The sequence below is a fragment of the Peromyscus maniculatus genome, chromosome 1, assembly GCF_049852395.1.
Source record: "Peromyscus maniculatus bairdii isolate BWxNUB_F1_BW_parent chromosome 1, HU_Pman_BW_mat_3.1, whole genome shotgun sequence".
Classification (NCBI taxonomy): Eukaryota; Metazoa; Chordata; class Mammalia; order Rodentia; family Cricetidae; genus Peromyscus; species Peromyscus maniculatus.
Genome location: NC_134852.1, coordinates 114,477,767 through 114,549,855, shown reverse-complemented (window position 1 = coordinate 114,549,855; position 72,089 = coordinate 114,477,767). Strand labels below are relative to the sequence as shown.

The window sequence follows — 72,089 nt, the reverse complement described above, 5'->3', positions numbered from 1 at the left end:
AATTCTGTGATAAAACCATCTGATCCTGAGCTTTTTTTTTTTTTGGTTGGGAGACTTTTAATGACTGTTTCTATTTCCTTAGGGGTTATTGGACTATTTAAATAGTTTATCTGGTCTTGATTTAACTTAGGTATGTGGTATCTATCCAGAAAATTATCCATTTCTTTAATATTTTCCAGTCTTGTGGAGTAGAGGTTTTGAAGTATGACCTGATGATTCTCTGGATTTCCTCAATGTCTCTTGTTATGTCCCCATTTTCATTTCTGATTTTGTTGATTTGGATTCTCTCTCTCTGTCTTTTATTTAGTTTGGATAATGGCTTGTCTATCTTGTTGATTTTTGCAAAGAACCAACTCTTTGTTTCATTAATTTTTTGTATTGTTCTATTTGTTTCTATTTTATTGTTTCACCTCTCACTTTGATTATTTCCTGGCATCTATTCTTCCTGGGAGACTTTGCTTCTTCTTGTTCTAGAGCTTTCAGGTGTGTTGTTAAGTCACTAATGTGAGATTTCTCCACCTTCTTTGTGTGGGCATTTAGTGCTATGAATTTTCCTCTTTGCACTGCTTTCATAGTGTCCCATAAGTTTGGGTATGTGGTGTCTTCATTTTCATTGATCTCTAGGAAGTCTTTAATTTCTTTCTTTATTTCTTCCTTAACCCATTGGTGATTCAGTTGAGCATTATTCAGTTTCCATGAGATTGTAGGTTTTCTGTAGTTTTTGTTGTTGTTGAAGTCTAACTTTAAACCATGGTGGTCTGATAAAGCACAGGAGGTTATTCCAATTGTTTTGTATCTGTTGAGATTTGCTTTGTGGCCATGTATGTGGTTGATTTTAGAGAAGGTTCCATGGGATGCTGAGAATAAGGTATATTCTTTTTTGTTAGGATGGAATGTTCTGTATATATCTATTAAGTCCATTTGAGTCATGACATCAGTTAAGTCCTTTATTTCTCTGTTAAGTTTCGATTTGGGAGATCTGTCCAGTGATGAAAGTGGGGTGTTGAGGTCTCCCACTATTAATGTGTGGGGTTTTATATATGGATTAAGCTTTAGTAATGTTTCTTTTACATATGTGGGTGCCCTCGTATTTGGGGCATAAATGTTCAGAATTGAAACTTCATCTCAGTGGATCTTTCCTGTGATGAGTATATAATGCCTTTCTTGATCTCTTTTGATTGATTTTAGTTTGAAGTCTGTTTTGCTGGATATCAGGACGGCTACACCTGCTTGTTTCTTAAGACTGTTTGATTGTAAAGCCCTTTCCCAGCCTTTTATTCTTAGGTAGTATCTGTCTTTGAATTTGAGATGTGTTTCTTGCATGCAGCAGAAAGATGGGTCCTGCTTTTGTATCCATTCTGTAAGCCTATGTGTTTTTATAGATGAATTAAATCCATTGATATTAAGGGATATTAATGACTAGTGATTGTTCATTCCTGTTATTTTTTGGTGGTAGTGTGTGTGTACTTCTCTTCTTTGGGGTTTACTGCTGTGGCTTTATCTATTGCCTGTGTTTTGGAGGGTGTATCTGACTTTCTTAAGTTGGAATTTTCCTTCTAGTGCTTTCTGTAGGGCTGGGTTTGTGGATAGGTATTGTTTAAATCTGGCTTTGTCTTGGAATGTCTTCTTCACTCCGTCTAGGATGATTGAAAGTTTTGCTGGGTATATTAGTCTATGCTGGCATTCATGGTCTCTTAGTGTCTGCATTATATCTGTCCAGGTCCTTCTGGCTTTCAAAGTCTCCATTGAGAAATCGGGTGTTATTCTGATGGGTTTGCCTTTATAAGTCACTTGGCCTTTTTCCTTTGCTGCTCTTAATATTTTTTCTTTATTCTGTATGTTTAGTTGTTTAATTATTATGTGGTGAGGGGACTTTTGGGGGGGTTTAGTCTGGTTGGTGTTCTATAGCCTTCTTGTATCTTCATAGGCATTTCCTTCTTTATGTTGGGAAAGTTTTCTTCTATGATCTTGTTGAATATATTTTCTGTGCCTTTGAGTTGGTATTCTTCTCCTTCTTCTATCCCTATTATTCCTAGGTTTGGTCTTTTCATGGTGTCCCAAATTTTTTGGACATTTTGGTTCATGACTTTGTTGGCTTTAGTGTTTTCTTTGACTGATGAATCTATTTCTTCTACCATATCTTCAATGCCATAGATCTTCTCTTCCATCTCTTGCATTCTGTTGGTTATACTTGCATCTGAAGTTCCCGTTCATTTACTCAGATTGTCTGTTTCCAGCATTCCCTCTGTTTGTGTCTTCTTCATTTTTTCTATTTCCTTTTTCAGGCCTTGGACTGTTTCCTTCATTTGTTTCATTGCTTTTTCATGATTTTCTTTCAGTGCTTTATTGTTTTCTTCTAGAACGTTATTGTTTTCTTCTACTTTATTTGTCCTTTCCTCTAGGTTTTTATAGCATTCTTCCTATTTTTTTTTTGTCTTTTTTTCTATACAAGCCTCTACCTTCTTCATGATGTTATTCATAAGGCTGTTTTCTTCTGCTTCTTCCAATTTTTGATGTTCAGGTCTAGATGTTGGAGGATGGCTAGGTTCTGGTGATGCTGTATTGCTCTTCATTTTGTTGTATGTACTTCTGCCTTGACGTCTGCTCATCTCTTTGTGGTTTATTCTTTGTCTTATCAGCTCACTTGGTTCAGACAGGGCTGACAGATTCAGGAAGTCTATCTCTCTTGTCCAGATGGGAGCTCTCTTGTCCAAATGGGAACTCCGGGATAGGATGGGAGCTCTTGTCCAGATGGGAAGTCCGGGGCAGGATGGGAGCTCTTGTCCAGAAGGGAAGTCCAGGGCAGTATGGGAGCTGGGGGCCGGTCTCTAAGTCTCAGGAAGTGGCTGGGGTCTCAGGTGGATGGGCATGGGGGCAGGGTGTGGAGATTTCAGGGTCTGCTGGGGGTCTTGGAGAAGGGGAACCTTCCTGGTAGGGCTAGAAGGGAACCTGCCCAGTGGCCAGGACCTGGGGCCAAATTGGGCAGGTCTTCCCAGAAGTGGCTGCTTCCCAGGGATGGGGTCTAGGCTCAGCCCAGACACTCACCTCTGGTCCAGAAGGGAAGTCCAGGGCAGGATGGGAGCCCACATTCAGTTAGACCAGCACCATTTGTTGAAGATGGTTTCTTATTACCAGAGTGTACTTCTTTTTTTTTTTTTTTTTTTTTTTTTTTTTTTTTTTTTTTGGTTTTTCGAGACAGGGTTTCTCTGCGTAGCTTTGTGCCTTTTTCCTGGAACTCACTTGGTAGCCCAGGCTGGCCTCGAACTCACAGAGATCCGCTTGCTTCTGCCTCCCGAGTGCTGGGATTAAAGGCGTGCGCCACCACCGCCCGGCCAGAGTGTACTTCTGTTTGTTTGTTTGTTTGTTTGTTTTTTATCAAAAATCAAGTGTCCATAGGTATGTGAATTTATATTTTATGTCTGGGTTTCAATTTGATTCCATTGAGCAATGTTTTTACGCCAATATGAATTTTTTTTTTTTACTACAATAGCTCTGTGGTACAGCTTAAAATAGGGATACTGATACATCTGGAAGTTCTTTATGGTCAGAATTGTCTAGGTATTCTGAGTTTTTGTTTTTCCATATAAAATAGAGTATTGTTCATTAAAAGTCTGTAAAGATTTGTGTTGGAATTTTGATGAGGATTGTGTTGAATCTGTAGATTGCTTTTGGTAGGATGGTCTTCTTATTATGTTAAATCTACTGATCCATGACTATGAGTGATCTTTCCATCTTCTCATATCTTCTTCAGTTCTTTCTTCAAAGACTTAAAGTTTTTGTATTGCAAGTATTTCATTTACTTGGTTAGGGTTAGCCCAAGATATTTTATACTGTTTGTGGTTATTATGTGAATTGTGTTGTTTCTCTGATTTCTTTCTCAGTCCATTTGTCATTTGTATATAGGAGGAATACCGTTTTGTTTCATTTTTTTTAAATCTTGTAACCAGCCACATTGCTGAAAGTGCTTATCAGCTGTAGAATTACTCTGGTAGAATTTTTTGAGTTGCTTGTATATACTATCATATCATCTGCAAATAACAATACTTTGACTTCTTTCCAACTTATATCTCCTTAATCTCTTTCAGTTGTCTTATTGCTTTATCTAGAACTTCAAGTACTATATTGAATAGCTATGGGGAGTATGGAAAGTATTACCATAAAATATTTAGATGTTTTAATGAGAGAGTGATTTAGAATTGTTATTCACTAAATGCATTCTTTGAAAATGGCATACATATACATAATACATTGTGGTTATTCTCATCCACCATCTTCTCTCATCTACTCTTCCCTCCAAATACCTTTCTAACATTCAGATCTTTTTGGTTTATTTGTGATGTACTGAGTTTAGCAAAGGCCATTAGTTTGACCATAGGATTGTAATTAACCATTGGAACCTGGTGTTACATAGGTGATAACGATCACTCTCCCTCTCCCAGAATATGTAAGTAGACAAGAGTCCAGCAGGAAAGGATAGTGCCCCATGTGTTCCTCCCCCATTGACAACTGACATGTCAGACCAGTGTAGGTATTTTATAATTATTAATTACCTGTTTAAATTTCAATTTATCTACTTTTAGTTATCTATTAATATTTATTTTATTTTATGTGTTTGAATGTGTTCTTCATATATGAATATTGCAACAAGTGTGTACTATCTGCTCACAGAGGTCGGTAAAATGTGTCAGATTCCTGTGTGGTTGTGAACCAGGTGGTTGTGAACCAGGATGTGTAAGATAGGAACCAAACCCAGGTCTTTTGAGAGATTAACAAGTGCCCACTCATAACCACTGCACCATTTCCTTAATCCCTTAAGTTAAGTTGTAAACAGATCATTTACACACACATACACACACACAAAATTCAATAAACAATAAACAAGTTAATTACAAAGCCACATAGTATAATGGTTTTACTGGGACAAAATGCAAATATTAATACTTTCTAATGGCAATGATTAAATTAAAAGTAAATAAGAACTTATTTAGAAATCAATAAAAATCTCAATAAGTAATTATTAACATAATAATCATACTGAGTAAAAATCCGATTAAATTTTAACTTATGTTCATTATTTTTAATAGGATGAAAATACAAAATATGAACAATACAATGGAATCAACAACTAAAATGAACCTATGTATGAGATGATATATTAAAAATATTACCTTGAGTAATCACCAATAACTAACACTTTCATTTTTAATCAAAAAGTACATGTACAACAGATTAAACCTAATTTAAAAAAGGAAATATAAGATATATGTATTTGAAATCAAACATATCAGAGATGGGGACATAATAGTAGTCTTATTCTGAGGACTTTCTATTTCAATCCATTTCTTATTGTGGAAATGAATCTCTTCATGTTCCATCATGAGGATGTGGAACCTGTACAATGAGCACAGAGCAGAAAACTTTCTCACCTCTAGAAAGCAACAGCCTTTTCTGCAAGGCAGTGTCTGGCAGATCACTGCTGACATCCACGATTCAGAAGAAAGATCTGTGCCACCCTCTTACGAATGACCATGTTTTTTACACCATAGACAATAGGGTTGAGAGCAGGAGGCAGGAGGAGGTAGATGGTAGACAGAAGAATGTGAGTTGAAGGAACAACATGGCCAAAACGGTGGCTAAAAAAGGAGAAAAAGGCTAGAATATAAAACTCTAGAAAAACAAAAATATGAGCTGTGCAGGTGTTGAAGGCTTTCATCCGTGCCTCCTTCTGTTGAAGATGAAAAACAGCCTGGAATATCAGTGCATAAGATATGAGGATAAAAATCATATCAAATCCCAGAATGCTGAACCCCACAAAAAGACCACATATTTTATTGACTTGTATATCATCTGCTGCAAGCTTCACCACAGCCATGTGTTCACAATAAGAGTGGTCAATTTGAATGGAATGAAAAAGATGCAGTCTTTTTATTAGAATTGGTAACAGACCTACTAGCACTATTGCTCGAATTACCACCACCGCTATCATACGACCCAGAATTGAAGGTGTAAGGATAGATGTGTGCCTCAGAGGATCACAGATGGCAATGTAACGATCAAAAGCCATTGCCAATAGAATGCCAGACTCCATGCCCTGCAAAGCATGGATGAAGAACAGCTGGGCTAGGCAGGCATCAAAGACCATGGAATGAGCTCTGAACCAAAAGATGGCTAACATTTTGGGGGCAATTGCTGCACAGAGTCCTACGTCTGTGGCTGCCAGCACAGCCAGAAAGATATACATGGGCTGGTGCAAGCTACGCTCAGCTGGGATGATGATCAATAAAATAATATTTCCCAAAAGAGCCACTAGACACACTGCAAAAAATGGAAATCCAATCCAAAACTGCAGATGCTCTAGTCCAGGGATTCCGATCAAAATTACAGTTCTAGGGTTCAGATATGACATGTTGTTGGGTTTCACTAAGCTCATCATTCTGTCTTCTCACCACTGACCATGATACCTGAAAAGAGAGAATTTGGGAGGAAAGTGAAAATATATAATTAAGCTTATTCTTTGACAAGCAGTTACTAGCATTCAACAACAGTAAATTTTGAGGAAAGATCATAGCCTCCCATGGTTCTTTGTTCAGTTGGTGATGCAAGGTCTATGATGCTTGTCATGGTAGAAGCAAACACTCACATGAAGCTTTCAGTACTTCCATGAAAAAGGTAAAAGTGAAATTTCTGGACTGCTGATGTCTTTTGCACATGAAAATACACCAGTGAGAGCTCTATTCTGCCTCGTCAGGACCTCCACACTCATTTGCTTGGGAGTTTTACCTATCTGTTGTTTCCTTACTTCTGGAAGACAACCACTATTCATCAAACTAAAAAATTCTTCTGTGAGTTGTTGTCTTAGAAGAGACCTCTTTTTACCTTATCAGTGATCCCATGAGGGCATTATTTATGAGCCATTTGCCCCTAGGAAAATATTATTCTGATTACTGGTATCTGTTCCCAAGGACAATTTTAGAAAGATTTTTCTAATCTTCTTAGAATCAGTCTTTCCTTCTTCAAGATATTGAATAACCTGTTGCTTCTCAGGGTTATAGCTGTGATTATAAAAGAGACTGGTAAAATACAGTGTTCCTTCAATGAATCAGAATTTGATTGCTCCTAGGTAGAATGTTGGAAAGTGGATAAAATATGTATTATTAAGAGGATATTTTACATTCCAGTTTCAATGAAAGTGCAAAAATAAGTTAGACCTTATGGATAATTAATGAACAATCTTCATGTTTCTGATATTTAGGTAACTTCACAGTGTCTGTGTGAAGTCTTTGAGTAACTGTTGGCTCTCTCAGTTGTGATTTGTGACTTGGCTGTGAATGGTTTTGTTTTTAAACCCCATTGAGGTTAGCCTGCTTGTTGTAGACAAGAGGCAGTCTACATGAAATTATTGTAGGACAAAGGATATAGGATGTGAGCACTATGTCTAATCAAGACATGTATATTTTTAGAGTAGAATTGTCTGTTAAACCCAGGAAAAATTCTTGGGTAGTTCTTCCAACTAGGGCTCATATCTAATTCTCTACTGTGAAAAGCCTTAATTTGAAGAACCTAAGTTTGAATCTCTTAGCATCAGACTCTTGATATAGGAAACTTAAAATTAAACTTTAACTTAAACTTAAACCTTATAGTTCAGACTTTCAAGAGTAAGTGGATATTATTGGAACTTTCCCAGCTGTCCAATGCGAGTCACACATCAACACAGACTTTAGGTGGTTCACTGCTGGAGATTGGCTGGGGGTTAGTGTGGGCTTTGGTTCTGTGATCTAGTCTCAGGTCCCAGTGGAGGTACTGAAGCCCATGGCTCTATGCAAGAAAGAAGGAAGCACAAGACTCATGTCAGTGTGTACACTACTCACAAGACCATTGATATTTTCATTCTGCTTTATGATTCTCACTCTAGGAGGAGATAAGGCATTGTTTCCTACATGAATTTTCTGCTGTAGGAACTGAAAGCAGTAACTCAGATCTACTGTGAATGCCTGGAGCTCTGCTTTTCTTGGATGGTTGAGGAATAATGTGTTCCTTCCTCCCAATTTACATTCATCCCTTGGGATAACTCTGAGGCATGTGTGAGTCAAAGGCATTGCTGTTTCCATCAGAGCTTCAGAAGGCACTTAGCTGGCTGTGGGATTCTTGTTGTTCACCAAACATGTGCCTGGCTGCTATAAAAGCATTAGGAATTTTAACCTCAATTTTTTTTATCATATGGTAAACTGTACAAACATTATTTTTGCCACTGTTTTGAGAGACTTTGGAATGTTTATTAGAACACAGTAGCTAAATAATAGAACTGTATGAAAATGTACATTAAATGAAAAAATTTTGCACATTTTTAACTTTTATGGGGAATTTTACAATAATTTGAGAATTATACTTGTTTGAATCAATTGGAAAAAGAATAAAATTTGGGTTCAAACAGGTAATTTAAAATAAGAAGAAATAAAAAATTCTTGAAGATTTTTAATATAATGCACATTTATTTTGGGGATCTAATTATTTTAAACCTTTTCCATCCCTTTAATGGATGTATATTCATCACAGTATATTCATCAGTTTATTTAAAAATACTTAGAATTTAAAAGATATATTTAGAATTTTTCTCCAGTATTTTCATATATAGACACTGACTCCAATATCTCCCATGAAGGAATTATTTTCATCTATTCACATCAGGACCCTCATAAGGGAACACGTTTGAGATATTAGTGGAGAACTGTTTCTTTTCCTCCCTGGATGGTAGTCTCTGGACTCTATAAGTTAAGCATAGGCTTCTTTTTATATTGTGTGTGTTTATGGGAGAACAAAAATAATCTGGGACACAAATTCTGTCATAAACAGGACACTTCTCACTAACAGTCATCATATGATTATGGTTGGAATACAAAAGTAATATCCTAACCAGTATGCTAATTATTTTGCATTTTTATGCTTTTATTTATTCATTTATTTTTAGAATTCCAAGCACTATATTTTAAAAGTGCCCATTTCTTAATTAAATCAAGTAATTTTTTATCCTTTCTGGGTTTTAGAATCATATACATGGAGGAACACTGAGCTCCTGTTTAATACTATTCAACACACCAGTGAATGGACTATGGTCAAAACATCCCTAAGTATCGGTTTTGTAAACAATGTGAAAAGCATTTTACTTTGTTGTTTGAGTATGGTGTTTGGGGAAAACAGGGTAGAAGAACTGCTGAAAGAGCCACATGCTGTTTATGACACTTATGACTTGATGTGCTAGAAATTAAAGAAGCTTCTTTTTTTATTCAATAATTGCCCAACAGTTTAAAGGCAAAAAGTGTATTATGCTTCCCCCATTGTTTGATAGCACTTTTATCAGATTATGTGTATTTTCAATGAGTGTTTAATACACAGGCTTGAAAAAAATAATCAGGAGCTGGAGAGATGGCTCAGAGGTTAAGAGTACTGATTGTTCTTCCAGAGGTCCTGAGTTCAATTCCCAGCAACCACATGGTGGCTCACAACCATCTGTAATGAGATCTGGTGCCCTCTTCTAGCTTGCAGGAATACATGCAAACAGAACATTGTAAACATAATAAATAAATAAATCTATTAAAAAAAGAAAAAATCAGCAATAGGATCAAGATATTAGTACTTGATTCCCACTTTCCACTTACAAAATTTGCTTAAACCTGTTTTCCATTTTCATAATCTATACCTTGAGAATACTTCTCTTTCTTCTCATACATTTAGTGAAATATTCTCTCCAACAGATCAGTATTTGGAACAATACTTAAACTAAATATATGAAAGTTTATTAAAAGTCTGGTATTGCTTTCAAAACTAGAATGGTCATTGGAATGCTGAAGAGTAAAAGAAACAGAAGCAGAGGGAAATGAAAGATTCTTTGTAATAGATGAGAAGAAAAGTCCCCCAAAAGAGGAAAGTGCTAGAGACAAAAAGATGTACATCACAGATACTTCTCACTAACAGTCATCATATGATTATGGTTGGAATACAAAAGTAATATCCTAACCAGTATGCTAATTATTTTGCATTTTTATACTTTTATTTATTCATTTATTTTTATAATTCCAAGCACTATATTTTAAAAGTGCCAATTTCTTGATTAAATCAAGTAATTTTTTATCCTTTCTGGGTTTTAGAATCATATAGAAACTAAATGGAGGTTATTTATGTACCTCACTTCCCTAAAACCCAGTTCCTATAAGAGATAATAGGGTCCCACGTGATGAACCTTAGAATTCTGAAGTAACACAATTACAAACATGTAATCAATGTCTACTGAAAGTAAACAAGAATAATTAATGATATTCAAAAGAAGCAAGAAAGTTAATGGAATCTGGGAATTTCTTTGCCCTGAGAAAAAATTTTACTTGGCAAATGGATCAGATACTGGACATTTATGGTGCAATCTTGCTTCATCTTTATCATATTTGCTTCATAATTTCATAATTCAAACATTGGTTGAGCTTTCTGAGAGACGACTAACAGGTTATCTTGAAGTACTCCTTTTTCATTTTCAAAATATTACAGAGTTATAGAGTTAATTGGAATCCTATTGACTATAGACAAGGAAGTTGTTATTAACTACTTTGGGACAATAAGTACTATAATGTATTATGTAATTATCTTTGAAAATAACTAAAAGGTGCATTATTCCTAAATACATAAACACAATCGCTTTAGTCTGCATAATGTTGCTTGTATGAATTTAAAAGGAAATGTATGTGGATGGAGGGATAGCTCAGAGGTTAAGAGCACTGACTGCTCTTCCAGAAGTCCTGAGTTCCATTCCCAGCCACCGCATGGTGGCTCACAACCATCTGTAGTGAGATCTGGTACCCTCTTCTGTATACATAATAAATAAATAATTTTTTTTAAAAAAGGAAGTGTATGGAGAAGTATATGGGTGGGTTTAGAGAGAGGAAAGGGAATGGAGAAATGATGTTATTATATTATAATCCCAAAAAATAAAATAAAAAAAGATGCATTAATTTAAATATCACCTACTTCATGAAAAATAATAAAAGCAAATAAAACACGGAAAAAACTAAATGAAGTATTCTTAATTTTTTTATTATATTTTTACTAAAATAAATTTTCATTATTCCCAGTTTAAAGTTTGTAGAGAGAAAGACATACCTGGGAAGTATGAAGGCTAAAGGGCTGAAGTATTGACTGGTTATATCAATGCAAACTTCCAGCACAGTTAGATGTTGACAGAAGAACCACAGTACTTTCCACTACAGCATAAGCCAAGAACATCCTTGTCCTTCTAACTCCACAAGTTATTCTCCTGAATCCTGCCTTTATTTGCCAAAAGCAAACTACCATTAGAACTAGAACACAAACATTGAAAGTTCACTGATATTTTAAAATGAAAAGTAGTCTCCTTGGCTAAAGAATTAGAATCTATCTTATAATGCATCATTTCATAGCATAGTGATTCTGAGAACTGCAAGGTCAAGAAAATATAAACAGTAATTTCTCAGTATGTCGCTATCAAAGCTATCTTTTCCATCCTGTGTTATCTTTCAAGAACCTGGAGCTAAAGTAGCTGAGTAAGAACTGTTCTTATAAATGCACCACTGATGCCTACTATCAACTTCAACCAACTATTTAATTAATGTCAGTTCTCTTGAGCAACATTTTGTAGTGATTTCCACAGGTATATATGTGCTTATGTGAATTCGTATCCTATGCACTGGTAGTCAAATTCTGTAAATGCGAAGAAAGAATTCAACTACTAGACTAGACCATGGCCCATTATTTTACCTTTGAATGCAATTAAAATCTACTTTTGCACACATAAGTTTTCCTAAGTTCCCACTCTTGATACATTAGAAAATTTGTCATTATCTAATTTTTTAAGGACACCTGATTTTTCAGTGTGGCACCACTCTTACTATAGGTATTTTTTAGTCCTGTTAACCACACAGCATAATATACAATAGCTCAGAAGACAAGTTCTCCATGTTATCCAAAAGAAGAGTCTAAATTATCTTTTAGTGAACTTCCACTTATAAATGTGCACTTAGATGCAAATGAGCTAATTCTTTAAACAGTTAGGTCAAAATCAAATGGAGCATACTACTACCAGTGCATCTTCTTTCCTGTTGAGTTGGTTCTTGAGCTATTTGGTTTCCTGCGACACAGTCTCAAGCTTTCGAGGGTAGCATCTAATTTGCTATGTAACTGAGGAAGACCTCGAATTCATGGTCCTTCTGCTTCCTCCCCCTCAAGTGTTGCGGTGGTCAGTGTCAGCACCCATGCCTGAATCTAACGCATCTTTCTTCAAAGCTCTCATAGTCCCGATATAACTTTATTTGAATTATTCACACACAGTTCTTCTTTCCTTGATATTGTTTGCTTGCCACTAAGTGACAGTATTTATATACATGTATGATGGTTTCATTGGGGATTTTCCCAAATCCCAAGGTAGAAAGTTCCATATATCATTAACCATTATACATTTTAATGTCAATAATTGGCAGGCATTTAAAATGCTGAGTTTAGTAAGTCAGTCATTTGTCAATTGACACCAATAACACACTAGTTATAAAAATGTAAAGAAAAAAGTCAACCTGCCTTTCTCTGTCAGGTTTCAGATAATAGCACCTAAGACAATGATGATGAAACTATACCATTGGAACAAAGATCAGACAGTATCTTCTCAGAAGCTTTACTCCCCTCAGAATGTGACTCAGTTTCTGACACTCTCTACCCTTGGGTGGGATCACCACTGATGGGTCTGTGTTCAACATTCCAACATTCTGAAGTCTATCCAGCTCCACAATCATTTGTGAAGGCTCAAGATTAATTCTGGTGTTAGAGAAGTAAACAAACTGACAGTTGTCAACTTTATTCCACTTTTTTCTCTTCCTTTCTTTAACGTTTGCCTAAGAATTATTATTAATTCAGGTTTAGCTTCTGTTTTCGTTTGTCTACCCCATTTAGTTGTTTGAAATCAGGTCTCATCAATCTTCTATATTTTTTGTGTCTAATCTCTTTCATTTCTCAAACATAAATATAAATGATGATAATGTAATTTTATCATTTCCACAAAAATATTCTAAAAATATTTCCTCTTGTCCTTGATAGCCACGTTCTTGACATAAACATCATGTTTATATTCTATTTTTCAAATGTCATATTAATGCTTTAATTTTTTTCTCTACTAAAAGTTTCCAATAAAAATATATATCTACATTGTCTTCCAATAATTCCATTATTTGGTATTTAGTCAAGACAAACAAGAGTAAGATAAGTGCATTAACTTTTATAGCAGTTGTTATATAATAGCACTAGAGTAAACCTAACCATCTAAGTGTTCAATTTAGTATAACAATCTTGATGCAATGTAGAATATGTATACTACTAAGAACCCCTACGAAACACCACCCAAAATATGATGCTGAAAGTTCCCAGCACCCAGAAAGTCCTTTCTGCCAGTTCTAGCTCATTCTCTTGCTCCCACCATTCTGTGAATCCTTATATGTCAGTGAGCTTTGCCAGTGATACATTTGTCTTAGATTTCATTTGGGACCTAAAAACAAAATTTGGTGTTAAATGAGTAAAAAATATCATGTAGAATTTCAAGTGGAAAGATTGCATTTACCAAGGAATTTAGGCAGGATTACATAGATAATGTGCTCATTTGAATGGTAATATAATTGTATATAATTTGTAGTGTCACTATAGATGCATTAGAAGCAGATTGGAGTGAGAATGGGAATTATTCATCAATGCACACTCAAAGTTGAGACATTATTCATTTTCTATACACAATAAATAAAACCAACTATTAAAGATTTGGGCCATTAACAAAGGTTCTACACTGTCATAATTTGCTATTAATTTTGGAAAAGGCAATCAGAAAGGTGTTTGACATGTGGGTTTTAAGATGTAGGAGCTGGAGAGATGGCTCAGTGGATAAGATTATTACTTGTTCTTGCAGAGTACCTGGATTCAGTTCTTAGTACCCATAAGGTAGTCCACAACCATCCATAACCCCAGTTCTAGGATATCCTATAGTCATGCACATACATTCATGCAAGCAAAACATCCATATAAAGAAAGTAAAATAAATAAATTGTGTCTTAAAAAATGAAATATTGCACATTTACTCTACCACTCAGCTACATCTTAAGCAATACATATACATATTTATATTTATATTTATATTTATATATAATGCATATTGCACATCATATGTAGATGTGAGTCATGGTCTTAAGAGCTCAAGCTGACTTGAACTCACTCTGGAATGTAGGGAAAATTTAAATTTGTGTTCCCTCTGGGTCAACCTCCTGAATATGTAGGACCACAAGCATATGCTTCTAGCACTCAGATATCTGTGCCCCCACGACAGACATCCTAATTTACCCTGACTAAGAAATACTATAAAAGATGAAATCTTCATTGAAAAAATTAGGTTGGATTTAGAAGACAGGATATAAACAACATACTTCTGCAATGAATTCTTAGTCAGCATTGCAGTGAAGTCAAGAGTGGAATAGGAAGGGAAGAAAATCAAGAAATATTTCATAATGCCATAAGAATATTCTGAAATTAAATTAGGATGCTAACTCCACAATCTGTACCCATAGGAAATGATAAGAAAGCTTTCTGATTTTGATGCACCCTACATCCAGTTGAGGTAATTGTCTCATTTCTTCCATGTGCTCTAAAATGCTTATGAGGAATTTGTAATCAGATTAAACTAATGATTTTCCAACATTTACTAAAACTGTCTCTCCAAGATCTTTTTGGTCCCATAGCAAGATACATTGGATGGATTTAAAATTCAAAGACATTCCCTTGTATTTGTAAGGTAACTGCTACTTAGAGCATAAAGTCATAGAAACTTCAAATTTTATAAATTTTTTAGATGTTTTTAAAGGTAAGTTTGTGAAGAGCTTTATTGTCTCATTTCATTTTCATATAAACTGTTTTTCTAATTTTGTTACTATAGCAGCATCTGTAGCAAAAATGAACATGACTCAGATAGATATGAGGGTTAAGTATCATGAAGGTTGCAATAATTATATGAAATCAAGGAGAATCGTATGAATAAAGTAATAGTGGAAGAGAAGTAGGAACTTAAAGCATTTAGCTCAAAAATATTGATTCATGAGTTAATTCTTAAGACATGTGTGCCATCAAAATTCTTTTTATAGAACCTGTATGTATTTTCTGCTACTGACATAGTAAAACCATTTTCCACATACTAGAGAATCATTCTACACCTTTTACGTGGACTTTATTCTCCATGTTTTCTAACTCTCATTTATAAAAGCAAAAACAAAGGCAAGAAACTTTTAAAGTCAGCAAACATTTTGTAAGAGAGATATCAAATGAGGATTCTAAGGTATTGACTGAAACTGTATGAATAGCTCCTGATCTAATTGCTATTTGGAGAACACTGAGAAAGATGAATGCCTGGCAGCGTTTATGAACCTCTGATATTTGAGTTACTGTTTGTTTACAAATATTTTCATGACTCCCTCCCTAATTTGTTTCGTCCTCACTCCATAAATAACTGGATTTAAACAAGGAGGCACAACCACATAGAGATTGGCCAAGAGGATGTGAATGTAGCGAGGCACATTTCTACCAAATCTATGGGTCATAAAAGAGAAAAATGCTGGTGTATAAAAAGCTAAGATGACACAGACATGGGAACCACATGTACTAAGGGCTTTGTGTCTGGCATCCCTAGAAGGAAGGCGAAACACAGCCTGTAGGATCCAAACATAGGAGAGAGCAATGAGAATTAAATCAAAGATCAGAGCAGCAATGGTAAATAAGCCATAGATGATGTTTATCTTTATGCTGGCACAGGCTAGACGAGCTATCCCCATGTGTTCACAGTAGGTATGAGGAATAATGTAGTGTCCACAAAAGGGCAGTCGTTTAAGGAGTGGACAGAAAGGAATGACAAGAAGGACAGGCCTCCCTACTACAACAGATGCCATGATAGCCACCACCTTGTTGGTGAGGATAGAGGTATATCTAAGCGGATAACAGATAGCAACAAAACGGTCAATTGCCATGGCCAGGAGCACAACAGATTCCATGCCTGTGTAGGTGTGGATGAAGAACATCTGGATGAGGCAGCCTTCAAAGCTTATCTCTCTAAGGTTGAACCAGAAGATACCCAACATCTTGGGGATGGTTGAAGTGGAGAGGCCAAGATCGATGAAAGAGAGGAGGGCAAGGAAGTAGAACATGGGCTGGTGAAGACTCTGCTCATTCTTGATCACAGAGAGGATTGTGAAATTCCCCACAAGTGCTATCAGATAAACAACGAAGAAAGGGAAGGCTATCCAGATGTGGAAAGTTTCCAGACCAGGAATGCCCAGCAAAAGGAAGGCAGAGGGGTGAGAAGCAGTGTCATTGATAGAGGACATCCTTCTGGGACTCTTGGGAGATTATCTACAATCTTTCTTCAGTATTTCTTGGAAGAAATAAGAAAATACATGAAAGTTGATGATTAGTACATATGATGACATGCCAAGTAAACTCTTAATTACTTTTTAACACTTTCAAGTTACCAGGAGTTCAGGCATATTTAAGAGAAAACCCCAACATGCTAGACAAAAGGAGAGGGGAAATTAGAATGGGGAGAGATTACAATCTGTCATTCAGAGTCCCTGATCTTTTGGTTTGGCCTCTTTCTTTATTTGCCAAAACAATACTGTGCTCACACCTGTTTTTTAGTGAAACAATGGTTTCATTATTATGCTTTGATGAATGAATTATTAATGTTTTCCTATTCTGATAGTTAAAACTTGGTTATAATGATTATAATAGAGGTAGAAAAGTATTCAGTTAAATTTAGCATCTTTGAGCCGGGCGTGGTGGCGCACGCCTTTAATCCCAGCACTTGGGAGGCAGAGGCAGGCGGATCTTTGTGAGTTCGAGGCCAGCCTGGGCTACCAAGTGAGCTCCAGGAAAGGCGCAAAGCTACACAGAGAAACCCTGTCTCGAAAAAACCAAAAAAAAAAAAAAAAAAAAATTTAGCATCTTTGTCAAGGTTAGCTCAATGCAGGATCGATTGCCTGGCTTACATTTGGCTCTGGGACCACCAAAAAGGTCATTTTCCATTTTTCACAGTTTTGAAAATTTTTGATTAAACCTAGAAATAAAGAAAATCTGAAAAATGTTCCTATAGGATTTAGAATCAATCAAGACTATCAACTTTCATCAATTCTGTTAATATACTTTTTTTAGTTTCTTCATGTTTAACACACACAGCAAAAAGAAAGCAATCTTAGTGGTAAAGGGATGTCATCTCGGCTATGCAGGACACTGAGGTAAAAGAGTCTCACTTTCAAGGTTTGCTGGGCTCCTAAGTGAGTTCAAGGCCATGCTGAGCAACTTGATGTGTATATGTCACAAAAAAATAATCTTTACACAGAGACAACACTAAATGAATTTTAGTGAGCATGAAATTTAAAACTGAAAGAGAGAAGAGCAAGGGAGAGTGAGAACATGAAAAGGGGAGGAAAATTGTGGAATAGGGGAAGAACTGGAGAGAAGATACAGGTTGGATTGGATCCAAATAGATTATATGTATGCATGCACATTAGACAAAATGTTAATAAATCTGAGCTAGGAATAGAACTCATTGGTAGAATGTTCGCTAAGCATCTGCAAGACTCTAGGCTCCATCAACAGTACTGAAAAAGAAGGATAAGTAATAAACTTTTAATTGAAAATTTTTAGCCATAATTTAACATAAATTATTAAGATATAAGTATGTGCACTTTACATAGTAAACAACAATAATTAAAATTTTACTTAACATTTGAACATTCATAAAACCCAAAGCATAAACTGTTTAGCAGTAAGTACTAAAATTTATGAAATATGAGAAAGAACATAAAAGTATGTGTGTGTGTGTGTGTGTGTGTGTGTGTGTGTGTGTGTAGCCATAATTTGTAGACTAAACTATGTTAACTTGCAAATGCATTCCAGATTGTTAATAAATTTAGAACAGTAACAACCAAAATTTCAAATAAAATCAAAATTTATTTTGTAATACTAATCGGTATATTCTAAATTTACCATTAAAACAATCACAGAATATAATAGTATACATTAAAATATTTTAGGTTACTAGAAGAATAAAGACTGGAAAAAGTGACCCCTGCACAATGAAGATCAAACAAGGAGACTAGAAAAGTCAGAAAGAAATAGAGTTATGTACAACTGGATTTTTATACAGAAATTAATATACTAATTCAATAACATATAACCTTCCAAAACCAATTTTATCATATTTAAAAGAGCAACACAGTTACATGCAAATGGAATTTTTATAAATAAATTAACGTACTAATTCAATAAACATATAACCTTCCAAAACTAACTTTTATCACATTTAAAAGAGTAAAGCCTCAAGTCTAATATATAATTCTTCCAAACTTATGACTTTCATATAAGAAATATATCAATATTTTAAAGTTAAAAATAGTCTTTAAAATAACTAAAATAAATCTTTAAAAAAACTATTGTTTTTAGACTCAGTATAGGAAAATATATTTTACCATACACTGTAATATAATGTTTTCTTAGGACAAAGATACAGCTACTATAAAAGTAATCTACTTTATCTTACCAAGTTTAGAAGTTTTCTAGTAAAACTGTGAATGGAGAAGGTGTATAATGGGGAGAAATAGTCACAATCCCTATGTCTACTTCTCAACAAAAGACAATTTTTGTTTAGAGCATATAAATATGTCTTCAAATAATTTTAAAGGTAAAGGGGGAAAGTAAGGAGGCTTACATTGACATTTTGCAAAGGAGATATATAAATGCATTAAAATTACCCAAATCACTAGGCATCTGTAATTGAACAATAAGCCTGAACATAATGCCTGAAGTGGAAAATCAGAGCAGCAGGATTTGGAATGATGAAACAATGGGCTCTCTGATAGACTCAGTAAAACGGGAAGTGCAGATCTGGAGCTGGAAAATATGGCATCTTCTAAGTTTAGTAATGTTCAACATCCATTATTTCTCAAAGAAATTAAACTCCAAAATCATTGCTCAATACAGAGGAGATATGTCCATCTAAAGAGTAGCACAAGGATGCTCATGCCAGCTTTGTTCATGGCTATTCCACTGTAGGAATAACTCAAAATATCAAACAATTAGGGAACATTTGATATAAAGGGAACCTATTCAACAATTAGTATGGATTAATTACTAATGCAAATGAATAAATAAATCTTCAGTAATCATATTTAATTAATATATCACTATTATAAAACTTACTTAACATTCCACATGTTACTCAACATGTATGAATTTTTTAAACAGGAAACTGAAACTGGCTTACATCAGTTGAGCTGTCAAGGTTTGAAGGAGTCAGGAGTGGACTAGGAAGGGGCACACGTGCCAGATTTACATTAATGAAAAAATGTATCTTTACAATAGCATAAAATCTTTAGGTGTATGCACCTGGCAAAAATATGTGAGTATGTGTATACTTATACATATGTAAATATCATTTTAATAAGTCAAATTCAAATAGGAGAAAATTGTAGGAGGCTTATGAGTTTTTTCAATCAATTTTACTCTTTATTTCTATGATTTAATTTTTACAATCTAACTGAAAATGAGATTATGAAGTGATTATCTTTTTGTGCCTTAACATAATGCCCTCTAAATCTGCCCATATTGTTGAAAACAACATTCCCTTCTTTTTGAAGGGTATCTATCTATTTACCTATCATCTATCATAATCTATCATCTATCTACCAATTATCTATTTTTACATGATTATTAAAACTCAATATAATATTATCTGTTTCAAATTCTCCATAGTAAATTGGTATAAAGTCTATATCTCATGACAATAAGTGTCACCCTTTATAGCATACAGTAGGTTGTGATTTGATTTCACAAATTCTTATACTTCACACTGTATTTTAGAGATAAGATTATTTACTTGAAAAGGAATTATTTTCACTCAAATAATAAAACAAAAATATCCTAAAACTGGATTGCCTTATTTCTTAGTCACATTATTAGAGTATAAAATAAATATCCTGGGAGATTAAATATTATGCCATCATTGTGTTTTGAGTGAATTGCCTATTATTTCTGATACAGTCATTATTTGTACTGAGTGCTCTTCATAATATCTATTACTCTGCTGTCATTAGGGACAATTTCCCTTTCAACCTATTCATTATACTGACTCTGATTATAGGATTGCACATATTTGGTATCTATAGCAATAATATACTACGTATGAAATCTAATAACAGTCTACATCTGAGTTCTAAAACACAACAATAGTACATTAATTACTTTTAAAATTTAACATCCATAGCTTAAGAACCATAATGCCTTGCCAGTACTGGAATTCATTACCCAGTGATAGATGTTGGCTCTACAATTAAAGCAACATCTCCCCACACTCCTCCATTACACATCTTTATCAACAGTGGTATAGACATACACTTACTTGAAGATCTCATGCTTTCAGGTATCCTCTTACTAGATCTTTCTGATCCAATCTGTCTTATCCACTTACGGACTTATATCACATAAATTCTTCACTCCACTGTTGATGATTAGAGAACAATTCATTTGTGATGGATGGCCATACTGGGTCTAGAAAAACCCACATTTACAACTTCACTCTGTCTCTCAGTGATGGCTTTGGAAAAACTGTTTCATGAGTTTTACTTTTTTTTAATCTGTAAAAGTTGTGACTGTAGTAATATTATCAATGTGGCTGACAGGAAGGGCTGAGTGAAATGCATTGATGGTGAGGCTTTATTTACACTAGGAGGAAATACATTTTCATTATTATTGTGCATGGGGACAGTTCTGGTTCTAACATCAGAATGCAAATAAAAGACATCATGCCAATCATACAGACAAAAATTAATTATTCTAGAAGGAACAGTATGAACTGAGTATGCAACATTCAGTTTAGTTAAAAATAAAGATGGCTTTATCTTTAGTTAGATCATCATTCTAAGCACAAATTACCTATTTAGTTAGGTAACATGGGAGAATCGATTAAGAATCCTTTACGGACACTTCTTTAGAAAAAACACCTTTTCAGGATAAACTTATAAGTCTCCTGAATTACACTGTGAAACCTGTAACGTGTGGAAGACTTGGCTCTATTTGAACAAAATAAGACTGACTCAAATTGACACTTTATCACTTGAACTACCCTCAAATTGAAAAACACGAATAGCCACTCAGAATCTGACTTATTAACATATATTAGCACATATATTGGAGCCCACACACAAGGTCATATCTAAGGGGTCTTCATTAAAGCCATGCCAAGTGTATCCAAGAGATGACTAAGACTCAACACTGACATGTCAAGTACAGACAATGGTTCCAGACAACAAGCACTTATCAAGGCCCTTATCAGAGAGGGTTGTACCCTGCCTTGTCTGGGGCCTTCCCATGCATAATGACAGCTGCAATGAAGTGAGGTGACACTTTTACCTGTGCTGCACCTGCAACTAGTACCATCTGATAGAACTTCCAGTAACTCCTCTGGGTCCACTGTGCCAGACTGACTCACTTATTTTGAAACATTTTAGTGAGAGGCATGACACATATAAAAGATGTGGGTTCCCTTATCAAGGACAGTTTTGCCTCTTCCTACAGCTAGCTGCAGGCTTCTGCAGCATTCTGATTTACAGGCTTCTCCAGATGAAGACTTTATGAAGAGAAGGGCGCTCCCCTGAGAAGCTAGCTGAGGTCAGGCTGTTCAGGGACTGAGAGGCTCTGAGAGCTGGATCACGCCATCAGAATCCTATGGGTTCAAAACCCAACTGAGGAGTCTGGAATCTCTTTTGAATTTTGTTTCAAAGGAACACTATTTTCTATGTAGTTAACTTTTATTTTTAGCTTTTATGCCTCTTAATTTCTGTAATTATTTTAATCATAGTCTCTTATATTTGAAATCATATTTTCAAATATATCCTTGTGTGGGATGTTCTGTAGGTCCTGTGGGAGCCCATTCTTGGGTTCCTCATGGCTTTACACAGCAGGTCCGCATAGAGGATGATTAGGACCATGGGCCTGAGTGCAGGTGTCTGAGATGGTCTGCACTTGGCTGTGCTGGGAGATGGTCTGTATGTCAAGTTGCTCTGATTGGTCAATAAATAAAACCTGATTGGCCGTGGCTAGGCAGGAAGTATAGGCGGGACTAACAGAGAGGAGAAATAAAAGAACAGGAAGGCAGGAGTCACTGCCTGCAGCAGCCACCAGCACAAGGAAGATGTAAAGTACCTGTAAGCCATGAGCCACGTGGCAGGTATAGATTTATGGAAATGGATTAATTTAAGATATAAGAACAGTTAGCAAGAAGCCTGCCACAGCCATACAGTTTGTAAGCAATATAAGTCTCTGTGTTTACTTGGTTGGGTCTAAGCGGCTGTGGGACTGGCAGGTGACAAAGATTTGTCCTGACTATGGGCAAGGCAGGAAAACTCTAGCTACATCCTTGTCACTTTTATTCCTTTTTTTTCTGACATCAAAGCAATGCACAGTGCCTTTTATAATTCCATTTTGAATTGTATAATGTCATGTGCATTCCTAAAATTTTTTTAACACCTGATTGCTCATTGTATGCTCTATTTCTACATTAAGTCATGTTGGAGAATGAAGGAAATTCAGGTGAAACTAAGTCATTTCAAAATCTTCAATTTTTGTTTTAATTTATAGAATATTTAAAAATATTTTTGTTTTTATTGAAAATAGGTTATTCTCTCTTACAATACATACTGATCAGAGTTTCCCCTTCCTCCACTCCTCTCAGCCCCCAACCTTCCCTCTTCCTCAGATCCACTCCTCCGTTTCCTCTTCAGACAAAAGCAGGCCTCCAAGAGACAAACAGGACAAAACAAGATACAATACAAAACAAGGCAAAAGCCCTCATGTTGAGGCTGGACAAGGCCCAATAGGAGGAAAAGAGTGTGAAGAGCAGACAAAACAATCAGAAATTCACCCACTACCACTGTTAGGAGTCCCACAAAATCACCAAGCTAACAGTCATCACATATAAGCAGAGGACCTAGTGCTGATCCATGCAGACCCCGTGATTGCCACTTCAGTCTCTGTGAGCCCATATGAGACATATACACATATCATATCTTGCCAATTGCCCTGTTTGGTTCTACTCGAGGTTTCTGGGCTGTTCAGTCTCTAGCTCCTGACCATCCAGACAGTGTGGGCCACGGGCTCCCTCTGGTGGCTTGGGCCTCAAGTAAAACCAAACATTGATTGGGCACTTCCACAAGTTCTGTTCCTCAATTGCCCCAGCACAACGTGTAGCCAGAACAAATTGTAGGTGTGTGTTGGGGGAAGGGTGGCTGGGTTGGTGTCCAGGTTTCTTATTCAGTAGTCTTCAGAGTACATTCTCATGCCAAAGAGTCTAGAATGTAGAAATGAAGGCTCCAAGCAGGCACCAGCTCGATTTCTCTACCTTGAATGAGTTTTATAAAAGTTGTCCTTGGCAATGGGCCCCCACTGTCAGTTTTCAGAGAGTGACCTTCTGCTAGGGTTGTTTAGTTATCTCCATGGGGCCCCCTCGGCCAACAACTCAACCAAATGCAACTAAGTTCCACCGTCGGAAATCTTGCCTGGCTACAAAAGATGGCCAACTCAGACTGAATCCCCCACTACTGAGAGTCCTCATTAGGGTCACCCTCATAGATTTTAGTAAGTTTCCACTGCGCTGGGTTTCCATACCACTCCCCCTGTGCTCCCCAATTCCAGTTGTCTGTCCTATACTCTCTTCCTCTATGCTCCCATACCTGATCCTTCTAGCTTCCATCCCCATCGGGCTCCCAGTCCACCAGCAAAATTCAGCTACCCTCCCTGGCATCTCTCCAATGTTGATAGCCTTTTTCTTTAATTGTTACTGCTGTGTGTGTGTGTGTGTGTGTGTGTGTGTGTGTGTGTGTGTGTGTGTGTGTGTGTGTGTGTGTAATAGCTTAAAATCTCAATTTTGACTAAAAAAAAAAAGTGAACTACCCAAAATACCACGTAAAGTTCTGGAAAAGATAAGTGGTCAGGAACTATCACTTGCTGTCTCATTAACAATATTGCTTGTTTTGTATTGTGTGTTTCCTAATTTTATGGTATTGTGAATTGCTGTTTTATTTCTTACTCTTTGGAGCTCAATTTTTTAATAGTAGTACTCGAGTCTATTATTGTACATAAAGTTGACACATATATTTTTGTTGTAAATTTTTAATATGTTCAAGTTGTATATTTTAAATAACTCATTGGAATAAAGAATAGTTTTCTATTCAGTCATGAGATGCTAATTAATCTCATATATTATAGATATTATATGCAATATTAATGGCATGTGTTTTATATGATAATTATTAAAATACTTACTGAGAAACCAATTCTATTAATTTATGGACATGCTACATAGTATGTTTACTTACCATTTACACATTAATTAGATATTCTGGTAAAAATACATAAAGAAATATGTGAATAATTTGGTAAAAATACATGAAGAAATAAAAAATGCATAAAAAATGAAGAAAAATCTGCATGATGTTTTTTGTGGTTTTGGTTTGTTTTATTTTACTTAGCAATGTCATCCTATTTCTCTTTCATTCCTATAGAGATTAACTTTGTGGGGTTGTTAGACTTCTCATTCACTTTCCATTCTCTCTCTCAGTTCCTCACACCGTGTCAACCCACAGGTGCAGGATGCTGTCATGAACAAAATATAAACAAACAGCTCCTATCTTTATACTTTGGTCTTAACCTCCACTTCTGTTACCTTGTATTAATATCATATTTCTATCTTTAGAAAAAACAAACATACTTGATGGGTCTGAGAGATGGTTCAGTGCTTATCAAAGTCCCAGAATTCAGTTTCTAGCACCCATATCATGTGTAATTTAGAACCAGGAGATCCAACACCCTTTTCTGGCTAATATAGGCATCTGAATGTTCATGGTATACAGAGAGAGAGAGAGAGAGAGAGAGGGAGGGAGGGAGGGAGGGAGGGAGAGGGAGAGGGAGAGGGAGAGGGAGGGAGGGAGGGAGAGAGAGAGAGAGATCTTTACCCCTTCAAAAAAGGACTTAGTGTTCTTTATCCTCCTGGCCTTATGTAAAGTTTCTATATCCCTTTGGATTGCAGAGTTTTCCTGTGTCTCTTAATCTCTCTGCTTCCCACAGCTTACATTCCTCTCCACTATTCCACACCAGGTCACTACCTGAACTTCTTTGGTTCATGAAGTGTTACTAAGCAGTGATTGCTCCATGTTTCAGAAATAAGAATGTAACTCGCGGCTGGGCGGTAGTGGGGCACGCCTTTAATCCCAGCACTCAGGAGGCAGAGGCAGGCAAATCTCTGTGAGTTTGAGGCCAGTCTGGTTTACAAAGCGAGCTACACAGAGAAACCCTGTCTCAAAATACCAAAAAAAAGGAATGTAACTTGCTGTCTTAAGACAATATCAGCTATGCAAGAATGAGGACCTAGTCATAAAACTCCAGCATCCACGTAAAGCCTGTTGTGATGATGAATAGCTGCAACCTCAACACTGGTAGGTGGGCAGCAGGCAGAGACAGTGAGATCCCCAGAGCTCCTTGGGCAGCCACTCTAGCAAAATGAATGAATACCAGATTCAGAGAGAGACCATGTCTCGAAGAATAAGGTTGAGGGTGATGGAGAAGGAAACCAGGCAAGTTTTTGGCCTCTATATATTTATGTGCAAACAAATGTGAATACGCACCTATGCATATGTGAACACACCCACAGGAACACACATGTACAACCACACATATACACATAGTGTACGCAAAAGAAAGGACATTAACACAAAATTTGAAAACTCAATGTCACACATGTATTCTGTAAATACTTGTTATTATTATGCTAGTCACTTCTAGTAGCTTCATATGATTTTTCATGTAAATGATACTTTATTATACAAAGGTTGACAACTTTGATATGTGATTGGAGCTATTGTCTATGTTAAAAATTGGGGCTTGCCTTTTCTCATTACTAGAAGTAAAATGTTTCCCAAATCTGCACATTGATAATCTTTTCCTCCAGATATCACAGTCTTATATTAGATTGTGAAAAGTAAGGTCTAGTTTTTTAAATGTAACTCTCTTGACCTCATACATCTAAATGTTTATAGCTTATTTCTGATGGCCATAACTACCCTCTCTTTGATTTGCTTAGTTCTAACACCATAAATAACAGGGTTAAGAGCAGGTGGGATGACAACATAAAAATTAGCAAGAAGAATATGGATGTATCGGGGAACATTTCGGCCAAATCGGTGGGTCATAAAAGAGAAAAATGCTGGTGTATAGAACGAAAGCATAACACAAACATGAGAACCACAGGTACTGAGTGCCTTGAGCCTGGCATCCTGAGTAGATAGTCGAAACACAGCACGAAGGATCTGGACATAGGAAATGACAATGGCTATAATGTCACATATCAGGTTACAGATGGCACACAAACCATAGATGATGTTGGCCTTGATGCTGGCACAGGACAGGCGAGCAAGGCCCATATGCTCACAGTATGTATGCGGGATAATTTGGTGCCCACAAAATGGTAACCGTAAGATGAGAAAGACAAAGGGTATGGCAAGAACCAATGGTCTCAGGAGGATGGTCCAAGCAATGATGAACACCACCTTGTTCGTCAGCACCAATGTATAGCGAAGAGGGTTACAGATGGCCACATAGCGATCATAGGCCATGGCCACAAGCACCGCTGACTCCATGCCTGTGCACAGGTGGATGAAGAACATCTGGGTGAGACATCCCTCAAATAATATTTCTCTCAGGTTAAGCCAAAAGATTCCAAGCATCTTGGGGATGGTGGATGTGGACAGGCCCAGGTCAATAGATGACAGAATGGCCAGGAAGTAGAACATGGGCTGATGGAGACTGTGTTCAGTCTGAATCACAGAAAGAATTGTAATATTTCCCAGAAGAGCAGTCAAATACACAACAAAAAATGGAAATCCAATCCATATATGTACATCCTCCAGGCCTGGAATTCCCAGAAGAAGAAAAAAGTAGGGATGGAATTGTGTGTGATTGAGAGAGACCATGCTTCTAGTGTTCTTACAGCTGCTTATGCCATACACCAGCTGCCTCCCTCACTAACACACAGCAGCTCTTCTTACCCAAGGTCACTGATTTCCTGTAGAATTATATAAAAATGTTTTATCTTTCCTAATAACAAAGCCCATCAAAATATATCTGTATGGCTCATAAATACTTAAGTTCATGCTCTTTTTATATTACTTCAAAAATATATTATACTGATAGTAGTTACATATAAAAGAAATTTAAAAACTTTGTTCAAGGACTAAAGGGCTAAGAAAACAAAGGTAAGATATTCATGCACAAATATGTGTCTTGCATTTGTACTTTTCGTGGGGGGAGTTCTATACTTTAGAAGTAACACTTGTTCAAGTGTGCAACCTCTCTGAGAATTTAACACATGTTTTATTTTTCCTCTATCTTAGGAAAAAGTTTCATCCTGACTAATATGTAATATTATGTAATAAATATGTAACATTTTATAATCAGCATTAAGGTAGTTCATATTTCGACTAGAAAATACACACCTGTTTTGGATATGCGTTTGAAGGGATGTTAGCATTATATTTTGTAATAGAATGTTTAAAATAGCCAAAAAGATCAAAATGAAATTAGGAGTTTGGTTCATCACAGGTAGAATAGTCCCAGCTTGACTCCAGATGAATATGTGAAAAATTAATTAAATCATTTTATGTGCTGTTTTCATTATGAAGGTATAGCAGAATATTTTAATGCACAAGAAGATTTGAAATAATTATGTAAAGATGTAAAGAGAGTGCCTTGCTGAATCAAAGAAAGGGAACTCGTGTGTGTGTGTGTGTGTGTGTGTGTGTGTGTGTGTGTGTGTACACACACACATACATATATACATACAATCAATACCATGTCTATTTGATGCTCTGTGACAAGATTATTTGACATTAAGTTCTGTCTTGGACCTCCTCTGTGCTCAGCCCCTCACCTTGACCAGTTTTGCTCAATTTTGCCTATTCTTTATTAGCTGATACACTCATCACACATTTGAACTCTTACACTCTAGGTGCCTCTCATAACCCACCCCAAATTTTCCTGGCCCACTCAGTGCTTTCTTCTTTCACTTCTAGAATAATAAGGTCCTGTTAACCTCCACAGTGTGCATCCTCAGCTCTCAGAAAACTACGCATTTCCTAATAGCTCCACCTCTTTCATTTTTTCTAAAATAGGTTCATCCCTCATCTAATCACTGTAGTTTTGGGTTGTTTTGTTTGTTTATTTATTTTTGTTTTTGTCATTGACTACATCCCCTTACCTCTCTGTCAGGTTCAGAAACTCCACAAACATCTCTTCTTCTAAATGTTCTGATTTCTAAGGAAATGTGACAAATGTAACTCACTTGAAGTCTCTCTATGGAACTACCTAAACTTTATGAGAGTCATTCCTGTACCATGTAGTTTCTTTCTAGACTTCCTTTGTAGACAGGCTAAATTTGCACGTTTCTTGGGTTATACCTGAGTTATACACTTCATTCCTAAGTTTTTCATTCTGTTTTCTACAACACAGAATAAGCAATATTAATGACCTTTACACACTTCTATTTAGTTGTATTTTGGTTCCTATTTAAGCCTGAAACTATACATATTTCTCATAATCCTTTGATTATGTAAATATCACTCTTTATTCTCTCTCACTCACTCCTTGCCTTCCTCTCTCCCTCCCTGCCCCCTTCTCACTCAAACATTTTTTATGGCCAATCTTATTCTAATTCAAAAACAAAATTCTTAAAAAATTTTGTCCATATTATTTCAATGTATTGCTTCCCCACCACTTACACAATGGGCTATAACAACATAAACTGCTTCTACTTGAAATAGGAATTTGTTTGGCAAGCAGCATCCATCCCATCACATTCCCAAAGACCTTGAATATAATTTCCCATAACTTTATTTGTACCCTTAAAATAATATACAATTATTAAATATTTTTTCCTTTTCAGTATTCCAGAAATACTATGGTCACTTTCTTGGGTGTAATAACAGTTACTTACTAGAGATTTGCTGCAATGAAATTTAAGTGTAAAACATGATATTATTATTTATAGACACAATGTTGCACATTAGATTTTTAAGACTTACTATGTTTATATCACTGAAGTTGCACGCATCTTGATCAGCAATTTTCCCTTTCTCTACCTCTTTAGCCCTGGGTCACAGCCATTATATTGTTTGTTTATATATGTTTGGTGATTTTAGAACCCAATACCTATGAATCATGCAGTATCCATCTCTCCTAGACTGGCTTACATCACTTAACATGATGAAATTTGAGTCATCCATATTTGCCACATGTTTTGACAATTTAGGATTTCTGCTTGTTTAGATCGAAATAATATTCTATTTTACAATAATATTCTATCACACTTCTTTTTATATGTACCTGTTGTTGGGCAGTCACCATGCTTAAGCATCTTGGCTATTGGCTACTACATCACTGCAGTATTAACAGGCTTGTTAATGTTTATTCATTATAATTCTATATTGTATTTTCTTTATCAGGTCATTTTTTTAAATTCTTTTGGGTAAATGCTCAAGAATGCTTGGTCATACGTTAGTTCTGTTTTATTTTTGAGGATCCTTCATAATTGCCTGCACCATTTTTGCATCCTCACATATGTACCAGGGTTCCAATTTATCTACATTCACGTTAATACTTATTCTTTTTTTATACAGTCCTCTTAATGGTAGTGAAGTAGTACTTTGAATTTGATTGGTTTTTGTCCAGTGTCAGTGATGCTGAGTACTATGCAACACATCCTCTAGCCGCAATTTCATTTCCTTTACAAAAACATTTATTAAAGTATTTGAAAATCAAATGGTAGGGACCTTACTTATAGAGAGTTCTCATTATATTTGGGAGATTAGTCTGACAAATATGTGCAAAATTATATTATATATTAAATACATATCTTTTATGTAATATTTTAAGTCACTAATTGATTTTGCTTTATACAAAATGTGTAAACTGCACTTATTACACATGTAAATAGTAAACTATAAAGATAAACACACTCTAGGTCTTGTTCTTAGTCATAACAGATATACTTTTGAGGTTTAAACAGCTTTATAAATCTTCACCAGTATGAATTAAATGATTGTACCAGAAAGCTTATAATATTTGTTCTATTTCATCTCCACAATAATCATGAAGATGATATTTGTGGAATTAGTGAAAAGGAAGGTGAGGCTCACATGAACCACACAACTCTCTCTAACTTAGGAAATATCAGAAAATAGAATAGGGGTTCAAAGACCACGATTGCATTAATATGCCATTTTGTTCCTTATAGATTGTACAAATTTATCCAAAGAGATATTTATGAAATCACAATGAAAATACCATTAGTGTAATGTGTGCTGAAGCTAAGTTGTAGAGAGAAAAATCAATGTAAAAGAATACAGGAGAAGTTAGAAATACTAGAAGCACAAAGCTGCAAAAAGGAGAGGCAAACAATATTTTCCATGCAACACCAAATGTAGCCATTTTGCTCATCTTTTTCCCTCATTTTTATGGCTATGCTCCATTTTACTTATTTATTTAAAGACTCAGAGTCTAATAGAGAATGGCAGAACTGAACTGGAAATTAAGTCAAATAGTCATTGGCAGCTGGAAAAGGAGGTGGCTCAGGATGCTGATACACGGATGGTAAGGGAATATGGGAGTGATAATGCTTACAGAAACTATTTTAATATTTTATGCCACAGTGAGGTAACTTTGGTTGACAATAATTAATTACTTCACAATGGTTATAAGCAAAGATTTTAATTATATTCAACAACAAAAACCGATCAGCATGTGAAATGATATATCAATTTTTCTATTTGATCATTACACATTGTCTATACTTACTGATATACTATAGCTCAGAAATATGTATAATTCTCTGTGTTAACATATATATATTCAAACATTTACTAAAGATATTACAATGTGCAAAATGATAATGTGAGTGAGTGAAATGCACAGAAATACCACTGACAGTTGTAAAGATATTTTCATATACTCCCACATCACTTACACAAGTATTTAATAACAAGATTTAATAAAGTCTTCATCAGAGTAGACATCTGAGTCTGGATAAATGCTCACCTTGTTACATTCCTGTCTCACAGATACTTTCCATGGTCAGTTCCCTTTCCTTTTTCATTCCTTTCCTGTCATGCATTTTATCCCCCCAACCCAACTAAAGCTCAGTAAATAGGCACAATAAAATAACTCCCTAAGACAAAGCCAGACTGTAAGCAAAACTTTCAAGATGAGCTGCTTCACCTGCCCCAGGATAGTTCCATTTCCACCAACTCTAAATGAAGTGGGAGTTTTATACTGTAAATATTGTCCTCAAAATGAAGTATACAAACATCTGAACTCCCTGAGGACAAAACCTCTCAGATGTATTGAGAGAGATGTTTCATCTGTATGGAAAATAACATCCTTGGGAATAAAGGAGCCTGTCCTGATTTTTGGAGAGGATGACTAATGACATACTGTCTTATCGCTAAGCAAGGCAGGCCATGAGAAATGCATCCTCCTATGCCCTCACTGCAGGGTGCTTCTACTTCTAGATCCCTTCTCCTGGCCTCAAATACAAGGAATGTCTGGCTGAATTCTGAAAATGCTTATTTTTAATCTTTCTCTGACCTCAGTGCTAATCAAAATTCAACTTTAGATAAAGTCATGATAATAATGAGGCTTAGCTATAATCCCACATGGAGTTTTCAATAAGTTGAAGAAGATTATACATTAAAATAATGGCAAAGTATTCCAAACACAAATCCCAACTTTTTCCTGTTTCTGATTAACAGTGATACAGGGCTTGCAAACTTACTCTGGAAAGGACAAATGCCTAGGGAAAGAATGATGAGGCACAGGTAAAAAATTGAGAACAGAAGTTTAATTCCCATCTTACCTACTTAATGCATAGCTGAATTGGGGCAAGAAATTTAAACTTTATCTCAATTAATTATTATGTGTGACTCTCCATCAAGGCATTTCATGCGATAAGCAAAACATTTCTAAATTTGTAAATGCTTGCTGATAATAATCTGAACTAGGATATGGGATTTCACAGAGATTTCAGTTGCCATAGACATGTTTCTTAGAACTCAGTAGCTATATATTAATGACATTCTGCTATTTCCATGCGTTTATTGAGAGTAGTGATTGAGACACATGAATCAAATAAGCAGCTTCTGTAATATCAGTTTTAACACAATGTAAAAACTGTGTATATTTTAGGAAGTTTCTACTGTAGTAGGTTTTCATACTACCCCTCAAATGTCCCTTAATTTTAGCCATTTCTCCCTGTATTCCCTCCCACAACACACTCTGCCATTCCCATTCCAGCGAAATCCTCCCATTCCAATCCCCCTCCATATATATTTATCTATTTTATTATCTCTAGTCCCTTAGTCTATACTTACCCTCTGTGATTCTGTAGATTATAGCTTGATTGTCATTAGCTTACTAGCTAAAATCCATGCACATATTAGTAAATACACACCATATTCATCTTTCTGAGTCTGAGATACCTCATTGAGGATGGTGTTTTTCTAGTTCAGCCACTTGCTTGCAAATTTCATGATGCCATGTTTTTCATTTTTGTTTTTGTTTTGTTTGTTTGTTTCATGTGTTTTTTAAATATCTGAGTAATACTCCATTGTGTAAATGTACCACATTTTCCTTATCCATTCTTTTATTGAAGGACATATAGGTTGTTTTCAGTTTCTGGCTATTGTGAATAGAACAGCAACAAACATGGTTGAGCAAGTGTCTCTGATATAAGATGAAGCATCTTTTGGGTACATGCCCAAGAATAGGATAGCTGGATCTTTTTATCTTTTTTTTTTTTTTTTTTAAGATTTATTTATTTATTATGTATACAATGTTCTGCCTGCATATATGTTTGCAGGCCAGAAGAGGGCACCAGATCCCATTACAGATGGTTGTGAGCCACCATGTGGTTGCTGGGAATTGAACTCAGGATCTCTGGAAGAGCAGTCAGTGCTCTTAACCTCTGAGCCATCTCTCCAGCCCAGATAGCTGGATCTTAAGGTAGATTAATTCCCATCATTCTGAGGAACCACTACACTGATTTCCATAGTGGCTGCACAAGTTTGCACTGTATGAATGTTCCCCTAATTCCATATCTTCACCAGCATGAGCTGTCACTTTTGGTATTGATCTTAGCCATCCTGACAGGTAAGATAGAATCTCAGAGAAGTTTTGATTTGCATTTCCCTGATGGCTAAGGATGTTGAACCTTTCTTTAAGTGTTTCTCACCCATTTGAGTTTCCTCTATTGAGAATTCTCTGTTTAGAGCTTCTCTAAGTTAGGGTTTACTACTATTGTTGTGAAGAGACACCATGACCATAGAAACTCTTATAAAGAAAATATTTAATTGAGGTGGCTCACTTACATTTTCAGAGGTTCAGTCTATTATGATCATGAAGGGGAGCATGGCAGCATGCAGGCAGATATAGTGCTGGAGCTGACAATCCTTACATCTTGGCTCTGAGGCAATAGGAAGTCAACTTACTGTCAAACTGAAGGAAGCTTGAAAAAATAGACCTCAAAGCCCACCCCCATAGTGACATACTTCCTCCAACAAGGCCACACCCCCTAATAGTGCCACTCTCTTTGGGAGCCATTTTTTTCAAACCACAACATTCTATTTCCTAATACTCTAAGGCTTATAGCAATATCATAATGCAAAAATAATGCAAAATTCAAAAAAATGCATTCAGTCCAACTTCAAAAGTCCCCATAGTCTATCACAGTCTCAACAACTTTTAAAAGTCCAAAGTCTCTTCTGAGCTGCATGGCAATCTCTTAACTATAATCCCCCTGTAAAAATCAAAATCAAAAAGCAAATCACATATTTCCAACATATAGTGGCACAGGATATACATTACCATTCCAAAACACAGAGAAGGGAGCATATTGAGGAAACACTGGACCAAAGCAAGACTGAAAACCAGCTCAGCAAACTTCAAACTCTGCATCTTCATGTCTGATGTCAAAACATTCTCCACATCTCCAATTCAGTTCAGCTCTGTTGACTGCCACACACTTCTTTCTCTTGGGCTGCTTCCACTCCCTGTTAGCAGTTCTCCTCAGCAGGTATCCCACAACTCTAGCATCTCTAACATATTGAGTTCTCCAAGGCAATCCAGGTTACAACTCCACAGCCTCACACAATAGCTTCTGTATAGTCCTCCATTCAGGAATACCCCTGACACATGTCTGGCCTCAGTGGCTGTCCTTAGCCATGGAGGCAATTTCTATAACCCATTTCTTCTATCCTTAACTCTAAAGCCAGAATTATATGGCCAAAGCTGCCAAGTTCTGCTGCTTACTGGAGCTGGAACATAGCCCCCTTGTTTAATTATATCTTTTCCAGTTTTCTAATTTTTTTTACTGCCTAAGCTTAGCTATAATTGAACTTGATCTTTAGACCAGGCTAGCCTCAAACACAGAGATCCACAGGCCTCTGACTTCCCAGTGCTGGAATGAAAGGGGTGCACCACCATACCAGCTCTAGACTTTTCTTTAATTCTTTTCCATAAGTTAGAAACTTAGCTGAGTGGGATCTTTCCCTGAGGTAACTACTTCCTTTATTCCACTTCTTCATCCATTTATCTCCCTGAACATATAATTTAGCTCCATTCCACATCCTGGTGTTCTTTTTCTCCTCAAAATGTACTTTATAATTTACCATGCTCAGCTTGCTACTTTTCATTATAAATCTTCATTAGAGTTACCACTAATATCCACACAACAGAGACTATGCTAGTCTGTTTTATGATTTCTTCTGCCAATGAAATTAATCCAAAATTCTTCACTTTAGCCTCAAGCAGACTCTTGGGACAAGGGTAAAAGGCAGCTACTTTCTTCGCCAACATATCAGAAGAATAATCTCTAAGCAACATACTAAAATTCTTTTCTGAAACCTCTTGAATGAGCCCTTGGCAGTTCAAATAAATTTTTAGCACCTTAGTCTTTCATGATCCTACTAGTGTGGCCCATTAAGCAATGCTTAAAGCATTCTGCTGCGTTCATAACCCAAAGTACCAAAATCTAAATTCCTCCAAACACATGGTCTGGCCTATCACAGCAATACCTGAGTACATGGAACCAGCTTCTAAGTTAGGTTTACTATTTTTGTGAAAAGACACCATGACCACAGCAACTATGATAAAGAAAACATTTAATTGAGGGTGGCCCTCTTATATTTTCAGAAGTTCAGTCTATTATGATCATGAAGTGGAACATGACAGCACGCAGGCAGATGTGGTGCTGGAGCTGACAGTTCTTACACCTTGACTCAGAAGCAATAGAAAGTCAACTGATTGTCAAACTGAAGCAAGCTTGAGAAAAAGAGACATCAAAGCCCACCCCAACATAACACACTTCCTCCAGTAAAGCCACACTTCCTAATAGTGCTACTCCCTTTGAGGGTAATTTTCTTTCAAATCATCACTGAGCTGTGCCCATTTTTAATTGGTTTCTTTGTTATCTTGATATCTAAATTCCTGAGTCCATTACATATTTTGGGTATTAACCATCTAGCAGATGTGGAGTTGGTGAAAATCTTTTTCCAGTCTGTAGGCTGCTGCTTTGTCCAAAAGACGGTGCCCTTTGCCTTATAGAAGCTTTTAAGTTTTACGAAGTCCCATTTATTAATTGTTGATCTTAGTGCCTGCATTAACAGTGTTCTGTTCCTAATGTTTTCTCCTGTGCCAATGAGTTCAAAGCTATTCCCCACTTTCTCTTCTATCAGATTCAGTGTATCTATTTTTATGTTGAGGTCTTTGGTCGATTTGGAGTTGAATTTTGTGCAAGGTGATAAGTATAGATCTATTTGCATTCTTCTATATACAGCAATCCAGTTTGACCAGTACCATTTGTTGAAGATGTCTTTTTTCTAGTATGTATTTCTGGCTTCTTTATAGAAATCAGGTGTCCATAGATGTGTGGATTTATGTTTGTTTTCAACTGATTCCATTGATCAATGTGTCTGTTTTTGTGCCAATACCAAGCTGTTTTTATTACTATCGCTCTGCAGTATAATTTGAAATCAGTGATGGTGACACCTCCTGAAGTTCTTTTATTATTCAGGATTGTTTTAGCTGTTCTGGGTTTTTGTTTTTCCATATGAAGCTGAGAATTGTCCTTTAAGGTCTATAAAAAAATTGTGTTGAAATTTTGATGGGGATTGCAATGAATCTGTAGGTTCAATGAATGGTAGGATGGCCATTTCTACTCTATTAATCCTACTGATACATGAGCACAAGAGAGATTTCCATCTTCTGATATCTTCATTTCTTTTTTCAGTGACTTAAAGTTTTTATCATTCAAGTCTTTTGCTTGCTTGATTAGCTATAACCCAAGGTATTTTGCATTATTTGAGACTATAGTGAAAGGTATTGATTCCCTGATTTCTTTCTCAAACCATTTGTCATTTTTATGTAGGAGGGCTACTGATCTTAGTAGTTAATGTGTATTCAACTGCTTTGCTGAAAGTGTTTATCAGTTACAGGAGTTTCCTGGTGGATTTTTTTTTGATCACTCATGTATACTATCGTATCATCTGTAAATAAAAATGCTTTGACTTCTTCCTTTCCAATCTGTATACCCTTGATCTCCTTCAGTTATTTTATTGCTCTAGCTAAGAGTTGAAATAATAAATTGAATGGGTATAGAAAGAGTGGACTACCTTGTCTTGCTGATTTTAGTGGAATTGCTTTGAGTTTCTCTCCATTTAATTTGATGTTGGCTATGTGCTTGCTGTAAACTCTTTATTGTTTGAGGTATGTCCCTTATCCCTAAGTTTACTGAGACTTTTATCATAAGGGGTGTTGGATTTTGTCTAAGGCCTTTTTATGCATCTGATGAGATGATAATGTATTTTTTGTCTTTCAGTTTGTTTATATGGTGGATTACATTTATCAATTTATGCATGTTAAGCCTTCCCTGCATCTCTGAGACAAAGCTTATTTAATAATGGTGGATGATCTTTTTGACTTGTTCATAGATTCAGTTTGCAAGTATTTTATCGTGTATTTTTGCATCTATATTCATAAGGGAAATTGGTCTATCATTCTCTTTCTTTGTTGGATCTTTATGTGGTTTGAGTATAAGGGAAATTGTGACCTTGTGCAATGAATTGGGCAATGTCTCTTCTGCTTTTATTTTGTAAAATAATTTAAAGAGTATTGGCATTAAATCTTCTTTGAAAATCTGGTGGAGTTCTGTACTAAAACCATCTGTCCCTAGGTTGTTGTTTTTTTAGTGGTGGTGGTGGTGGTGGTGGTGGTGGTGGTGGTAGTGGTGGTGGAAAATTTTAATGACTACTTCTTTTCACTAGGAGTTATAGATGTGTTTAAATTGCTTATCTGATCTTGATTTAACTTTGGTAAGTATATATATGAAGGTGATATAAATGAAATCTCTAAATAATGGGGAGACAGAGTACCAACTTGACATCTTTTCAGCAAGTGAACTTTCTAGTACTAGGATTAGGTTACATCTAATTGAGTTGTTGTTAAAGGGGCCCTAAAGGAAATTCCAAAACAATGCAAGCTGTTGCCAAGACTGCAGGTGGCTCTCCACAAACTGGCAGCAAGGCCCCATTGCTGAAGGCAACGCCTATTGTGGTGGTTTGAATAAAAATGGCCCCCATAGGCTTGCAGGGAGTAGCACTATTTAAAAGGATTAGTGGGTATGGCCTTGTTTAATAGATGTGGGGCCTTGTTGGAGGAAGTGTGTCACTGGGAGGTCTGCATTTAGGTTTCAAAAGCCCAAGATAGTCTCAGTGACTGTTCCCCTTCCTGATGCCTGCTGATCTATATGTAGAACTCTCAGCTCCTTCTCCAGCACCATGTCTGCCATAAACAAACCCCAATTAAATGCTTTCCTTTGTAAGAGTTGCCATAATCATGGTGTCTTTTCATATCAATACAACAGTGACTAAGGCACCTACATATCTCACTGAAGTTGGAGATGTCAAGTCAGTGCCTACAAGCAGACTTTAGCCCTATATTGCAGTGTCTTTGGTGCAGGAAAAAGTACAATACAATTATCTTGTCAATTAAAAGTAAAATGTTCTAAAGGTGTCTGAGCCTTTTTGCTGTACCAACAATGAAAAATTGTCTTGTTTTGTTTCCTCCCTTGAATTGCTTCTCAGTCTTTCAATGTATGAACATAGGTTTTTCACTATATTTGCTTAGACTATCACTTTTTTCTATTTACATTTTCACATGTCTATCTTAAACACATTGGATAGGATTTTACTATACTGTTTAATTTGTAAAGTGTGATTTTAAATGGTGTTAATTTTTAAAAATTATTTTAATTTATTTTTGAACATATATATCAGAGACATTCACATGCACTCTTTCCCTCCAGAGCCTGTGGGACCTTCAACACTATTTGTAAGATTTTTAAATTTTCATAGTTTTTCTATTATCAAATGAATATAGCATATTTTATTTATATGATCCAACATGTCTGAATCCTAATAACGTACACATTTTCAAACCCTCATAATTATAGAGCATAGGGAAGATTAGAGATAAGTTAAAATGTTTTCCTGAGTGTTTTGTCTGTCCTGACTGTCTGATTGTTTCTTACTTATTAAAGAACATGGATAAACTTTATAGTGTTTCTGTATAGACCAGAATCAGTTCAAGTCAAAATATCTGTTTAAATTTATATACAGAATTTTAGTTTAGATACATTACCTATAGTCATTATAGAACTCTAAAGAAATGGGGGATGGGACAGATATCTTCTATACTGATTTACACTCTCCCTAAATATACTTTTTTAAATGCTCAAAATAAAGAAAGTGTACTTCATAGACTCACAATCATCTTCCTTAATTGCCTAGCTTGGGTTATACTGGGAGCTGTCAATGAAGAATTAAGAGCAATAGGTATTTGATGCCCTGCGCTCCATAAGCAGCCAAGATACATTTCCTTGAAAACAGAGGGGTGAAAATGTAAAGTGAAAGAGGTCTGTCATTATGGGTCACCATTTTGGTTAGTTCCATTGGACAAAGGACAAGGCAGAGATGGGGCAATGAAGGAAACAAGTCACTTAGTCATGGAAACAGAGCATGCCTGCAAGGGTAGGGAGAGAAATTAGCATTTCCCACAGCCCTTTGTGCCTGATGTGGTCCTAACATTTGTGGTAGCATCAGTTCTAAATATGACCAAGTTGTGTCTATGATTCTGTGTTAATTATATCTGGAAGATGCATTTATAAAATGCCAGACAAGTGGAAAATAGTCTCTTAACAACCTGTCTGAATTATGTTTGGCTCTATTTTAGCAGCTAGTGATTTTTAAGTTGAAGATATAAAGACCTACATTTTATTTAATTTTACTTTTTACTTCAATTTTTCTGCATTGATGTCTTTTCTGTTAGCAAATAAGAATATATGTAATAATTAATTTATTTTTTTATTTCTGTTCATCTAAAACAATTTCAAAAAAAAAAACTACATTCAAGCCAGTTATCAGAGGTTGTAAGAGGGTCGTGTGGGAAACAAGTACAGACAGTTGAGAAAGAAAAAACAATAATAAGTCAAACCAAATGTTAGTTTGTATTTGAAAATATAACTATTTGTGGAAAGTAGGACTGTAAAAATATCAGTAAGAAGATTTATTTTATAGTACAATAGAATACTACTTAAAATTATTTTTATGTATTTTGGGGAAATTATATTTTAAATGAATAAAAATGTTTCAAATCAGCACATAATTTATAATATCCTTAAATGTAAAAAGAATAAAGTCATGCTAAAAAAAATTATAATACAACTTTGGCACTCTCATTGATGGGTTTTGTATTCATTTTCATTGTACTTTTGTGCTCATGCTTTAAAGAATGTGCAACATTTCCTTAAGATGGCACTTTAGCAAAAACCTTTATAAAGACAAATGTACTTTTTCCTAAATAAAATCAAGCTGAAGTTTAGTTTATCAGTCCAGGAATGCAATGAATTTTATTATTGTTCAAAAATAGCTTTTCAGAGTTACACGGCATGTTTGAGGCTAGTCATGGCTTTTGTTGTTTCTGAATAGAACTGAAGTTCTGAGTCATTTTCCAGCCCTGTGTCATCATGCTGTTGGCCAATGGCACCTGCTTTAAGCCATCCATCTTTACACTGATTGGAATTCCAGGCCTCGAGTCAGTGCAGCACTGGATTGGGATCCCATTCTTTATTTCTTTTGTTCTGGCCACAACTGGAAACGGCCTCCTCATCATCATCATTCATAGAAAGCGCAGTCTCCATCAGCCCATGTATGTCTTTTTAGCTGTGTTGGCAGCTGTGGATCTGGGTCTCACCATATGCATCACCCCTAAAATGCTGGCTGTCTTTTGGCTACAGTCAAAGAAGATTCACTTTGACTCCTGTCTAATCCAGATGTATTTTACTCACACTTTCCAGTGCATGGAGTCTGGCATTCTCCTGGCCATGGCCTTTGACCGCTATGTGGCAATCTGTGATCCCCTGAGGCATTCTGCTGTTCTCACTAAGAAAGTACTAATTACCATCATCACACTGGTGACCACAAGAGCATCAGTTATCATCATCATGTGTCCTCTTCTAATTAAGTTGCGGCTGACCCATTTCAGGACCACAATCATCTCTCATTCCTACTGTGAGCATATGGCTGTGGTGAAGCTGGCTACAGAAGATGTCAGGATCAACAAAGCATATGGACTTTTTGTGGCTTTTTCAGTCCTTGGATTTGATGTGATCTTCATTTTCTTGTCTTATGTGTTTATCTTCCAGGCTGTCTTTAAGTTGCCACAAAAGGAGGCCAGATTCAAAGCGTTCAACACATGCACAGCTCACATCTTTGTCTTTCTCCAGTTCTATATCCTCACGTTTTTTACATCTTTCATACACAGATTCGGCTTTAATGTTGCTCCTTATGTTCACATTCTATTGTCAAACCTCTATCTGCTTGTACCACCCCTGCTAAACCCTATTGTATATGGAGTGAAGACCAAGCAGATTCGAGAGGGAGTTATCAAAATGTTTGCTTCCAAAGGTTAAATTGGCTGATTCTCCAGATACGCTTGCACTCTTTATAATGTGTTTGGCAAGCTTGCTATACAGCATAATACTGTGGAGGTCTTTGTATTGATTGTATTCTCTATAAGATAGGCATACATTTATAACTAAAATTGTAAATTATAGGTAATTATGTGTTCATTTAAATACCATTTTAATTATTCTTCATTCTAATTTTTTATCAGTTTTTAGTATCTTTGCAGGTGTACTTTATTCTTAAAACAAGACCAATTTTATACAATGCTATCTTAAGTTATGTTCTTTTTATTAGTTATTACTGACATCAAGTATTCTCATCTTTCTACTGCCAGATTCTAAACAATGAGTAGATTTTCAAACTTAATATTTCAATTGTTAGTAAATTTCCAATTGTGTCTGTTACAATTAATAATTACATGTTTGCATATAATATGGCATAGTATATATGAAAAATACTAATCACATTATTGTTTTGGAATAATTATGGGTTCTATGACATATATTCTTATTTGAACTATTTTCTGAGAAAACAAAAAATTTCATTAAATATTATTTTAATCATCTTTAAAAGTCTTCTTGAAGAATGACAGGTCATTTTATTTTATGAGAACTTTCCATTTTTTTTCATCAGTGTGCCTCAAAAGCACATAGATGCACTTTTGTGGGATAATGTTTGTCTTTTCTCAATATTGGCATATATCTTAATGGTGGAACCCTTGCCTAGTATATCCGTTCTCACAATAAGACCTCTAAACCTATGAAACAAGATCTTCCTGTCTATGTGTTATCGTTTATATCTCTAAATAGCTAAAACTAGGCTCCTGATACAATATATGCACAGAAATATTCTAGTTAGGATTTCAATTGAAGTTCTTTTTTAGTATTCCAAGAGGATTGTTCCATTCCATGATCTCTTCTGGTTCAAACACATTCCTAAAAGTTTGTTCCTGGTGAGGGGTTTCCATCCTCTGGTGCTGTCTCTCTGACAAGTGAAATGTGTACCTGATTCAGTAAAATACTTTCCCATAAGGCACATAGCTTAGCAGGTTGTATCAAGGAGGAGAGAGGAATCTGCATTTGCTCTGTGATAATTTGGTGCATGGCAACATAAAGTCTACCTGACCGGAACTTCCTGCAACTTTGAAATCGTTTTTAATATTTTTCTCTGTTTTTAGTTTAAAATCACTTTGTTGCCATGAACTCACAAATAAAAACATCATGCAGCTAGATTAGCATATAAATTGTATTTTATCTTCTAAAATCCTCTTTATTTGCCTTTCTAGACTAAAGCATTTGTTATGAACACAATACACATTCTCCAGATAGTGTGATTGAGAACAGAGGGTCAAACTGTCACTGAATTCACTTTTTAGGTTTTCCTCTTCTACAAGTTTAGGATTATGTTTACTCTAGCCTCCTGCCACCTGTTTCTGTGGACTTCATTTTAATATCATCATTCAACTTGTTTTATCACCGATCTTCCTTTGAATTTGACCTAAAAATGTGTATTATTTACCTACTTAACTTGTGCCTAGATGCAAAGTACTAAGTCAGCATATCAAATCAGCAGTGGCAATAACACTTTATAGTTGCATGAGCCACATCTGGGGAATCTAAGTGGCATTTCCCACAGCACTCCCTGTAATTATTCTCTTCTTTTGCTGTACCCATCACGGTTGATCTAAAATAGTGTTACTGTAGCTCCTCATTTTAATTTTCCTGATAACAAACTGTTTGAAATTTGCATATCATCTTTACAAAAGATTTAAAATCCTTTGCTGTTCTTAGCTGAGTTTATTGTCTTTTTGCTGCCTTGTCCAAAATCTACCTTATGTATTAAGAAGCAACTATATGTTCAGACATATTAATGGCACATATTTTCTTCTAGTTAATAACTTACAATTTTGTTTTCTTCATAATATCACTTACAAATTTGGGTTCTTTTTGTTGTTGTTTTTTATTTATTGTTGCTTTTGTTTTTTTAAGGAAATATACTATAATAAAATAAGATGCCGGGCAGTGGTGGCGCATGCCTTTAATCCCAGCACTCGGGAGGCAGAGCCAGGTGGATCTCTGTGAGTTCGAGGCCAGCCTGGGCTACCAAGTGAGCTCCAGGAAAGGCACAAAGCTACGCAGAGAAACCCTGTCTCGAAAAAAACAAAAAAAAAAAAAAAAAAATAAGATAAAACAAAAAGTAATGAATCAGAATTGAACAAAACAAACAGAAGGAAAAGAGCCCAAGAGAAGGTACTAAAAACAGAAATCCACTTGTTCACACATTGAGGAATGCCATAAAAAAAAACAATAAATTGGAAGCTTTTTTTATACATATGCAAAGGACCTATATGGCAAAAACAGAGAAGAAAAAAATATCTAAATAAAATAAAATTAAAAAATAATAAAACATTAAAAAAAGAGTCTGACATGGCATTGTGAGACAAGGGACCTCCAAAGATACCACTGAGTGTTTTTTCTGTTAGTCATCTATTGCCCAGCAATTGACAAGTGGCATCAATTGAAGATTGCTTCTGGGTTAGGGATGGGGCATGCGCCCACTTCTCATTTCAGCTCTAGGTCCCCATCTGGTACAAACCAGTGCAAGCCCCATGCATGCTGCCTTGGTTTCTGTGAATTCATGTGTTCTGTTCATTGAACCTGTTGATTCAGAGAATCATGTTTTGTGGAGTGCTTCATCCCTTCTGGCTCTAATACTCTTTCTGCCTCTGGGTTCCTTGAGCTCTGAGAGGAGAGTTTTGATGGAGACATTCTGTTTAGGGCTGAATGTTTGAAGGTTGCTCATTCTCTGCATAATGTCTGGCTATGTTCTCACTATGTAGTCCTGGCTATCCTGAGACTAGCTTTGTAGACCAGGTTGGCCTTGAACTTAAAAAGATCCATCTGCCTCTGCCTCCCAAGTGCTGAGATTAAAGGAATGCACCACACGCCTGTCTTTTGTTTTAAAAAATTAATTCAGTCAATTTCATTAAGAACATAGGAAATAAAATCTTTGAATAATCATAATTAGATGTTTTTTCTAACCTCCATTAATTAATTCCAGACACTTTAATGGACTCATTGTGTTCATGAAACACAAGACAATTAATATTCTGTATTTGTAAGCACTGAATATTTTCTTAGCCCATTTAGTAATGGCATATGATTGTAAAGGTATTTGTTGTCTGATGATAACTTGCCACCTGAAAATTGGTTCTATCCCCCTGAACAGCAACAATTTTTAAAAAAATATTTTATTCTTCTTTTCTGTCTATATTATCTTCTGTCAACAGAAAATCTGAAATAATAATAAAAATTGTCCATAACTCCGAATTTCTGGTGAAATTATCTCTTTTAATACAATGCAAGATATTTGGAAGAATTTTCCAATAACTACATTATGTAGGTGAAAGTGAAATTTTATTTTGTACATTAAATTCACTTACTTCTGCAAAGTTTCAGGACTCAGATGCTGCTTTTAAAATTCTGAACATTAAAATTTTCTTATAAACAATATCTACACACTTGAGTATGAATACTGGTATATTTCATACTTCCTCACAAAGGAGGTAGCAGATGAGTGAGGACATATGCTGCCTACTGATGTTGATGAAAAGCAAAACAGTTACATTTGTAATATTTGTAAAACTTGAATCAATATCCCAGTTGTATTTCCAGATCAATTCAATGCATCAAAGATATGTTTGAGAAAAACAGAAAGATTATTATTTTCATTTGTATTTATTCATTTTGCCATAGAAAATCAAAGATTGTGGTTGATATATTGTGCACCCCAATAAACTTATCTGGGGGTCAGAGAACAGAACAGTCATTATATTAAACATAGGTTTAGGCAGTGGTAGCACAGGCCTTTAATCCTAGCATTCAGGGGCCAGAGATCCATCTGGATCTCTGTGAGTTCAAGGCCACACTGAGAACAGAGCCAAGTGTGGTGACAGATTCCTTTAATCCCAGCACTTGAGATCTCACATCTTGCTTGGGAAAGACACACATCTTTGATCCCAGGAAGTTATGATAGGAAGCAGAAAGGTATATAAGGCATGAAGACCAGGAACTAGAGACTTTTTAAGCTTTTAGGCTTTTAGCAGCAGTTCAGGTGAGATCAATTCGGGAGAAGACTCAGAGGCTTCCAGTTTGAGAAGTTGGCAAAGTGAGGTTAGCTGTGGCTTGTTCTGTTTCTCTGATCTTTCAGCATTCACCCCAATACCTGGCTCCGGGTTTGTTTTTATTAATAAGACATTTTAAGATTCTGCTACAAAAGATTCTGGAGTCAAGTATTTTTTTTTTCCAAATAGGATATTATATTATTCTCAAATAGTCACAGCTTAACATTGTTTCCATATTAAAGACTAGTGGGGTTCCCCCCTCTCTCCTGTAGTGGATCCCACTAAGGAGAAAGTTAACACTGAACACTAATGCAGAGAGAATACATAAGGATTCAAGACCCCTAAACATTCTCCAATGCCTGTTCCTTCAGTCACTATAGCATCTTCTTGCATAAGGATCTCTTCAAATGACAATCCAGAGAAGTGTTAAAATTGCCCTCTTGGGTTATATTTTCATCCTTTAGAACTAAACATATGCAACCTCCTCCTACTTCGAGGTTAAAGTGTGGACCACACGCTCACGGATCTGCTTGGTTCGCACACCATAGATTACAGGATTGAGGGCTGGCGGGATGACCACGTAGAGGTTGGCAACAAGAATATGGACGTAGCGAGGGATTTTTTTTCCAAATCGGTGAGTGAGGAAGGAGAAGAGGGAGGGTGTGTAAAAAACACACATGACCCCAACGTGGGAGCCACATGTGCCCAACGCTTTGTGTCGTGCATCTTTAGAAGGGAGGCGAAAAACAGCACGGAGAATATATGCATAGGAGATTCCAACCAAAGCCACATCCAAAATAAGAAAAGAAGCCACAAAAAGCCCATAAATGGCATTGATGCTAATGCTAGCACAGGCCAACTTAGCAATGCCCATGTGTTCACAGTAGGAGTGGGTGATAACTCGGGCTTCACAGAAGGGCAGACGGTGGGTTAGGTATAGAATGGGCAACATGAGCAGGACTGGGCGCATTACAATACCCACACCAATGCCTACCAGCACCCGGGGTGTCAGAATGGTTGTGTAGCGGAGAGGCACACAAATGGCAGCATAGCGGTCAAACGCCATAGCCAGCAAGACTGCAGACTCCATTCCTGTAAAGGTGTGTATCAGAAACATCTGAGCTACACAGTTTCCAAAACCAATTTCATGTGCATCAAACCAGAAGATACCTAACATCCGAGGTACTGAGGATGTGGAGAGTGCTAGATCTATGGCTGATAAGATGGCCAGAAAGTAGAACATAGGATCTCTCAGAGAACGGTCTATCCAGATGACCAATAGAATTGTGGTATTCCCCAGTAAAGCCATTAAGTAGATACAGCAAAAAGGCATGGAAATCCATCCATGGAAATTCTCAAGTCCAGGAATGCCTACAAGATAAAAGGTGTCTGGGTGGAAAGTGGAAAAGTTGTTGTGGAGCATCTTGCCTTTGATGTTGGAGAAGTAGTAACTCTAGAAGAAAAACTAGAGTTTAGACATGCTTAGCTTACAACATCTCTGTGAACATTTTTTTTCTAAATTCACATAACTTTTATTACAGTATGTTATCATCTGTATTTATTAATTGTTAATTATTAATTTTGCTAGTCTATAAGTTAAATGATATTAAAGATATATAAATATAGGAAACAACAAAGACTAATAAACATTTGGTTCTATTTGTTGTTTCAGGTATCCACTGCTGTCTTGGAAAAGATTTCTTGCAGATGATGGAGGATGACTGTGTTTATAAATTACCTGCTTTGCAATCTTTTATGTTAAAGCTAAAACATTGTTGAATTGGGCATAGGTTACACAGTGCAATTTGTAGTTTGCTTTTGACCCAAAAGTTAAAAGTTGCCCACTTTTAATTCTATGGCCACCCTATAAGCATCCTTTGTGCAATTGGGGTTTTATGGTAGAGTTTGTTGTTTGATGATTTTGGTTTGGTTCAGTTTGCTTACTTGTTAATCTGAGTGTAATTTGACTATTCTTATGTACCATAGACATACTTTTCAATGGCAATACAATTAATAATTGAAATATAACTATTATTTTTATTTTATTATTTAAAAAATTTCCATTTGTAGATTCATTGTTCATAGCACTGTATTACAGGAGAAGACTTTCACTCCGGTACATATTGTAAGATGAGAATATTGCCCCACAACATTTCCACACTCTTTTCTCACCCCAACCCTCTCACTGTTCTCTTTGCTTTTGTTTCATTCTGATGTTATGTGTGTCAAAATGTGAGTCCAAAATCCAGTATATGCCTGAACTGAGACTTCTCAAATGGAAAAGACATCATTTATAACATGTTTTTCCCCAAAGTTTCAGACATTAAGTTACTATTTCACAAAACCTGAAGTTTAATTTAAAATATATGAAGTTTGTGTTTATATTGTAATCTCAGTCCCCTCTCTATGATAAAATGCTTTAGATTCGCACATCAAAATAATCACAGAAAGTCAGATATAATCACTGAATAAAGAATCTGCAATATATGTAAGATATAGGTGTGACTACACACACGGAATAACAGAAAATCTAGTGAGTTATGAAAACTGGTTTGTTCATTATCAACAATGGTACATATTTAGAAAATTAGTCTCCTAATGAAGACTCCTGTTTCACTAATTCATCCTCCCAGTATTACTCACATATGCCCACAAAGAGTTGAGCCTGAAGTAGTGCCACAAACCTGTGAACCATGGCAGCTCAGAATCATCTCATCTATGGGAGTAAACATACAGCCTGGTTGCAATCGGTCTAAGAAGGGCCTCAAACTCAGTATTTTGTGAAATTCCAAGAAACAGACCAGTTTCTTCACGGCATGTGGGGAGAAGGGTTTGCCCACTTGGAGACAGCAGGAGGAAGCAGGCACAGAGAAGTAAAGCTGGTCAACACCTGGCTGAAGAAACCCCTGCTGTGCTTGGTAACACCTCAGCTATATTCCTTCCTCCCCTCTTTCTTCCTCTTCCTCTTCTTCCCCCATTCATCTTTCTCCCTCCTTGAATCCCTATCTCCCACTTCCTCTATCTTTCAGAAAGAAGAGCTATATAGGACTAAAATTGCACAGTAGATGAGATAGAGGAATGTACAAATAAAGCAGAAAGTAAAGGTTTAAAAGAAAAGAGATGAGACTGAGGGAGAGAGGGAGAGAAAAAGTAGCTCTGAAGGTATCTATAGAAAGGAGAGCAAAGTTCGTTCTTGAGAATAATTTGTTACTATTTTTTAAAATTTTCCTTCTGGTAAATTCTTCATGGAACATTTTTCTGGAATCTCTGCATCTCCTCTCCCAGTCCTCTAATGTAATCAGATTCATAAGTCTGCATTTGACACTGGTTTTCTGAAAGCCTGATAATTGTTTCTATTCTTGAGGGGGAAATCCATAAGCTAATAAACAATCATCTCTAGGAGTGGATATTGCCATATATCTCTAAGATTGGATACCATCATTTATATCATTCATTAAATTCCCTCTGCAGATGGCAATTTTGAAAATACAAGTGCCACAAACTGTTCCAGTAAAGATAGGAAGCAGGATCTCTCTGTAACATGAAACAGAGACTGTCAGCTTACTAAATTCAGCTAAACAGGAGTCTAATCACCATCCTGTCTATGGCATGTTTCATGGGAAGCTCACCTCCAGCTGGGGTGGGTCTAGAGACCTTTTGTGTATCTACTAAAAGGAGGAGATCTTTATAATATCACTATATAGAGTCCCTGGGGGGCTGTCTAAAGTTAAAGTCAGTTCAAATCTATTTCATCTCTCAGGATTAACACCTCAGTGCCTCTTGGGAAAGACTGCATTTTCTTCATCAGGGACAGGTAGACTGGTGCTGAGTAGAAAGTCTCCTTATCTACTTCTCCCCAAAAACCATTAAAGCTTGGAATTGAGAGGTACAATGAACTGCCACATGGAGAATCTATGTGAGGAGAACAGCCTTCCTGGGAAAGCTTTAATTCTCAATTTCTGAGAAATAATAATGTCATTAATCATTAACAACTCACATGCTTGTCTCACTTCCCACATCTATGTCTTAACAGTCACCAACATTCACAAAGACATCCTGGATTCCAAATCACATAAGGCCTCATTTCTTCTCCAGCAGGACTAAACTTACTGATGTAAACGTAAGATAATACAAATTAAAATAGCAAAGTACAACTATAAAGAAAGGAAAGGTGTAGCATTGTTCAAGACTTACAGTGTAACAAATCAAATAATGTGTCTCAACCTCATGAATAATAAGTCCATAGTAGTCTGGTGATACATGCTATAATCGCAGCACTCAAGAGATTGAAGCAAGAAGTTCATGAGTTTAAGACTAGTTTTAGCTACATAGTGAAGCCTTGTCTAAAGGAAAGGATTGAAGGAAAGAAGGGGAAATTATTAATTGTACAAAAAATATATCAAATATGTTTACAGAGAGAGAGAAAGAAAGGAAAGAAAAAGGAGAAGTGTAGGAAGCCTGTGTTAATATCATTAATTTTTTCTGTTTTATTAAAAATATAATCATTTCTCATACAGTAGAGCCCGACTACAGTTGCCCCTCCTTCTACTCCTCCCAGCTCCTCCCCACTTCCCCTCCCATCCAGATCCATTCCCTCTCTTTCTTACATTAGAAAATAACAGGCTTCTAAGATATAATAACAAAATTACAAAATAAAATATAAGATAAAACAGAAACATCACATCAAAATTGGACAAGGCAACTCAACAGAAGGAAAGGAGCCCCCAAGAGACGGCACATGAATCAGAGACCCACTTGTTCACACACTCAGAGGTGCCATAAAAAACACTAAACTTAAAGCTATATACACAGAGGCCCTGATACAGACCCATGTAGTCCCTGTGCTTGCTGCTTCAGTCTCTGTGACTTTGTATGATTTTGTATAGTTGATTTAGATGGCCTTGTTTTCCTAGTGTCTTTCATCTCCAGTAGCCCTTACAATCTGTCTACCTCTTTTGCTGGGTTCCCTGAGTTTATTTTCTTTGTGTGTATGTGTGTTTTAAAGAAAAACAATTTATTCATTTTACATACCAAAAATTCCCCTCTTCCCTCCTCCCGCCCCTCCAGCCTCCCCCTCCCAACCCACCCCCAATTACCTCCTACAAGAAGGTAAGGCCTCCCATGGGGAGGTTCATTTGGTAGGGGCAGCTCCAAGGCCTTCTCCTTGCCTCAAGGTTACACAAGGTGTCCCATCATAGAAGTAGGCTCTAAAAGGCCTGCTCATGCATCAAGGATGGATTCTGATCCTACTGCCAGGGGGCCCCTTAAGCAGATCATGCTACACAACTGTCTCGATATGCAGAGGGCCTAGTCCAGTCCCATGCAGGCTTCACAGCTCTTGATCTAAATTTCATGAGTTCCCACTAGTTTGGTTTGATTGTCTCTGTAGGTTTCCCCATCATGATCTTGATGCCTCTGCTCATAGAATTCCTCTTCCCTCTCTTCAACTGGATTCCTGGAACTTGGACTAGTGTTTGGCTCTAGAGCTCTGCATCTGCTTCCTTCAGTTACTGGAGAAAGGCTCTATGATGACAGTTAGGGAATTCACCAATATGATTACTGGGGTAAGCCAGTTCAGGCACCCTCCCCACTACTACTACTACTACTAGTTGTCTAAGCTGGGGTCATCCTTGGGGATCCCTTAGAACTTCCCTAGCACCCAGTTTCTCCCTATCCCCATGATGTCTCCCTTTATCATGATATCTTTTTCATTGCTCTCCCACTCCATCCTTGTTCCAGCTTGACCATCCTGTTCCCTTATGTTCTTATCCCCCATCCCCTACCCTTCATTGCCTACCCTTTATCCCCAGTTTGCTAATGGAGATTTCATCTATTTCCCCTTCCCAGGATAATCCATTCATCCCTCTTTGGGACCTCCTTGTTAGCTAGCTTCTCTGGAGCTGTGGGTTGTAGTCTGGTTATTCTTTGCTTTACATCTAGTATTCACTTATGAGTAAGGACATGCCATGTTTGTCCTTCTGAGTCTGGGTTACTTCACTCAGGATGATCTTTTCTAGGCAATTTACAGCAAACCGACAGCCAGTATCAAATTAAATGGAGAGAAACTCAAAGCAATTCCTCTAAAATCAGGAAAAAGACAAGGCTGCCAACTCTCCCCATATTTATTCAATATAGTACTTGAAGTTCTAGTTAGAGTAATAAGACAACAAATGGAGATCAAGGGGATACAAATTGGAAAGGAAGAAATCAAAGTTTTACTATTTGCAGATGATATGATAGCCCACATAAGTGACCCCAAAAATTCTATCAGGGATCTCCTACAGCTGATAAACATATTCAGTAATGTTGCAGGATACAAGATTAACTAAAAAAAAAATCAGTAGCTCTCCTATATACAAATGTTAAATGGGCTGAGAAAGAAATTAGAGAAACATCATCCTTTACAATAGCCGCAAATAATATAAAATACCTTGGGGTAACTCTAACTAAGCAAGTGAAAGATGACGAGAACTTTAAGTATGTGAAGAGTTTATTTTCTTTGGTTTTTGCTTTTGATTGGTTGATGGGTGATGCCGTTCTATATGCTGTGAATATGTGTTACTCTGATTGGTTGATAAATAAAGCTGTTTGGCCAATGGTGAGGTCTCAGAATAAGGTTAGGCGGGACATTCTAAAGAGAAAGAGAGGAAGAAAGAAAAAGAGTGCAGAGGAGATGCTGCTAGCCGCCACCAGAGGAAACTAGGTATAAAGGTACCAGTAAGCCATGACCCATGTGGCAAAGTATAGATTTATAGATATGCATTAACTTAAGATATAAGAGCTAGCTAGCGAGAAGCCTGAGCCATTAGGCCATACAGTTAGTAATTAATATAAGCCTCTGTGTGTTCATTTGGGTCTGAGCAGTTGAAGGACCTTGGGGGTTGCAGGAGCAGAGACCAGAAAAACTTCAGCTACCATTGTTTTTGTTTGTTGTTACTTGAATTAAATTCACACTTTGGCAGTCTCATACACACATACACACTGATTGTTCTCACACCACCCTCTTTTAGTTCCTTCCTTCCCTTGTCTACACCCTCTTTCCTACAACTCTCTTTCTCACATTTGTGCCTATATATTTTGTTTGTGACCCACTGAGAGGGATGCATATGGAATTTAGCTCTGTGAGAACACTTGCCTAGGAAGCCCAGCAAATTCAAGGCCCTGTGTTCTTTCCTCAGCTTCTGGCAGAATAGTGGGGGGAATACTGTAGGGAAACTAAAGCCTTAACTATATTATGGGCCACTAAAATAACCAACTTTGAAACCTGCCTTGCAATTGATTTATTGTTGTGTGAATAATATTTTTTTATAGTTCAAATAAATGTAAACCTTATTACTTTTATTTGCTACCTGAGCAATGTTAGCTGGAATAATGGTTGTAAATGTCTTTAAGATAATTATTATATATTATTAAAATTACTTGTCACAAATAACCTACCAATTTACATTTATTTTGCATCAATAAAGTAATTAGGTTAGAAAAACATGCCCCGACTCAATTCATTTACATGCTAAATGCTTTTAGAATCTACTCATTTGGGGCTGGGGATGTAGCTTATTTCGTAGATTTTCTGGCATTGATGAAGATCTGGGTTCAGTCTCTATCACACATAAACAGAGCCTGGCACTAGTATAATGCCAGCACAAGAAGGATGAGGCAGAAAGATGGGATGCTCAGTGTCAAACTCAGTTACACAGCATATAAGTAAACCATTTGCTCACAAATTAGCAGCCTACATTTTTTTCTGACTATAACTCTTAATATTTATGGTATACTGATATATGAGAATTCATTTTGTTATAAACTGACCTTTTTAGAAAAAAAAATGTTTTAAGGGAAAATTTTAAAATGCCAGTGACAAAAAATAAATAGCATGAATGGGAAACTGAAATAAAGAAATACCTTGTAATGTAGGTATATTGGTATTATAGAGGAATTTTTAAAGGAGTCAGTTTATATCTTCAAAATAAGAAGAATGTTAAAGATACTGAGTAAATTGAAGTTGAAAGAACTATAGGACATGGAAAATGAAGCAAATGACAAAATAGCATATGACAATTGCTAGAACTCAGTAGCAATAGAGACATACAGAAAACATCTAAAAGATGTTTATGAAGTAATATCATATGATAGAGATGGTTGAAAGTAGCTAGTGAAAGAAAAGTTTTCAGAGATAGGGTCATCATATAATATACAAATAATTACAATATGAAAAGGTAAGTAGAGGAAGATATAATTAAAATGAGAGGAATGTGGTTTCAGAAGAAAAAAATCATGGAAATGTCTGTATACTTACTGCATAAAAAGGAATAGGTGTTAGGTACATAATTATTTACAATTTAAATATTATATTTTGAAAACCAAAAGGTGTTGCTAAGTTGATAGAGGGGTAGAGATAAAGATAGAGCTATAGAAATAGAGAGGAGAGACAGAGACAAAAAGACAGAGAGATGCAAAGTGCAGGTTAATCAATGATAGACCTGGAGAAAAAAAATGAGCATTCTTTTCAATTTTCCTTGAATAAGATCTTCAAAGCTGCTACGATATTTTCATAAAATCTGAATTAATTTAACCTTGGCCTCTGAATTAAATGTGTATTTGCTTATGTGCATTATAAATAAAATTTAGTGTTCTTCATTCACATTACAACTTCAGGAAATATTCATAGCAGCAAAGCTCTCAAGTGTAGACACAAAACAAAGAAAATTGTTAACACAAGTGGCAACTGCCAAGACCAAGTTGTATTAAAGCAGGACACTCACTAGGGAAAACACTGTGGAAATAAATTCCTCATGCTTGGGTTAGAGAGATGACTCACAGGTTAAGAAGTACTTGCTGATCTTGCAGGGGATCAGGTAAGATTCTCAAGGTTCCCAGCACCTACTTGGTGTTTAACAACCTTCTGCAACCCCATTTCCTGAGGCTCTATTGCCCTCTTCTGCCCTTCATGGATACTGCATGCATGTGGTTCACAGACAAACACACTGACAAAACATCTATGCACATAAATGATAAAATAAATAAATCTGTTGTTTAAATCCCTCATACTTAATCTATTAGAAAGTAACCAGGACTGCATTTGTAAAATATATTATTGAGAAAAATTAAAACATTTATTAAAGAAAGAACATGATAATCATTGTTTAACTATTAACATCATGTGAACAATGTTGGGACAAAGGACAAAATAATTACAAATTTGTTTAAAAAAAAGCTAAGAACAAATGGATGGGTGGAAAATGTGAGCAACCTCTGCAGGCTATGAACAATTCCTTTAATTATATTTAAATAATTGGATTGGTCCATGGAAACCAACTTTGTGTGAGTTGACATTTACCATATGAATTGATGCATCACATTCTAAACTCAAATTCATACAAGACAATAAAAATTTTCATCAAAAATATTTACATTTACAAAATATAACAAGTCGTCCCTCTGCTGAAGCACTTCATATATATATTTAAATATATATTTAAAGTGTATCTATATACAGTATACTACTAACACACACACTTTAATTTTTTATTTTTGCAGTAACATTTTCTTCACACGGTCATAGATTTGCTTGGTTCTCACCCCATATATGACAGGATTGAGCATTGGCGGCACTACAACATAAAGGTTGGCCAGAAGTATATGTATATAGCGAGGTACATTTCTACCAAAGCGGTGTGTCATGAAAGAAAAGAGAGCTGGTGTGTAGAAGGCAAGAATGACACAGACATGAGAACCACAAGTGCTAAGGGACTTGATTCGGGCTTCCCGAGAAGGGAGACGGAAAACAGCACGGAGTATGTGTACATAAGAAAGAGCAATGGCTATAATGTCAAAAACCAGGATTGAAATAGCACCTAGACCATAGATTATATTGACCTTGATACTGGCACAAGCCAGGCGAGCAAGACCCATGTGTTCACAGTAGGTGTGGGGAATGACATGATTTCCACAGAAGGGCAACCGTAGTATGAGAAATACAAATGGAATAACAGAAAGAAATGATCTCACAAGCACCCCCAGACCAATCATGGAAACAACCTTGTTGGTGAGGATGGTGCTATACCGAAGTGGGTTGCAGATGGCCACATAGCGGTCATAAGCCATCGCCAAGAGGACTGCTGACTCCATGCCTGTGAAGTTGTGGATAAAAAACATCTGAGTGAGACAGGCACCAAAGAGTATTACCCTGAAGCTGAACCAGAAGATCCCAAGCATCTTAGGTATAGTCGCTGTTGAGAGGCCCAAGTCAATTGTAGCTAGCATGGCCAGAAAGTAGAACATGGGCTGGTGGAGGCTGCTCTCAGTCTTAATCACCAACAAGATAGTAAAGTTCCCAAGGAGAGCAATCAGGTACACAGCACAGAAAGGGAAGCCAATCCAGATGTGGAAAGACTCTAGTCCTGGGATCCCCAGCAATAGGAAGAAGGAAGGGTGAAACTGGGTGTCGTTGGGAAGAAGCATCCTTCTAGATACCATCTAAGTCCATGGTCCCAAGGAATAAACATTCATCAGTCTTCAAGATTGCAGGTCAAAATCTGTGGAGATAGATACCTAATGTAAAAACATTGTACTGATTGTGTGTGTTCTGTGCTTCAGTATAAATACACAATTCAAAATATCTAAGAGTAAATCTTTTAATTAATTATATAATTAACTAATTAATTAATTTTACATTCTGACCAAAATCTCTCTTCCCTCCTTTCTTCCCAGTCCTTCCCCCAACTCCAGTCTGCCCCCCCATTCACTCCTCCTCTGTTTCTATTCAGAAAAAGGAAGGCCTCCCATGGATATGGATGAAATATGGTATATCAATTTGCAGTTAGACTAAGCACCTCACCTTGTATTAAGGCTTGTCAAGGTGACCCAGTATGAGGAATAGGGTCTCAAATGCCAGCAAATGAGTAAGAGACAGAGTCTCATAAGAAGACAAGAAAACCACAGAATCAACTAACCTGGGCTCCCAGGAGCTCCCAGAGACTGAATCAACAACCAGGGAGCCTGCATGGGACTGACCTAGACCTTCTGCATATATGTGACAGTTGTGTAGCTAAGAGTAAATTTTTGATGGCTGACAGAATCATGCCATGAATTGAGATAAGAGTAGTAGATAAGATTGTCATTGATGTTGTGGTAAAGGTTTGGTTTAGCAAACATCCACTATATATTCTCTATCATCATGGCCAACAGAATTTTTTTCACTTTGACAAGAAAGGTTCTCTACTAAGCATCATTTTCTCAAGCTGCTAAAAAAGATATTGTGTTGTCAATATATTTTTTGAAATGTAGTCTCAACTCTTAAAAATTATTTAAAAGCTTAGAATTGACTCTTTGTCAGTACATGTTTATTATAATTTCAAAATTATGGTGTAATATAGTCAAAGTAACATCAACCACCCCTACTGAGGTACTACAGTCTACCATGTGAAATGTTATATCAAAACATGTACAAATAACATAATCCTTATAAACATTTACAGACAACATACACATTCTTACCTTTTACAAAGGAAATGAACTTTGATTATTTCAGATTCTTCAAATGCTCAGTGTGTCTATAGTTTTCATCTAGGGGAAATTGAAATGAAAGTAGTTAATTAAAATAGAGAATAAAAAGGAAATGATAATCTCTGCCTTGATTGTATAATATTACAAAGCTCCCCAGAAATGTGTATATTCATATACATATTTTAAACTCATGACTATTCAAATACTAGATATCAGTATATTTTCTCTAAATTCAAGACAACTAAGATTTTGAGTTGTCCAAATTATGCCAAACAAATTTCAAAGACTAGATACAAAGAAAAAAATATTCTGTATAATTAGTAGCCATGTACCTTTCCAGTTACCCAAGACTACCTGTTGTTTTCTATTTTCATGCGCATTACTTAAGACATTATAGGGAATGTTTTTAAAGCATTCAATCATTTATTATGCTGATGGTTTCACAGTAAAAAGTAACCCTTGTTCACGTGTATCCTTCAAGATTGCAGAGGAACAAAACAATTCTAATCAAGACCTCTGTATCAGAATAAGAACAGGGGTTTTATCAAGAAGACACTGATGGGAGCAATAAGCAAACTGGGTGGGTGGGAGGATAACTCAGTATAATATGGGTGAGGAAATGGGGGACCCCTCACCTGCAAAGCGAACATTTCAATAGAAGGAAAGTCAGGGACAAGGGATATTTGTTGTATGGAAGATGCTGAAATTTCCACCAGAAGAGTGTATTTTTCCCCATAAGGCTGTCCTTATGATGGGATAAAGGACACCTTTTAAAAGGTGTTACATAGGAGCAAAAGCAGGATTCTACCTCTGAAGTGGAAATTTACTTTTTTATAATTTTTTTTTTTATAAAACAATGGTGTGTTATTTTATAAAATAAAATTTTCTGTGCTTCTAAATCACCCTTGTGATAAAACAAGACAGCTAATAGTCTTTGAACGCTGTTTTTCTCTTTTCCCAGTGTACCCATTGTAATAGAATCTCAGTAGATAGGAAAATAGCTTTTTCTAATCTGTGTAGTGCCCATGATTTATATAAATTTAAATTTAATTGTAAAGGATACATAAAAATTTAGATCATAAAAATCATTGGAATATTGATACTTTAAAGAAAAATATGAGAATGAAGAAAATTACATCTCAATGCAAAAATGGATAGTCTATGGTATGATGGTATCTGAGAAGTTGATTAAGTAGACAAATTACTGAATATACATAATTTTAAGACATACACAGAATAGTGAGATTGAACAGCTATCTCAAATATCTAGTTCAGTGACCTAACCAGGTCAGAAATCTGAGCAACAGTGTCCTTCTTTGTCCTTATATATCTTTCAAAAAGTACAGTTGATATTATTCCCCAATGTGTTTAAGAACATGCACATATCTCTACACTAATGGGATTATTTTAAACTGTTACTGTTTCTTGGCTAACTACAGCATAAGATCTGTATGAGACTAAAGTGTTGAAATCCTGTTTCCTGACAGGCCTAAAGAACCATGAACTGTCAGTCATGAAATTTGCACAACTACATTATCATTTTTGTCTCCTTGTCCTGTATAAAACTGAAATAGCAGCAGGGAAGAATGGCTGTAACTGGCCTGAAGCAATTATTTTAAGACATCTGAAAAAATATTTTTCATCATTTTTTAGATGTTAAGAGGTTGATTTTTCTCAAATGTGCATAGAAAGGATTTATGTGGAAATACAAATGCCCTTTCAAGTACATGACACTACCCTGTAACTTTTTTTTCTTGCTCTCTCTCTCTCTCTCTCTCTCTCTCTCTCTCTCTCTCTCTCTCTCTCTCTCTCTGTGTGTGTGTGTGTGTGTGTGTGTGTGTGTGTGTGTGTGTGTGTGCATGCACATCCATCTGTAAACCCCACCTGTGAGTGTGAAGTGGAAAACAAAGAAGACTCACCAGGCTTGGCAACAGGATGGGGCCCTGTCTCCTTTATCTCTTAGCTGATCTCCATCTTTATTAAGATTCTGCTCTTTCCAGGAAAGGCAGTTACACTGGAATATTCCACAGAGATAATTTTGTAATGGATATAAGTTCTCTGGGGAGTCTATTTTCTAGACTAGCCCTCACACAGGAGGATGCTTAGATTGTTTATCCCGAAGCACAGAACATGTACAGTTGGGCAATTCTGGCTTCCAGAGAAATCAAGACAGAAAAAAAAATAGGGTTATGTCAGCAAGGTGGCAGAACAGAAGGGCCCTGGATTCCTTTCCCAACAGAAACATTCAATTAATAACTATCATGAATAAAACTTTTTTTAAGAAAATGCTAAAATTAGGCCGGGCAGTGGTGGCGCACGCCTTTAATCCCAGCACTTGGGAGGCAGAGCCAGGTGGATCTCTGTGAGTTCGAGGCCAGCCTGGGCTACCAAGTTAGCTCCAGGAAAGGCGCAAAGTTACACAGAGAAACCCTGTCTCGAAAAACCAAAAAAAAAAAAAAAAAAAAAAAAAAATGCTAAAATTCACACAGAAAACACAATAATCTTGTGAGCAGAGTGAGAACACACAATGAAGTTTCATTTACCATCTGACTATCATAACGGAGATGTCTTAGTCCCTGAGTTCTGTGGTGATATTGTGATATTAGTGCACCCTAATAAATTTATCTGGGGGTCAGAGAACAGAACACCACTATATTAAACATACACTTTAGGCAATGGTAGCACACACTCCTTTAATCCTAGTGTTCCAGAGGCAGAGATCCATCTGGATCTCTGTGAGTTCAATGTCACACTGGAAATAACCAGGCATGGTGATACATGCCTTTAATCCCAGGAAGTGATGGCAGGAAGCAGAAAGGTATAAAAGGCATGAAAACCAGGAACTAGAGCCTGGTTAAGCTTTTAGGCTTTTAGCAGCAGTTCAGCTGAGATTCATTCTGGATGAGGACTCAGAGGCTTCCAGTCTGAGGAAACAGGATCAGCTGAGGAATTGGCAAGATGAGGTAGCTGTGGCTGGTTCTGTTTCTCTGATCTTTCAGCATTCATCCCAATACCTGGCTTTAGGTTTGTTTTTATTAATAAGACCTTTTAAGATTCTTGCTACAGAGTCCTCTCATAGGAAATAGAAGAGGCAAAAAAAATGTAGTAAAGCTATTCAATAGAGTCTTGTCACTTGTGACAACACAACTAACCTTATAGGATAGTATGCTCATTTACTAGTCCAGGCAGAAAAGACTAATTTTTTCTAGTCACATACATGAAATAAAAAAGTGAACTTATTGAAACATAAAGGCAGAAAGGAAAATGTTGCTTACAAAAGGCCAGATCCTGAAAGATAAAAGGCAATACAGTTATTTAAAAGTTACAATGAAAAATATGAATAATTTTATTTTATTTTTACATTAACAATACCTTGAATTCTAGCTTTAGAGTAACACTTATTCATTAAAGAGATTAAATTTTGTTTAGGAATTACATTTTTTGACTCATGGCAAAACACCAGTTGCAGGCCAGCAGGGAAGACTCCTGAAGGCAGGCCTCCCCACCAACACCCCCCATCAGACCCTGTAATCTACAAGACCCACTCCCCATCCCAAACCCATTCATCCCCCAGTGACCTCAGTGGCTCCCTGAGACGTAGAATGCAACAGCTCTGATTGGACCAAGAGGCGAGTGACTCTTCTCCCATGCAGAGAGTCCTGCCTCTAGGACCAAGGCCCTGAGGCACAACCTAGGACCCCTTCCATCCCCATCCATCGATGATTAGTTTCAGACCAGCAGGGAAGACCCCACCAACACGCCCATCAGACCCTGCAATTTACAGGTCCCACTCTCTACCCCAAACCCACCCATCCCCCTGCTACCTCAGGGGCTCTCTGAGACACAGACACATCAAGCGTAGATTGGACCAAGAGCAGCTCCCTCAGACACAGACACCTTTTGTACCTATTGGAGGAAGAAATGGGTAGACACCAGTGCAAAAACACATACAACAATATAAAGAGCAATATGGTACGACCAGAACCTGGCATCAGAAGGGGAGAGTTTTTCACAAAGGCCCCATAGGTCTCTGCCATGTTGGGATTCAGTAGCAGCCACAGGGCACACACAGCACTCAGGAACCCAAAGAGGCACCTCATTTTCCTGTGGAAAGACACAAACAGATCCCCGGGCCCACACCAACACCAGGTCAGGTCTCCGCCAAGTGCCAGTAGAAAGACCCTTCCATCGCACCAGAGGATGATTTGCAACAGGAGCCCTCCAGTGCTGATCTGCAGCGGATACTCCAGCAGAATCCACTGATAAAAAATTTAAAATATATAAAACAAGGGAAAGAATAGAATGTGGAGAGGAGAGATGAGCCCCTAGCTCCTCCCCCCCCCCCCCGTTTACTTTAGCAAAATATGTTTTTAAGGTATAATGGCAGTGTTCTACTATAGCCTGTCTTGGAGGATTATAAGGAATACCAGTCTTATTAACAATAAAAAAAAATCTTGGCAGAATTAGGAAAATCCCATACTGCTGTAGGCAGGACTATTATCAGTCTTTATGCATTTTGGCACTCCCATATAAGCAAAAGCATGAAGACAATGATTCTTTACATCCTTAACCTTTTCTCTTGAATGGGCAGAAGCAAAAATCAGAGAATATGTATCAATAGACACATGGACATATTGTAATTTTCTAAAGGAAGGCACGTGTGTGACGTCTATCTGCCACACATGGTTAGGTAAAAGCCCTCAGGGATTAACTTCCAAATGAGGAACAGTTAAAAATTCAACACAAATAGGACATGATTTAATTATCTGGATGGCTTGTTCCTGGGTTATGCCTGTGTGATGTAGAAGAGATGTAGCATTAAGATGATAACGTTGGTGCAAATGAGTAGCCTTTTCAAAGGCAGAACAAATTAATGTGACAGCCATACGAGTAATGGCATCAGCCCTCTGACTACCTTCGCTTAGAGGTCCTGGCAATTGGGTATGAGCTCTAATATAGCCACATAAAGGTTATGTGAGTGGGACCATATGAGTCCTTGCATTTGCAATGAATATTCATGAATGGGAGAAATAGATGATATGTAGGCTGTTGTCTCCAAAGGCATAATGGCATGCGCCACATATTGGCTATCAGTATAAATATTTACACTCTCATCAGAAAACATCTGTAAAGCAAGCAACAGTGCCTGTACCTCTGCCATCTGGGCAGAAGTGCCCTAGACTTTCATTTTCTTTACTATGTTACCAGAAACCACCACAGCAAAACCATGTGAAGTGCCATCAGTAAATACCACAGGGGCCTGAGGAATAGGAGTCATCTGTACTATCTTGGGAAATATAACAGGATGCAATTTAAAAAATTGACACACATCATTGGAGGGGTAGGGAGTATCAAACTGACCCTGCATGGATCATGCCAATATGGCCCAATCATTATCATTAGCTTGCAACCATGCTATTTGAGACTGGGTGTGTGGGGTCACCACAATATCTGGCTCCTTATCAAAAGTTTGAACACTGATCTTGATTCCCTTAAATATAATCTGAGCAACAGCCTGTGGATAAGGAGTAATGGTTTTTACTGGAGAAGCTGGGGAACGTACCCATAAAATAGGACCTGTTTGCCAAAACACTCCAGTAGGTGAATGAGAAAAACCAAAATATTCATGACCTAAATAATGATAGGGAAAGGATACCTGTAGCTTTTCTGGGGCTATCTGTAAATTAGCCAGGCTAAGAACCTCTTGTAATTTAGAAAAGGCATCAAAAACAAGTATTTTATCTTTAGCAGCCAATTATATAAACATCTGGAAAAGCTTTTCGAACTGGAGCTATGGCCAAAGACACATAAATTTGACATATAGTAGGGCTATTGGCCATTCCTTGAGGCAATATCACCCACTGATATCTTTGAAAAGGTTCTTTGAGATTTTCTGATGGGACACTAAAAGCAAAGCAAGAATGTCCTTGGGATGCAAAGGAATGGTGAAGAAACAATCCCTCAAGTCAACCACAATTAAATGCCCATGTTTAGGAATTGCCACAGGGGCAGGCAAGTGAGGCTGTGTTGCTCCCATGAGAAGCATGGTTTTATTTACAGCTCTAAGATCCTGTAATACCCTCCATTTTCCTGACTTCTTTTTAATAACAAATATAGATGAGTTCCAAGGTGAAGTGGAAGGAATGATATGTCCAGCATCTAACTGTTCCTTAAATAAAACGTTCGCAGCCTCCAATTTTTCTTTAGTAAGGAGCCACTGTTCCACCCATACAGGGTCATCACTTTTCCAAGTGATTTTTATTGGTTGTATAATTGAAGGCTGCTGTGCAGTGACCCCTATGGAAAAGACCCTAATCTTCTAGTATCCCCAGGACATCTATTGACACAGCTTTTGTCTGCCACAGGGAGTGGGTCTCCTTGCAACATTTTCCCTAAGCCTCTGCCTGGGCAGTAGCCCTGACTCTTCAGCATCTGTTGTATAGGCTGTGTAGTAAGCACTGCTCCCATACTGTCTAACACATCCTGTGCCCACAAGTTCACTGGAATGTCAGGTAGCACAAAGGGTTGAAAAGTTCCTGCATGACCTTCCTCATCCTTCCAATTTAAAAGTAGCCTGTTCTGTAATGGCGTCTGAGCTGTGTCGATACCTTGTAGGTAAGAGGTGGAATTTTTAAGGGGCCAATTGAGATCTCAGGATTCTTGTGAAATTATAGATATATCCAGTACCAGAATCCAATAATCTTTCAATCTCAATCCCATATAATTTTGTTTTCATTTACGCTGCTTATCATTGATAACTGTTTGTCAAAACACCTTTTCTCCTGTACTTTCAATGCCTCCAGTTCTACATATAGGCGCCATTTTGCATTTAAAATATGAAAGCAATAATAATTGAGCAATTCTATCACCAGCTTCTATTTCAATGGTCCTTTTTATATATGCCAATAATAAAAGTGTCGTGGCCAGATCATGTCCCCAAAGAGGCCACTGGAGAATTTAGGTACAGAATGCAAAAGCAAGGTTTATTCTATTTACAAGCCACAGGCAGGGAAGCTCTATCCAAAGCACTCACTCACAGCAGTGAGGCCAGGAGGAGCTTGCCCTTTCATTGTGAGGCTAGTTCTTAAAGGCACAGACCACATAATTCATTTCCCACAACCTGCCTCCCTCTCCTTGGTTCGTATCAGTTTTCTTTTTTAGTCTTTTATGTTATCTTTATCTCCCGTTTGTTCAGCAACCGTGTTTAGGAGTTTTGGAGTTCAGGAAGTTTGGGATGTTTTATGACCAATTAGCTTCTGCCAGATGGTCGAATATCCTGACTCTGTGTTGTTGTTGTTGTTTTTTAAGTCCCTGTAGGTGATATTGCCACCTGGGAACTCCAAAGGGGTCTAAGTTCTTATCTACACTTAGGAATCCTGGTTTAAGCTTCTATTTGTCTGTAGGGGATAGAGTGGAGGGGGGGGGGTTACTGAGGTTTCACAAAAAGCATTAAATACAATCTCTATAGAATTTGAAGAAATAACTTTAGGTAATACTCGAGTATTTTTATAAAATCTTAAAAAGAGGATCTTTTTTTTTATAGATCCCAAGTAACACATTAACACAAATAGCCAATTATTAACAATGTGGACCAAACAATTTACCTGTATTTTATTTACTGGAAAAATAATTTTATAACCTCTTTATCAGTAAGAGATTATTTTTATGGGTTTATCTTAGCAACATATTATTTAATAAGCTAACAACCCAATCCATTTCAGGTGTTACATTAATATAGAATTAAACCAAGAATTTCTAGAAAGAAACTTAAATAGCAGAGCCAAATTTCCAAATGATCAACAGATAAGAGCATACCTAATACATAGTTCAAAATTATGAATTCTGTTCCTTAGTTTATCTACCATGAGAATCAAACACTCATCTAAACACTTATTAAGACAATCAAAAGACCAGAACATCCTTTATTCACACAGCCTTGACTTAGCATTCCATGTCCTGACCAAAACCATTTTTCACCAGAAGTTGGGCCCATTAAAACTTTTAGCGCCTGTCCCTCCCCGGGCCTCTGCTCACTTGGCGTAGGCTGAAGCTGCAGCTTTGGCTTTGGCTCCGCCCAGTGTTTGGGCTCTATTGCTGGCACCTGCCCAGGCAGCACTCCTTCACAGCTCCACCTCCCACCAGTGCATACCTGTCTGCCCACTACTCTGGGCTGTCTTGCACATGCCTTTGTCCACTGCTGCTGGTGGACACCCCCCGACACACAAACTCACCTTTAAACTTCCTACTCCCATGAAGGGACTATCTAATAATGAGTTATTCCCACCATAAGGGAAAAACAGAAAAACATTTCCTACGAAGTGATTCTAAATATTGAATTATTCCCACTCTGAGGAAAAAATAAAAAACATTTAAACCAAAATTAAGCAAACAGACAGCAAAACTTTAAGCTCTGGGCTTGTTTGCTATTCAGCCAGTAGCAGTGAGACCTACCTGCCGACTCTTTGTAATTCGGATGCTACTGCTCTGCACTGGCAGGCAGAAAGAGCTCAGAGTTTCAGCTATCCTGAAAATTCTAAAATGAGTCTTTTGTAGCTAGAGTTTTCCTGCCTGGCACACAGTCAGGACAAATCTCTGTCACCTGCCAGTCCCACAGCTGCTCAGAACCAACCAAGTAAACACAGAGACTTATATTGCTTACGAACTGTATGGCCGTGGCAGGCTTCTTGCTAACTGTTCTTGTATCTTAAATTAATCCATTTCTGTAAATCTATACCTTGCCACGTGGCTCGTGGCTTACCAGCATCTTCACATGCTGCTTGCCATGGCAGCGGCTGGCAGTGTCTCTGACTCAGCCTTCCACTCCCCAGGATTCTCTCCTCCTTGTCCCACCTATACTTCTTCCTGCCTGGCTACTGGCCAATCAGTGTTTTATTTATTAACCAATCAGAGCAACACATTTGACATACAGTGTTGTGCCCAGATCGTGACCCCCAGAGAGACCACCAAAGACGAGCATGCCGGAATGCAAAAGCAAGGTTTAATTCTGGATATCCAAAAGCAATACAAGCCTAGGCAGGGACTTCGTCCAATACATCCAATGCAGTGGAGGCTGGAGGAAGCACCTACCTGTCTGCAAGCTCAGTTTTTAAAGGGAAAAGTCACAAGGTTACATCATTTAGGGGTGCTAGTACAGGTACAATTCTGATTGGCTCGCTTCTAGGGACTTCTAGAAATTACTTCTAAGGGAGTGGTTGCCCGCCACCATTTCTCATTGGCTGCCCTCAGGTGGGGGCATTTCTGTGGTCAGTTACCCTGGAAACCAGGGAGAGGACATTCCATAGTCTGGCAGGCATTACCTCGTGACTATCTTGTGACTTGGTACTTTTATACTTCCTGGTTTCTGGAATCTGAACTGACTGGTTTCAGTAACTAAAGGCCTACTCCCAAAAGGAGAAATCTTAGGCCTTAATTTTAGGGTGAAAGCATTTTGGTCTTATTTCTAAGATGGCTCATTTTGGTCTCACATTTCCCCCTTCTCATGTGCCTAATGGAACCCAATCATGGGTTTTTGGACAGTTAGTTCCTAAGTATCCCTCTCTAATAATGGCCATGTATAGTTAGCCCTCTTGTCTCTATGCCAGGGAGTTTTCTTTTGACCCAGCATTTCAGCCTTTTCTGAACAGGGAACATGGGTGACGTTCTCTTCTGGAACTGCTTCGAGCTGGCATTGGGGCGCCAATGTCAGGGGGCTCCAAAAAGCTGAAAAGCTAGTCAAAGACTGGGCAAGGGGGCATTTGTCAGAAGCATGTAGCTGCCTGACCCCATAGGGACAGGGAAGAACCATGTTAGCTGGGCTGGTCCACGTCAGCTTTTAGCAAGTCTGCAGCTCACAGTCGTCTGGAGCAGTGGAGTCAGCGACTGAAACCTGGAGGTGACTGGCAGCCAAATGGAAATCTGTTGAGACAAATTTAAACTAGGAACAGAAGTTAAAATTTATGAACTTATTTGGAACTCATAGGTCCATACCCTTAGTAATGGGAAAAGCAGTAGTCCCAAGACCAGGAAAGAGGAAAAATACCATCTTTAGGAATACTTATCTGGGGTCCTTTCAACCTCTGTGAAGTGGGTCTAGGTTTTTATGACTCTTTTGATCCTTTGTGGCCTACTTACAAAATTACATAAAAGTTTTAGATACATTAGTATTACCAATCTGCACTGAAATCCATATTGTAAACAAAGCAGGTAATGGGTATCTTGTAAAACAGCAGAAGTGGACTCATACCTTTGAGTCCCAACAAGTTACATTTAACTATGACATCTAAAACAAATCCAAAATATTGAGCGTGTGACTGAACAGTAAGTAGTCATTGCTCTACCAGCTCATCAGGACTCCTAAATGTTAAGCTCTGAACCATAGAACAGGAGAGTAATCTGAAACTTATCTCATTTTGGACTCATATCTGAACCTTTATGACTTACTTAAACTTTTATATCTTAGAACATTTTCCTAAAAGTGAGCTAACAAGCTAGCTATAGCCTTGCAGAAGGATCTGGTTGTGTGATGCTGCCATGCTGACATAGTTAGAGCCTGGCCATCAGTACTGTCAGAGATCTGAGAAGGATAAACTATATCTGAGTGCAGACCAAGAAGCTTCCAATCCTATAAATTACAGGGACCAAACCCTACCTAGGTCTCCATAGCGTTGGAGGCACCAGTCAGAACAGCATAAATCTTCTTCCACCATCAGATCCATAAGGCAGAGTATTTTTTTTTTTTTTTTTTTTTGTGGAATAGGGACATGGAAGGCTGACCTTGATCAGGCAAAAGGGTGCAATCAATTCCAGTGTCCTACTGCTTGTCCACAGTCTGGGCTGGGTCCTGGCAGCAGGCGTTGCATTGGGGCATCTTGTCCTGTGGTCAGCATTGTCATATTTCAGGCAGAGACGTTGTGGTGCCTCGTACATAATCTTCTTCGGAGACCTTGGGTCACTCCTAGGATCTGGAAGCCTGTCTGATATAGTAAGCTTTTAGATCAACATTTAAATGCCATATTCTGCAGATCTCTGAAGTATGAGGGCTGTTCAGGTATATCTGAATAGACAAACTTTGTTTCTAATTACTTGTTTCAAGCTAAACCCTGAAAACATATGTAAGGGACTGAGTAAATGAGTAAACTTACATCAGTACTTACTTACCCTGACTACAATTAAAAAACTTGATTACTTATGACTGACTATTTATGTTCTCTAGCAGTCTACAAAAGTAGCCTAAAAACAATGCTTTTAAGTTTAAGCTCTTCTAGCATCAAATACAGGTTCAGTAAAGAAACCAAAACAAAATATCATTATACAACATTCTTAAGCCTGAACGTACCTTGGGTAAGAAGAAACATTTTTTAAGCCATTGGTTTTTAACTATAAAAACTGTTCTTAAAAGACTGAGATCTCTCAAATGTCTCAGCTAGACTCTTTTTGGAACTCTAGTCCTGCCATACATTTGCAAACCTCAGCTGTTTCCTATGATTCCTTTATGTTGCAAAGTTTGGCTGCCAGAGCAAGGTATATTAAATTCTCTAGAAACTTGCTGTTGAACACTTGGTAAAGACGTAAGTATTAGGTGTTAACCCGAGTAGATCTTTATAACCTTAGTAAAAGATGGCTGCCAGCCACATGGCTACCCATGAGGTCACCAGCCAAGATGGAGGGAGCCACGTGGTTGCTGTTTAAAGCTCGTTTTTCTAAACAATAATTACTTGCACACATACACACTGATGGATCCAAGTTACACACATACATACAGTTAAAGCTTGCTTACATTTTCAAGTCACATGCCTGTATACATCCACACATAAGCAGTTTGCAGAATCATTAGCCATTTTTAAGATGAAAACCAATAAGAATTAACTTTCAAATTCAGTATTTGCAGGTATAAGAAACCATAACAAACAGTTTACATCACATCCCCTCTGACCTTCTACGACCTTCCATGTACCCTCAGTCCGTTCCTTTGATCCCTCAGACATTTACTCTAGACAAATTTCACTTTTTTCTTTTCCTTTAAAACAGAAACTCTTACCAAAGTCTTTCTTGTGACTTCCCTCAGTACTCTAGAATATATTGTAAAGTTACAATATTTTAAACAAGAACAGAAATACATGCATACACCATAACAAGAATAACTCAATTTGCATCAGCACTGTACCACAGACAAACTGTTGGTGACATTCCATTCTTGGAGCCAGACCTTGATTAGGTTTTAGCCCCAGGGCAGGTCTTGGGAGCCCCACCCAACAGCATGGAAGAGAACGGGGAAAGTGTGCACCATGGAGACAAAAGATTGCTGTTAACCTCAGACCCTCAAGTACATGAGAATGGCAGACTGAAAGTGACTCCATGCCCTGGCTGGGCCCACAGACCTATAGGTCACTCCTCAGCTCTGACCATGGAGGGGCAGTTAGTTCTCCACCAGCCCCCATACTGAGCTCCTTGAGGTTCCTGCTGGCTCCCTCCAGCTCTGCCCCATGTCCACACAGGAGCCCAGCCAGAACCTGCTGGCCATATCTGGGCCCCACAGTGCTCACAGCCCACTCTAGCACAAAGCCATGCCTAGTTCCCATGCAGCCAAGCCTCTACTCCACAGCTTTGTGAGCGAGCTGGGGCCCTGAACCCGCTGCATCTAGGCCCTGTGATGGTCATGGACCGCCTAGCCCTCTCAGCGGCACCCTGGGTCCCCAAAGTAGCAGCTGTGCAGCCGCTGCCTGCCGGACTCATTGCGAGCATTTTGCTGCCTGCTGCCTGTGCTCTGGTCAGAGAGAGCAAGGAAGCAATGTTAGGTTAGTCTGTGCCAGTTCAACCACCAAAGGGGTCTCCATCCCTTCGGCTGGCAATCTGGCCCACAAGTCCCAATGCATACACAAGCTCAGGCATAAAACACTCACACATGTGGCCACAGTTCTCACACATTTATACATTTATGAAGATATAACAAATAACACTGACGAACAAGATAGGCAGACAAAAAGGAAGAACAAGGGCCCTACAGATGGTCCAGGCAGACGAGAGTCCCGAGAAGGAGCCTCAATAATGCCAAAGACCTACGGATGGGACAGGGAGAATTCAACAGTCTCCCGATCCCCAGACGGACCCCTCACGGGCATCCTAACAGACGGACCCCTCTCGGGCGTCCTATGACGGGGGGGGGGACCCGTGGGGACCCCCGCGTCCTGATGAGGGGTTGGAACATCTTCCAACTCCTCCAGGGTCACCTTACAGGCGCGTCCGCCAAGGTGAGCCTGTCAGATTCAACCGCCGGCTTCGGATAAGAAAATGAAAGTAAAAGGAAAGCAAAGACAAGAAAATGGAGCGCTCTTACCAATTGGTGCAGATGGACCTCCGGAGCTCTTAGGGGTCCCGGCGGGTGTCTCTGGGGATCCCGGACGAGCCCCCAAATGTTGTGCCCAGATCGTGACCCCCAGAGAGACCACCAAAGACGAGCATGCCGGAATGCAAAAGCAAGGTTTAATTCTGGATATCCAAAAGCAATACAAGCCTAGGCAGGGACTTCGTCCAATACATCCAATGCAGTGGAGGCTGGAGGAAGCACCCACCTGTCTGCAAGCTCAGTTTTTAAAGGGAAAAGTCACAAGGTTACATCATTTAGGGGTGCTAGTACAGGTACAATTCTGATTGGCTCGCTTCTAGGGACTTCTAGAAATTACTTCTAAGGGAGTGGTTGCCCGCCACCATTTCTCATTGGCTGCCCTCAGGTGGGGGCATTTCTGTGGTCAGTTACCCTGGAAACCAGGGAGAGGACATTCCATAGTCTGGCAGGCATTACCTCGTGACTATCTTGTGACTTGGTACTTTTATACTTCCTGGTTTCTGGAATCTGAACTGACTGGTTTCAGTAACTAAAGGCCTATTCCCAAAAGGAGAAATCTTAGGCCTTAATTTTAGGGTGAAAGCATTTTGGTCTTATTTCTAAGATGGCTCATTTTGGTCTCACAACAGAACATCCCACAGCAGTTTTTTTTTCCTTCATTACCACTGGGAAGAGACTTTTCTCTTCCCTTCATCCTTCCTCTACAGGGCCCCAATCTTTAGGCCTAGTTTCAATTTTTTCCCCCTTTTACCAGGAAAATCATTTTTTTCTTGATTAAAATTTTCTTCCCTTTTTAAAAGGGAAATTTCCTTTCCTTCCCTCTTCTCTATTGGGAAAATTTCCTTTTTTATTTTAAAATCTTTAGCTGTCTTGCCCTTTCTTAACTGCGATGGTGCCCTATTTGCACCCATGAAATCGACCCTTACCTTTTCTTTTTTTCTTAAATTACTGGCTAGCCTTCCTTGGGTGTCCATCAGCTTGTCCCTTCTTTCTCAGATCTTGGTAGGATCTCAGTGGGACCTCCAATTGTTGCAGTAACACACCCAACGTTGGGCGCCAGATATTGGAGAAATTATTTTGGCCACTCCAAGTAGTTAAAAGGATATTTATTTAATGGTGTAACTCACAAATTAAGTAATGGGTAGGTCGCAGGGTCTGGGGAAGGTGTAACGCAGTCCAGCGGTGTTCTCCGGAGCTCTGCACAGTCAATCTCCACCGGTCAGCGTCCCAGCACTGAGAGAGCGCCCAGAAAGAGCGCTGGCCCATCCAGCTCTCCGGTCCCCAGGCGCCTCCCCTTGTCCCGCCTCGTAGGCGTGACAGTTGCCAGAGTCTCAATGGGGGTTGGAACTTCCAGAACCAAGCTGGAATGGCTACCCACTACAACCATGGCTTAAAGTTAGATTTCAACGACAAAAATTACAGAAAGTCTACAATCTCATGGAAACTGAACAATGCTCAACTGAATCACCAATGGGAAGAAATAAAGAAAGAAATTAAAGATTTCCTATAATTCAATGAAATTGAATGTACAACATACCCAAACTTATGGAACACAAGGAAAGCAGTGCTAAGAGGAAAATTCATAGCACTAAATGCACACATAAAGAAGTTGGAGAAATCTCACACTAACAACAGCACAACTGAAAGCTCTGGGACAAAAAGAAGCAAATTCACGTAGGAAGAATAGAAGACAGGAAATAATCAAATTGAGCTTCTGTAAGGCAAGGAACACAGTAAATAAGACAAAACAATAGCCACAGAATGGGAAAAGATCATTACCAACCCCATATCGACAGAGGGCTGATCTGCAATATATATAAAGAACTCAAGAAACTAGACAGCAAAATACCAAACCACCCAAAAAGAAAGAAAAAATATCCCACCACACTGTAATCAAATAAAAGCACACATGATTTGGGGG

General features: G+C 37.5%; 6 protein-coding genes across 7 annotated transcripts; 1 reads left to right on the top strand and 5 right to left on the bottom strand.

Moving 5' to 3' along the window:
* Window positions 1-5,470: 5,470 nt before the first annotated feature.
* On the bottom strand, window positions 5,471-6,433 carry LOC102921025 (olfactory receptor 52A1-like). Its single transcript, XM_006997807.3, has one exon. It carries the CDS (start codon window positions 6,431-6,433, stop codon window positions 5,471-5,473), a length of 963 nt encoding a protein of 320 aa, XP_006997869.1.
* Window positions 6,434-15,473: 9,040 nt separating this feature from the next.
* On the bottom strand, window positions 15,474-21,293 carry LOC102917024 (olfactory receptor 52E4-like). The gene is made up of 2 exons (XM_006997797.2): window positions 21,286-21,293; window positions 15,474-16,413 (listed from the first exon to the last, which is right to left on the bottom strand). Exons 1-2 carry the CDS (start codon window positions 21,291-21,293, stop codon window positions 15,474-15,476), a joined length of 948 nt encoding a protein of 315 aa, XP_006997859.2.
* A 4,872-nt stretch (window positions 21,294-26,165) lies between these two features.
* LOC102917326 (olfactory receptor 52E1-like) lies at window positions 26,166-27,104 on the bottom strand. The gene has a single exon (XM_006997798.1). The coding sequence runs from the start codon at window positions 27,102-27,104 to the stop codon at window positions 26,166-26,168; it is 939 nt and encodes a 312-aa protein (XP_006997860.1).
* A 13,154-nt stretch (window positions 27,105-40,258) lies between these two features.
* Window positions 40,259-41,203, top strand: LOC102921321 (olfactory receptor 52A5-like). The gene has a single exon (XM_006997808.1). The coding sequence runs from the start codon at window positions 40,259-40,261 to the stop codon at window positions 41,201-41,203; it is 945 nt and encodes a 314-aa protein (XP_006997870.1).
* Window positions 41,204-45,808: 4,605 nt separating this feature from the next.
* On the bottom strand, window positions 45,809-46,753 carry LOC102917633 (olfactory receptor 52J3-like). Its single transcript, XM_006997799.2, has one exon. The coding sequence runs from the start codon at window positions 46,742-46,744 to the stop codon at window positions 45,809-45,811; it is 936 nt and encodes a 311-aa protein (XP_006997861.1). The 5' UTR covers window positions 46,745-46,753.
* An 8,093-nt stretch (window positions 46,754-54,846) lies between these two features.
* LOC102917941 (olfactory receptor 52E2-like) lies at window positions 54,847-62,550 on the bottom strand. Of its 2 annotated transcripts, XM_015990785.3 has the most exons (2): window positions 62,528-62,550; window positions 54,847-55,783 (listed from the first exon to the last, which is right to left on the bottom strand). In XM_015990785.3, exons 1-2 carry the CDS (start codon window positions 62,548-62,550, stop codon window positions 54,847-54,849), a joined length of 960 nt encoding a protein of 319 aa, XP_015846271.3. The 2 variants fall into 2 exon arrangements, with proteins under 2 accessions (XP_015846271.3, XP_006997862.3); XM_006997800.3 differs by lacking the exon at window positions 62,528-62,550 and having other exon boundaries at window positions 54,847-55,788.
* Window positions 62,551-72,089: the final 9,539 nt, after the last annotated feature.

What these genes read in the sequence shown, in the direction of transcription:
- LOC102921025 (XM_006997807.3), bottom strand. Translation starts at nt 6,433, where the DNA reads ATGATGAGCTTAGTGAAACCCAACAACATGTCATATCTGAACCCTAGA.
- LOC102917633 (XM_006997799.2), bottom strand. Translation starts at nt 46,744, where the DNA reads ATGCTCCACAACAACTTTTCCACTTTCCACCCAGACACCTTTTATCTT.
- LOC102917941 (XM_015990785.3), bottom strand. Translation starts at nt 62,550, where the DNA reads ATGCCTTTTCTAAATTACAAGAG. An exon ending in CCTTTTCTAAATTACAAGAG is followed by an intron (nt 55,784 to 62,527) that starts GTTCTTAGCCTG and finishes GGTATCTAGAAG; the next exon opens with GATGCTTCTTCCCAACGACA.
- LOC102917326 (XM_006997798.1), bottom strand. Translation starts at nt 27,104, where the DNA reads ATGGTCTCTCTCAATCACACACAATTCCATCCCTACTTTTTTCTTCTT.
- LOC102921321 (XM_006997808.1), top strand. Translation starts at nt 40,259, where the DNA reads ATGCTGTTGGCCAATGGCACCTGCTTTAAGCCATCCATCTTTACACTG.